The 70474-nt window shown below is 37.5% G+C and overlaps 3 protein-coding genes across 3 annotated transcripts; all 3 read left to right on the forward strand.

The window, feature by feature from the left end:
• The first annotated feature begins 37247 nt into the window (after positions 1-37247).
• On the forward strand, positions 37248-38210 carry LOC127669252 (olfactory receptor 14J1-like). The gene has a single exon (XM_052163107.1). The coding sequence runs from the start codon at positions 37248-37250 to the stop codon at positions 38208-38210; it is 963 nt and encodes a 320-aa protein (XP_052019067.1).
• A 16563-nt stretch (positions 38211-54773) lies between these two features.
• On the forward strand, positions 54774-55445 carry LOC127669254 (olfactory receptor 14J1-like). The gene has a single exon (XM_052163108.1). The coding sequence runs from the start codon at positions 54774-54776 to the stop codon at positions 55443-55445; it is 672 nt and encodes a 223-aa protein (XP_052019068.1).
• A 12656-nt stretch (positions 55446-68101) lies between these two features.
• On the forward strand, positions 68102-69037 carry LOC127670125 (olfactory receptor 2J3-like). Its single transcript, XM_052164439.1, has one exon. It carries the CDS (start codon positions 68102-68104, stop codon positions 69035-69037), a length of 936 nt encoding a protein of 311 aa, XP_052020399.1.
• Positions 69038-70474: the final 1437 nt, after the last annotated feature.

Below are 70474 nucleotides of genomic sequence, written 5' to 3' on the forward strand. Positions count from 1 at the left end.
ACTATTCTCAACAGTAAAAGAACTTCTGGGGGTATTAGTATCCCTGACTTCAAGCAATACTACAGAGCAATAGTGTTAAAAACTGCATGGTATTGGTACAGGGACAGGCAAGTGGACCAATCGAATAGAATTGAAGACCCAGAAATGAATCCACACACTTATGGTCACTTGATCTTCGACAAAGCAGCTGAAAGCATCCAGTGAAAAAGGATAGCCTTTTCAGCAAATGGTGCTGGCTCAATTGGAGGTCAGCATGCAGGAGAATGCGAATTGATCCATTCTTATCTCCTTGTACTAAGCTCAACTCCAAGTGGATCAAGGACCTCCATATAAAACCAGACACACTGAAACTAATAGAAAAGAAACTGGGGAAAACCCTTGAGGACATAGGCACAGGGGAAAAGTTCCTGAAAAGAACACCAATAGCTTACTCTCTAGAATCAAGAATTGACAAATGGTTATCTTCTTTTGGGTTTGATGGAAGAAGGTTACTATCTTGGCTTTTTCCAGCGTGAAGTTTCCCTCCTTGTATTGGTGTTTTCCTCTTATTATCTTTTGTAGGACTGGGTTTGTGGATAGATATTGGGTAAACTTGGTTTTGCCATGGAATATCTTAGTTTCTCCATCTACTGTGACTTAGAGTTTTGCTGGGTATAGTAGTTTTGGCTAGCATTTGTGTTCTCTTAGAGTCTGCAGGAGATCTGCCCAGGATCTTCTAGCTTTCATAGTCTCAGGTGAGAAGTCTTGTGTGATTCTGATAGGTCTTCCTTTATATGTTACTTGGCCTTTTTCTCTTACTGCCTTTAATATTCTTTCTTTGTTTAGTACATTTGGGGTTTTGATTATTATGTGACGGGGAAGGGGGTTTTCTGTTCTGGTCCAGTCTGTTTGGAGTTCTGTAGGCTTCTTGTATTTTCATGGGCATCTCTCTCTTTAGGTTAGGAAAGTTTTCTTCCATAATTTTATTGAAGATATTTGCTGGCCCTTCAAGTTGTAAATCTTCACTCCCCTCAATGTCTATAATCCTTAGGTTTGGTCTTCTCATTCTGTCCTGGATTTCCTGGATGTTTTTGGTTTCAAGCTTTTTGCATTTTGCATTTTCTTTAACTGTTGAGTCCATGGTGTCTATGGTATCTTCAGCATCTGAGAGTCTTTCTTCTATCTCTTGTATTCTGTTGTTGATATTTGCATCTATATCCCCTGATTTCTATCTCCAAAGTTGTCTCCCTTTGAGTTTTCTTAGTTGTTTCTACCTCTTATTTTAGATCCTGGATGGTTTTGCTTAGCTCCTTCACTTGTTTCTTTGTGTTTTCCGGTAATTCTTTAAGAGATTTTTGTGTTTCCTCTTTCATGACCTCAGCCTGTTGACCAAATTTCTCCTGTATTTCTTTAAGTGATTTTTGCATTTCCTCCTTATTGGCTTTTGTATTCTCCTGAATTTCTTTCAATGATTTTTGTGTTTCCCTTGTAAGGGCTTCTAACTTTTGATCCATTTTCTCCTGAATTTCTTTAATTATGTCCTTCATGTGTTCCTGTACCAGCATTGTGACCAATGATTTTAAATCCAAATCTTGTTTTTCTGGTGTGATGGGGTATCCAGGACATGCTGTTAAAGGAGAATTGGGTTCAGATGCTGCCATATTGCCTTGATTTCTGTTAGTGATGTTCCTGCGTTTGCCTTTGCCATCTAGTTCTCACTGGTGTTAGTTGGTCTTGTCAATGCTGGACTCACCAGTGCAAGCTGCCTCTTCCCAACTGGCCTCTGGTGCTCAGCTGACCTCCTGCACTGCCAGAGCACACTGACTCCTCCCAGCCAGCCTCCTGGGTGCCCCTCTGGCCTCTTGCAGGGCCTGGAGATGTGGTTTAGCCCTTTATTTTCCGGATCCCGAAGCAGAGATCTGAAGGCTCTGCCAGAGTCCTCAGGACTGGAACCTAAGCTCTGTGGGGCCAGACCCACCGGAGCATACTATGTCCTCCCATCCTGCCTCTGGGTGCACACCAGGCCTCTTACACTTCCTGGAGGCTGAGTGCTGTGGCCCAGGCTGTTCAGATCCTGAAGCAGACACCTGAGGGCTCCTGCCAGGGGCCTGCTGGACTCACCAGAGCACACTGACTCCTCCCAACCCACCTCTCGGCTACCCCTCCGGCCTCTTGCAGGGCCTAGAGATCTGGTGTTGTAGCCCAGGTTGTTCTGGATCCCGAAGTGGATATCTGAAGGATCCTGCCAGAGGCCTCAGGACTGGAACCTAAGCTCTGTGGGGCTGGACCCACCGAAGCATGCCGTGTCCTCCCAGCCTGCCTCTGGGTACACACCAGGCCTCTTGCACTTCCTGGAGACTGAGTGCTGTGGCCCAGGCTGTTCAGATCCTGAAGCAGACACCTGAAGGCTCCTGCCAGGGGCCTGCTGGACTCACCAGACCACACTGACTCCTCCCGGCTGGCCTCCTGGGTGCCCCTCTGGCCTCTTGCAGGACCTGGAGATGTGGTGTTGTAGCCCAGGCTGTGGGGAGGGGGGATCTGGGAAAGGGAAAAATCATTTGAAATGTAAACAAAGAATATAGAAAATAAAAATATTAAAAAAAAGAATTGACAAATGGGATCTCATCAAATTACAAAGTTTCTGTAAGGCAAAGGACACCGTCAAAAGGACAAAACGGCATCCAACAAATTGGGAAAAGATCTTCACCAACCCTACATCCGATAGAGGGGTAATATCCAATATATACAAAGAACTCAAGAAGTTAGACCCCAGGGAACCAAATAACCCTATTAAAAATGGGGTACAGACCTAAACAAAGAATTTTCACCTGAAGAAATTTGGATGGCTGAGAAGCACCTTAAGAAATGCTCAGCATCATTCCCCATTAGGGAAATGCAGATTAAAACAACCCTGAGATTTCCCCTCACAGCAGTCAGAATGGCTAAAGTTAAAAACTCAGGAGGCAGCAGGTGTTGGTGAGAATGTGGAGAAAGAGGAATACTCCTTCACTGCTGGTGGGATTGTAAGATAGTACAACCACTCTGGAAATCAGTCTGGCTGCTCCTAAGAAAACCCTGTAATACCTCTACTGGGCAGAGGATTCCCCAGCATGCAATAAGGACACATGCTCCATTATGTTCATAGCAGCCTTCCTTATAATAGCCAGAAGCTGGAAAGAACCAAGATATCCCTCAATGGAGGAATGGATACAGAAAATGGGGTATATATACACAATGGAGTACTATTTAGCAATTAAAAACAATGAATTCATGAATTTTTTAGGCAAGTGGATGAAACTGGAAAATATCCTAAGCGAAGTAACACAATCACAAAAGAATACACATGGAATGCAATCATTGATAAGTGGATATTAATTAGCCCTGAGGTTCTGAATACTGAAGATACAATTAGCATATCAAATGATTCCCATGAAGAAGGAAGAAGAGGGCCCTAATCCTGGAAAGGCTTGATCCAGCATTGTAGGGGAGTACTAGGACAGAGAAAAGGGAGGGGGAAAGAGAAAAGGAGAATGGATGGAGAAGACTTATGGAACATATGGGGGGGCTGGGAAAGGGGAAGGCTTTTAGAATGTAAACAAAGAATATAGAAAATAAAAAAATAAAAAAATAAAAAAGGATATTCACTTACAGTGAGTAAAATTATTCATTTTTTTAAACATTCATTTATTATATGTGAGTACACTGGATTTGTCTTCAGACACTCCAGAAGAGGGCATCAGATCTCATTATGGATGGCTATGAGCTACCAAGTGGTTGCTGGGATTTGAACTCAGGTCCTTCGGAAGAGCAGTCAGTGCTCTTAACTTCTGAGCCATTTCAACAGCCCACAATTATTCATTAAAAAGAAAAGAAAGAAAGAAATCACCATTTGTCTTTGCAATTGTCTTTGCTTGTGGGAAGTGATAATAACTATTTGATGGCTACCCCCTGAGGTTAGTAGTATAAGCTGCAATGAATTAAAAATAGAATTCAAATAGAAACTATTTGACCTCTAAAATACTCTTTAAAATATAACACAGTATGTAAATTGAGAGTGGGATGTATTTCCCTTGCACCAGTGTTTTTGTTATTGATTTCAATAATACCTGAATTGTAATTTAAGAACAATAGAACTATCATTTTTACACTTGATTCTAAAATGACTAATAACCTCTTGCAGTAACAACAGTATTTTTCACTAAGAGAGAATAGCTGTTTCCAGTGGAAATACAAATACATTTTAATTCCTGGTATAATTCTTATAAATGCCTATTCCTTTTGCCACAATGGTATTTAATCCTAGGTTCAAACACTTCTCATCTATAGTCCACCACTGCATGCTTATTGATGACTTACAGAAAATCAGTGGGTTTCAACTGTGGCAATGGAACAGTGCTTTTCCTTTCTTTTTTATTTTTTTTATTTGATAAATTCTATATTTACATTTCAAATTATTTCCCATTTCCTAGATCCCCCCTCCTGGAAAGTCCCATAAGCCCTCTTCCCTTTCCCTGTTCTCCAGTCCACTCCTTCCCACTTCCCCATCCTGGTATTGCCTTACACTGCTGCACTGTGCCTTTCCAGGACAAGGGGCCACTCCTTCCTTATTCTTAGGCATCATTTTATATGTGAATTGTGCATTGGTTATTTCAAGCTTCTAGTCTAATATCTGCTTATTAGTGAGTGCATACCATGAGTGTTCTTTTGTGACTGTGTTACCTCACTTAGGATGGTATTCTCCAGTTCCATCTATTTTTCTAAGAATTTCATGAATTCATTGTTTTTAATGATTGAATAGTACTCCATTGTGTATATATACCACATTTTTCTGTATCCATTCCTCTTTTGAGGGACATCTGCATTCTTTCCAGCTTCTGGTTATTATAAATAGGGCTGCTATGAACATAGTGGAGTATGTATCCTTATTAGATGCTGGGGAAATCCTCTGGGTATATGCCCAGGAGTGGTATAGCAGGGTCCTCTGGGAGAATCAGTCCCAGTTTTCTGAGGAACCGCCAGACTGATTTCCAGAGTGGTTGGACCAGCTTGCAACCCCACCAGCAGTAGAGGAGTGTTCCTCTTTCTATACATCCTCTCAGTCACCTGTTTTCTCCCGAGTTTTTGATCTTAGCCATTCTGACTGGTGTGAGGTGAAATCTCAGGGTCGTTTTGATTTGAATTTCCCTGATGACTAAGGATGTTGAACATTTCTTTAGGTGCTTCTCCATCGTTGGATATTCCTCAGGTGAAATTTCTTTGTTTAGCTCTGTACCCCATTTTTTAATGGAGTTTTTGGCTTTCTGAAGTCTACCTTCTTGAGATCTGTGTATATCTTGGATATATGCCCTCTGTCAGAAGTAGGGTTTGTAAATATCTTTTCCCAATTTGTTGGTTGCCATTTTGTCCTTTTGACAATGTTCTTTGCCTTACAGAAACTTAGTAATTTTATGAGGTCCCATTTGTAATTTCTTGATCTTAAAGCATAAGCTATTAGTGTGCAGAACAGTGCTTTTTCATGGAGCAAACACAACCACATTCCTTGAGAGAACCAGTGATGGACTGCATGTACATGCACCTGTAGTTACTGCTTTATGAGTGGATAGTGTGAGATCTATGGAGATGAGAAAAATGTGCTCTCACTTACATATATCAACAAGTAGAGTATAGTTCAAACTATACTCAAATTCATTCTATGAAGGCACAGCTACACTGAGTATTCTCCCTTGAAGATGGAATATTTTCTGCCTAATCAGGAACTTGTCACAATTTCCTTTCATAGAGGACTTCATAAGAGTTTTTGTTTTTCTACTTCTATCATGTTTAATGTTCTAATTAGATTTTACTAAACCAATCTTTTTTTGTTTTTGGTTTTTCGAGACAGGGTTTCTCTGTGTAGCCCTGGTTGTCCTGGAACTTACTCTGTAGACCAGGCTGGCCTCGAACTCAGAAATCTGCCTGCCTCTGCCTCCCAAGTGCTGGGATTAAAGGTGTGCGCCACCCCTGACCATCTAAATAGATTTTAAAAGCTGGTCGAGTTCATATTACTTTTAGCTTCAGAGGATATCATGTATATTTAAGAGGCACTTATCTATGATAAATTATATTATGACTTCAAAAATGTCAATACTGAGTTGTATATTTTAAAATAAATGTTATTAGCTTAATAATTATAAAAATGAAAACAAGTAAAGATAGATAGTTGATATATCTAGAGGGATAATAGATGATAGAGTATATAATGTAATTATTGAAGTAAATATTGATAAAATAATGCCTACTGCACTGTTCTCCAACTCCTACCACAACTTCTGTTACCAAAATAATTAAGGGAAAATGTAATAACAATGAATGGATTTCTCCTCAAGGGGTTCTCTGACAAGCATGAGCTGCATGTCTTGCATGCTTTGTTCTTCTTGGTGACATTCTATTGGGCTCATCAAGTAACTTCGTCATTATCACCATCACAACACTGGACCCACAGCTCCAGTCTGCAATGTATTACTTTCTGAAGCATCTTTCCATTCTGGACCTCTCATCAATCTCTGTCACAGTTCCCCAGTATGTTGACAGTTCAATGGCAGGAAGTGGCTACATTTCATATGGACAATGCATGCTGCAGATTTTTTTCTTCCCAGGTTTTATTTGGGGTGAAGTGGCCATTCTCATAGTGATGTCATATGATCATTTTGTGACTGTTTGTCTTCCACTCCACTATGGGGTCATTAAGTGTTCCAGAAAGTGTACATGGGCTGTGACAGGAGTATGGCTAAGCACTGGCATTCCAGGAACTCTGTAGATAGCAACCATATTCTCTATCAGATTCTGTAGGGCCAAAATAATACACCAATTATTTTGTGATGTCCCCCAGTTGCTCAAGATTTCCTGCTCTAATGATCAACTTGTATCAATGGGAGTGGTCAATTTGCTGTCTGTAATGGCCTTTGTCTGCTTTATTGGGATAGTCATCTCCTATGTCCACATATTCTCCATAGTTCTCAGGAACCCCACAGTTCTCAGCCCTCTGCCAAAAGCAGGTCTAAGGTCTTCTGTACTTGCATGCCCATCTTTTTGTTATCTTATTATTTCTTTCTACAGGCTCCTGTGCATATCTTAACCCAACCTCAGACTCTCCTATTGCTTTAGAGTCCTTATTCTCTTTCTTTTACACAGTGCTACCTCAAACTCTTAACCCTGTTATTTACAGTCTGAGAAATGAGACACTAAAGAGTGCTATAAGTAAGTTACTGTTGCGTACAAAATTCACTGTTAGAATCATCTTGCTCTGTTGCTACTGACTTGTTCGATTATACACAAGAATTGGATTCCTTTAAACTTTAATGTTAATAAAGGACAGTATTTGTTTTTTTTTTTTTCTGTAGATAAACCACATTATATAACAATCATCCTTAAGGAAGTACAATGTCTTATTTCTTTGCATTTTAAGATAAAACTGTTATTCCTTCAAATTAATAAATATATTAAAAGCCTTGTAATAGATATTTACTACTTAATAATACACACACAAAAAAACCCCACAGAAACATACACTAACAACCTCAGTATATTTCATAACACTTTTGCAGAGACAATATTACAATAATAAAAAGAATGAAAGCAATACTATTAGCTCCACTTTCACTCACCGACTCATAATTTTTAAATCAGCCATTTATTTTTAAATTTTTATTTTAAATTCATTTTTAACTATCAAGGTGTATCTTGATATAAATGTATATGATTTCACTAGGTAAACATGCATGATCTTACAATTATACTTTTCCTAAAGTACAGTTTTCTATTCATATTAAAATTTATCTGTATATAATCACTGTATTTTGCCTATATACATATCTTCAGTATTATTATAAGTAATAATGAAAATTCAAGTTTTGTCTTTATAACTTTAAAGAATAAGTTTATTGAATCAAAGTATGCCAGGAACCTCACAGCCTGTAGTGTGTTGAAAGGAGGTACAGAGGCAGACTGAAGTCTGATGGTCTCCAGATATTCTAGCACACTAACTATACTAAATGTTTGTTGATAGCTTTAAAAAAAAAAACTCTAAAAACTTTCTAGCTCTTTCTGAGGGTTAAAAGCTACTGGTTTAGGTAATTAGCACCTGTTGCCTAACAATGGGGGATTAAGTAATGAATTAATTGTTAGAACCTTTTCCTTTGTATCCAAATGCCTCCTGCTTGTCAGGCTAGGGGGAAGTTTGGAGCAGTAAACTACTACTGAACCAGGAGAAAAGAATCATTCTTGCAGAATAAAAGAAATTTTTTACACAAGCAAATATGGATTAAATGCACACAAATTCATATACAGATTCATGCATACAAATATCTTAAATCTGCATTCTGGATCCAGCTTTCATGCATTCTCATAATTACATACTTATACACACACTTACGTATGCATTTGGAGCAAAAGTCCAAGCATCGATGCAGAAAGAACTCACCCCTTCTGGAGAAAAATAATCTCCAATTATTAATTGACTGAAGAAAGCAACAGCTTCTACTCTTTTAATGCTAAGTGAATTAAACCCAAATGAGTAAGAAGAAAGCTTTCTTTTCTTTAATAAGACTAAACTTGCATTGCTATTAAGAAAGGACCGTAACCCAATCACAAAAGAATATACATGGAATGCAATCACTGATAAGTGGATATTAACTAGCCCAGAAGCTATGAATACCCAAGACACAAGTAGCATATCAAATGACTCCCATGAAGAAATAAGGAGAGGGCCCTGATCCTGGAAAAGCCTCATCCAGCATTGTAGGGGAGTACCAGGACAGAGGAAAAAAGGAGAGAGGTGATTGAAGAATGGGTGTAGGGAAGACTTATGGGACATATGGGGTTGGGGGAACTGGGAAAGGGAAAAGTGTTTGAAATGTAAACAAAGAATTTATGAAAAAAAAAAAAAAGGACCTGTTCTGTCCCATGGTAAGCAGAAGCCTGCCTGTGCCTTCTGCTCTCTCTGCACCTGCTTTTTTCTTCTTTCCCTTTGCATTCTGTATGTTGCCTTCTTGGTTTTTAAAGCTGCCTCATAATTTCTAAGTTTATGGCTTTTGTGTTGCTCATTTCTTGCTTTGAGGATAACTTGTTTTCTTCCTAATTTTTTCCTACTTGAAGCTTTACTTTTGTGTGAAGTCAGAGAACATGAACATGCACAAGCACTGCCTTGTACCAACACGTGGGCATGGCCTTAACATGACAGTCGGACCTCAAGAGAATTAGTGTGTAGAGTACTTTTTCTGAATATTGAGTAATGATTTGGTCCCTTTTGTGTGATTACATAAATGTCACAAGCCTTAAGTTGTACACTTTTGCAAGAGATAAAATTTTATACAATCTCACTTCATCCTGGCCAGAATATTAATCATTAAACTGAATTTCAGTAATATGTAAAGGACCTTTACTTCAGTCATCTGGAGTCTTATTACACCCATTGTAACATTCCTGCTATACTTGTTTCAAGCACTCTTTATTTTATTTTTTTAAATAAAAATCATTTTACTTCTATGATAACTTAAGAAAACGATTATTACATAAAAGCTAACTGGTACATGTAATTATTCCATTAAAGTCCACTATTAGAAATTATAGAGGGTCAATACACAATTGAAGAAATATATAGAAAACAGTGTTAAAATATGAGAATTTTATGGAAAATAATAAGGATAAATTGGTAAACATAGAAACTATATCTATACTAATTGACCAAGTACATAGAAAAATTTTCTGATAAAATTGAAGATTTTTAAGGAAAATAATTCTGATAAAAAGAAGAAATATATAGAGAAAAGTTTGAAAATTGAAGATTTCATGGAAACTAATGCAGATAAAATGGTAGATAGAAAACATTTCTAAACTAATTGAAGAGGTAAGTAGAAATATTTTCGGATAAAACAGAGATTTACACGGAAAATATTTCTGATAAGATTGAATAAATACATAGAAAAAAGTGTTGAAATTGAAATATTCAATGGAAATTACTACAGATAAAAAGATAGACATGCAAAACATTTCTAAACTAAATGACAAACCATGTTGAAAAATTTTCTGATCAAATTGAAGAAACTCATGAAAATATCTCTGAGAAAATTAAAGAAATAAAGGAAAAAGAGTGTTATAATTGAAGAATTTGTTGGAAAATAATAATATCAAAAACGTAAACAGATAATTTATCCACACATAAAAAATTTCCTCATATATTTGAAGATTTTGTTTAATATATATCTGAAAAATTAAAGAAATATATAGAAAAATGTGTTAAAAATGAAGATTTTCATGAAAAACATTAGAGATATAATGGTAGACAAAAAAAATTTCTAAACTAATTAAAGAGTTAAGTAGAAACATTTTTGATAATAATGAAGTTTTCATGGAAAATAGTACAGATAAAATTGAAGAAATATCTATCAAAAAGTGTGCAAATTGAACATTTTCATGGAAACAATTAATGGTAAAATGGTGGACATTGAAAAATATCTAAACTTATTAAAGAGGTAAGTAGAAACATTTTCTGATAAAATTGAATATATACATGAAAAATATTTCTGAAAATATTGAAGAAATATATAGAAAAATGCAAAAATTGAAGATTTTCATGGAAAATTATAGATAAAACATAGCAATAGAGAACATTTCTCAGCTAATTGAAGATAGATGTATAAATATTTGGTGAAAAAAACTAAAGAATTGCATGGGAAATATTTCTTTTTTTATTAGATATATTCTTTATTGACATTTCAAATTATTTCCCCTTTCCTGGTCACTCCCACTTGCCCCTGGAATTCCCATAAGCCATCTCCCCTCCTCCTGTTTCCCAATCAATCCTTCCTTATTCCCTGTCCTGGTTCCCCTACACTGCTCTATGGAGTCTTTCTAGGACCAGGGGCTTCTTTGATGTTCAACAAGACCATCCTCTGCTGCCTATGCATCTGGAGCCATGGGTAACACCATGTGTACTATCTGGTTGATGTCTTTGTCCCTGGAAGCACTGAGAGTACTGAGTGGTTCATATCATTGTTCCTCCTATGGCGCTGCAAAACCCTTCAGCTCCTTGGATCCTTTCTCTTGCTCCCCCATTGGGGACCCTGTGATCAATTAAAGGCTGGCTGAGAGTGTCCCCCTCTATATTTGTCATACACTAGCAGAGCCTCCCAGGCGACAGCTATATCTGGTTCCAGTCAGCAAGTATCTGTGGGCATTGATAATAGTGTCTGGGTTTTATAATTGTATATGGGATGGATCCCTGGGTGGGGGTAGTCTCTGGATGGTATTTCCCTCAGTCTTTGCTCCAAATTTTGTCTCTGTATCTCCTTCTCTGGGTATTTTGTTCCCCATGTGAGTAGGATTCCATCGTGTAAATATACCTAATTTTCTGTATCCATCCCTCCATTGAGGGACATCTGGGTTCTATCCAGCTTCTAGCTATTATAAATAGGGCTGCTATGAACATAGTGGAGCATATGTCCTTATTACATGCTTTGGAATCCACTGAGTATATGCCCAGGAGTGGTATAACAGGGTCCTCCAGTAGTATCATGCCCAGTTTTCTGAGGAACTGCCAGATGGATTTCCAGAGTGATTGTACCAGCTTGAAATCCCACCAGCAGTGGAGGAGTGTTCTTTCTCCACATCCTTGCCAGCACCTGATCTCTCCTGAGTTTTTGATCTTAGCCATTCTGACTGGTGTGGGGTGAAATCTCAGGGTTGTTTTGATTTGCATTTCCCTGACAACTAGGGATGTTGAACATTTCTTTAGGTGCTTCTCAGCCATTTGATATTCCTCAGGTTAAAATTCTTTGTTTAGAGAAATTTTAAAAATTCTCTGTACCCCATTTTTAATAGGGTTATTTAGCTCTCTGGAATGAAACTTCTTGAGTTCTTTTTTTTTTTTAAAATATTATCTTCATTACATTTCAAATGGTAAAACCTTTCCCTGCTACCCATCTCCTTGAAAATCCCCATCTCCTTCCCCCAACCCCCCTGCCTCCAAGTATATGCCCCTTCACTGGACCCTTTCCCACTTCTCCCTCCTCACCACCCTCCACCTCCCCCCCCCCGCTCGATTTCCCTTTGTTGGCATCTATTGAGCCTTCACCTGAACAAGGACCACTCCTCCAACTGATGCCTGACAAGGCATTCCTCTGCCACATTTTTGGCTGGTGAAAATTCTTTGTTTAGCTCTGTACCCCATTTTTTAATAGGGTTATTTGGCTCTCTGGAGTCTAACTTCTTGAGTTCTTTGTATATATTGCATATTAGACCTCTGTCAGATGTAGGGTTGGTAAAGATCTTTTCCCAATTTGTTGGTTGCCATTTTGTCCTCTTGACAGTGTACTTTGCCTTGCAGAAACTTTGTAATTTTATGAGGTCCCATTTGTCAATTCTTGATCTTAGAGCATAAGCTATTGGTGTTCTGTCAGGAAATTTTCCCCTGTGTCCATGTACTCAACACTCTTCCCCAGGTTCTTTTCTATTAGTTTCAGTGTGACTGGTTTTATATGGAGGTCCTTGATCCACTTGGACTTGAGTTTAGTACAAGGAGATAAGAATGGATCAATTTGCATTCTTCTGCATGCTGACCTGCAGTTGAATCAGTACCATTTGTTGAAAAGGTTGTATTTTTTCTATTGGATGGTTTTAGCTCCTTTGTCAAAGATCAAGTGACCATAAGTGTGTGGGTTTATTTCTGGGTCTTCAATTCTATTCCATTGATCTACCTGCTTGTCACTGTACCAATACCATGCAACTTTTAATACTATTCCTCTGTAGTATTGTTTGAGTCTCCAGATAAGTGATTCCCTGGAAGTTTTTTACTGTTGAAGATAGTTTTAGCTACCCTGGGCTTTTTGTTATTCCAGATGAATTTGAGAATTGCCTTTTCTAACTCTATGAAGAATTGAGTTGGGATTTTGATAAGGATTGCATGAAACTTTGGATTGCTATGTGCATTTTTACTATATTAATCCTGCCAATGCATGATCATGGGAGATCTTTCCATCTTCTGAGGTCTTCTTCAATTTCTTTCTTCAGAGTTTTGAAGTTCTTATCATATAGATCTTTCACTTGTTTGGTTAGAGTCACACCAGGATACTTTACATTGTTTGTGACTATTGTGAAGGGTGCCATTTCCCTCATTTCTTTTTTCAGTCTGTTTATCCTTTGAGTATAGGGAGGCTATGGATTTGTTTGAGTTAATTTTATATCCGGCCACTTTGCTGAAGTTGTTTATCAGCTGGAGGAGTTCTCTGGTGGAGTTCTTTGGGTCACTGAAGTATACTATCAGATCATCTACAAATAGTGATCATTTGACTTCTTCCTTTCCAATTTGTATCATTTGACCTCCCTTTGTTGTCTAATTGCTCTAGCTAAAACTTCAAGTACTATATTGAATAAATATGGAGAGAGAGAGTAGGCAGCCTTGTCTAGTCCCCGATTTTTGTGGGATTGCTTCAAGTTTCTCTGCATTTAGTTTGATATTGGCTCCTGGTTTTCTGTATATTACTTTTACTATGTTTAGGTATGGGCCTTGAACTACTGTTCTTTCCAAGACTTTTAACATGAAAAGATACTGAATTTTGTCAAATGCTTTTTCAGCATCTAATGAAATGACCTGGTGGGTTTCTTTTTTTTTGAGTTTGTTTATGTAGTGGATTACATTGATGCATTTCCATATATTGAATCATCTCTGCAACCCTGGGATGAAGCTTACTTGATCATGGTGAATGATCATTTTGATTTGTTCTTGGATTCAGTTGGCAAGAATTTTATTGAGTATTTTTGCATCGATATTCATAAGGGAAATTGGTCTGAAGTTCTATTTCTTTGTTGGATCTTCATGTGGTTTTGGTATCAGCATAATTGTGAGTTCATAGAACAAGTTGGGTAGTGATCCTTCTGTTTCTATTTTGTGGAATAGTTTGAAGAGTATTGGTGTTAGGTCTTCTTTGAAGGTCTGATAGAATTCTGCACTAAAACTGTTTGGTCCTGTGCTTTTCATTTTAGGAGACTTTCAGTGACTGCTGCTATTTCTTTAGGGGTTATGGGACTCTTTAGATGGTCTATCTGATCCTGATTTAACTTTGGTATTTGATATCTGTCTAGGAAATTCTCCCTTTCTTGCAGATTTTCCAGTTTTGTTGAGTATAGGCTGTTGTAGCAGGATCCAATGATTTTTTAATTTTCTCAGTTTCTGTTGTCATATCTCACTTTTCAATTCTGATTTTGTTAATTTGGATACTGTTTCTGTGCCCTCTGGTTAGTCTGGTTAAGGGTTTATCTATCTTGTTGATTTTCTCAAAGATCCAACTCTTGGTTTTGTGGAAATTTTTTTTATTCCATATATTCGTATTTACATTTTAAATGATTTTCCTTCTCCTGGATCCCCGAAAGTCACATTAGCCCTTTTCCCTCCCCCTGTTCCCCAATCAACCCCTTCCTGCTTCCCTGTCCTGGTATTCCTCTATACTGCTGCATTGAGCCTTTTCAGGACCAGAGACCTCTCCTTCCCTCTTCTTGGGCATCATTTGATATGTGAATTGTTTCTTAGGTATTCTGAACTTCTGAATATCTGCTTATTAGTAAGTGCATTCCATGTGTGTTCTTTTGTAATTGGGTCACTTCACTCAGTATGACATTCTCCAGTTCCACCCACTTGCCTAAGAATTTCATGAATTTATTTTTTTAATAGCTGAGTAGTATTCCATCATGTAAATATACCACATTTTCTGTATCCATTCCTCCATTGAGGGACATCTGGTTCTTTCCAGCTTCTGGCTATTATAAATAGAGCTGCTTTGAACATAGTGGAGCATGTGTCCTTATTACATGCTGGGAAATCCTCAGCATATATACCCAAGAGTGGTATATCAGGGTCCTCTGGTAGTATCATGCCCAGTTTTCTAAGGAACTGATTTCCAGAGTGTTGTTATTTCTCCCTTTTCATTTCTGATTTTGTTAAGTTGGATACTGTCTCTGCATCCTCTGGTTAGTCTGGCTAAAAGTTTATCTATCTTGTTGATTTTCTCAAAGAACCAGCTCCTAGTTTTGTTAATTCTTTGTATAGTTCTTTTTGTTTCTACTTGATTGAGTTCAATCCTGATTTTGATGATTTCCTGCCTTCTACTCGTCTTGAATGTATTAATTTCTATCTGTTCTAAAGCTTTCAGGTATGCTGTTAAGATGCTAGCATATGCTCTTTCCAGCTTTTTTTGGAGGCATTCAGAATTATGAGTTTTCCTCTTAGCACTGTTTTCATTGTGTCCCATGAATTTGGGTATGTTGTGACTTCATTTTAACTAAATTCTAAAAAGGTTTTGATTTCTTTCCTTATTTATTCCTTGACCAAGGTATCATTGAGTAGAGCATTGTTCAGCTGCCAATGTGTATATGGGTTTTCTGTTGTTTTTGTTGCTATTTAAGGCCACCCTTACTCCATAGTGATCAGATAGGAGGCATTGAATTAGAGGATCTTCTTATATATGTTGAGGTCTGTTTTGTGACCAATTATATGGGTGATTTTGGAGAAGTTCAGGTGCTGAGAAGGTATATTCTTTTGATTTAGGATGAAATGTTCTATAGATAGCTATTAAATGCATTTGGTCAGAACTTCTGCTAGTTTCACTGTGTCTCTGTTTGTGTTTCCCTGATCTGTCCATTGAGGAGTGTGGGGTGTTGAAGTTACCCACAATTATTGTGTGGGGTGCGATGTGTGCTTTAAACTTTAGTAAGGTTTCCTTTACGAATGAGGGTGGCCTTGTATTTGGAGCATAAGTGTTCAGAATTGAAAGTTCTTCCTGTCGGTAGAATCAATATAGTTAACATGGCCATTTTGCCAAAAGCAATATACAGATTCAATGCAATATCCATCAAAATTCCAACTCAATTCTTCACAGAGTTAGAAAGAGCAATTCTCAAATTCATCTGGAATAACAAAAAACCCAGGATAGCTAAAACTATTCTCAGCAACAAAAGAAAGTCTGGGGGAAATCAGTATCCCTGACCTCAAGCAATACTACAGAGCAATAGTGTTAAAAACTGCATGGTATTGGTAAAGTGACAGGCAGGCAGATAAATGGAACAGTATTGAAGATCCAGAAATGAACCCACACACCTATGGACACTTGATCCTCGACAAAGGGGCTGAAAACATCCAATGGAAAAAAGATAGCCTTTTCAACAAATGGTGCTGGTTCAACTAGAGGTCAGCATGCAGAAGAATGCGAACTGATCCATCCTTGTCCCCTTGTACTAAGCTCAAATCCAAATGGATCAAGGACCTCCACATAAAGCCAGACACTCTGAAGCTAATAGAAAAGAAACTGGGGAAGACCCTTGAGGATATCAGTACAGGGAGAAAGTTTCTGAACAGAACACCAATAGCGTATGCTCTAAGATCAAGAATTGACAAATGGGACCTCATAAAATTACAAAGTTTCTGTAAGGCAAAACACACCATCAAAAGGATAAATCAGCAGCCAACAAATTGGGAAAAGATCTTCATCAACCCTACATCAGATAGAGGGCTAATATCCAATATATATAAAGAACTCAAGAAGTTAGACTCCAGAAAACCAAACAACCCTATTAAAAACGGGGTACAGAGTTAAACAAAGAATTCTCACCTGAAGAACTTCGGATGGCGGAGAAGCATCTTAAAAAATGTTCAACTTCATTAGTCATTAGGGAAATGCAAATCAAAACAACCCTGAGATTTCACCTTACACCAGTCAGAATGGCTAAGATTAAAAATTCAGGAGACAGCAGGTGTTGGAGAGGATGTGGAGAAAGAGGAACATTCCCCCACTGCTGGTGGGGTTGCAAATTGGTACAACCACTCTGGAAATCAGTCTGGCGGTTCCTCCGAAAATTGGGCACCTCACTTCCAGAATATCCTGCTATACCACTCCTGGGCACATACCCAGAGGATTCCCCACCATGTAATAAGGATACATACTCTACTATGTTCATAGCAGCCCTATTTATAATTGCCAGATGCTGGAAAGAACCCAGGTATCCCTCAACAGAAGAGTGGATGCAAAAAATGTGGTATATCTACACAATGAAGTACTATTCAGCCATTAGAAACAGTGAATTCATGAAATTCTTAGGCAAATGGATGTAGCTAGAGAACATCATACTAAGTGAGGTAACCCAGACTCAAAAGGTGAATCATGGTATGCACTCACTAATAAGTGGCTATTAGCCTAGAAAACTGGAATACCCAAAATAATAATCCACACATCAAATGAGGTACAAGAAGAAAGGAGGAGTGGCCCCTTGTTCTGGAAAGACTCAGTGAAGCAGTATTTGGCAAAACCAGAACGAGGAAGTGGGAAGGGGTGGGTGAAAGGACAGGGGGAGAGAAGGGGGCTTACGGGACTTTCGGGGAGTGGGGGACTAGAAAAGGGGAAATCATTTGAAATGTAAATAAAAAATATATAGAATAAAAAAAAATCAAAAAAAAAAAAAAAAAAAAAAAGGAAAGTTCTTCCTAGTATGTTTTTCCTTTGATGAGTATAGAGTGTCCTTCTGTCTCTTTTTTGATGACTTTTGGTTGAAAGTCTATTTTATTGGATATTAGAATGGCTATTCCAGCCTGTTTCCTGGGGCTATTTGCTTGGAAATCTGTTTTCCAGCCTGTTACTCTGAAGTAGTGTGTGTCTTTGACACTGAGATGCATTTCCTGTATGCAGCAAATTGTTGGGTCTTGTTTACAAACCTAGTCTGTTAGTCTATTTCTTTTTATTGGGGAATCGAGTCCATTGATCTTAAGAGATATTAAGGAATAGTGATTGTTGCTCACTGCTATTTTTTATTTAGTTTTTCATTTGTGTGGTTATCTTCTTTTGGGTTTGTTGAAAGAAGATTAGTATCTTGCTTTTTCTAGTGTATAGTTTCCCTCCTTTTGTTGGTGTTTTCCATTCAGTATCCTTTGAAGGGCTGGATTTGTGGAAAGATACTGTGTAAATTTGTTTTTGTCATGAAATAACTTGGTTTCTCCATCTATGGTTATTGAGAGATTTGATGGATATAGCAGTCTGGGTTGGCATTTGTGTTCCTTTAGGGTCTGTATGACATCTGCCCAGGCTCTTATGGCTTTCATAGTCTCTGGTGCGAAGTCCGGTGTAATTCTGGTAGGTCTACCTTTGTATGTTACTTAATCTTTTTCCCTTACTGCTTTTAATATTCTTTCTTTGTTTAGTGCATTTGGTGTTTTAATTATTATATGATGGGAGGAATTTCTTTTCTGGTCAAATCTATTTGTAGTTCTGTAGGCTTCTTGTGTGTTCATGGGCATCTCTTTCTCTAGGTTAGGGAAGTTTTCTTCTATAATTTTGTTGAAGACCTTTACTGGCCCTTTAAGTTGGAAATCTTCACTCTCTTCTATACCTATAATCCTTAGGTTTGGCCGTCTCCTTTTGTCCTGGATTTCCAGGATGTTTTGGTCAGGAGCTATTCCCACTTTTCATTTTCTTTGACTGTTGTATCAATGCTTTCTATGGAATCCTCTGCATCTGAGATTCTCTCCTCTATCTCTTGTATTCTGTTTTTGATGCTTGGATCCATTACTCCTGACTTCTTTCCTAGGTTTTCTATGTACAGAGTTGTTTCACTTTTTGATTTCATTATTGTTTCTACCTCCATCCTTAGATCCGGGATGGCTTTCTTCAATTCCTTCACCTGTTTTTTGTGTTTTCCCTTAGATCTTCAAGGGCCTTTCCCTGTTTACTTGTGTTCTCTGCATTCCTGCCTGTCAGTCTATGCCTTTATATTGGGTATTTGAGTCCATTGATGTTAAGAGATATTAAGGCATAATGATTGTTGCATCCTGTTATTTTTTATGTTATTTTTCTGTTTGTGTAGTTACCTTCTTTTGGGTTTGTTGGAAGAAGATTACTTTTTTGCTTTTTCTAGGGTGTAGTTTCCCTCGTGTTGGCATTTTCCATCTATTATTCTTTTTAGGGCCGGATTTGTGGAAAGATACTGTGTAAATTTGTTATTATTGTGGAATATCTTGGATTCTATATTTATTTTGATTGAGAGTTTTGCTGGGTATAGTAGTCTGGGCTGGAATTTGTGTTCTCTTAGGATATGTATGAGATCTGCCCAGGATCTTCTAGTTTTCGTCTCTGGTAAGAAATCTGGTGTAATTTTGATAGGTTTGCCTTTATACAGTACTTGACATTTTTCCCCTTACTGCTTTTAATATTCTTTCTTTGTTTAGTGCATTTGGTGTTTTGATTATTATGTTCCAGGAGGACTTTCTGTTCTGGTCCAGTCTGTTTGGAGTTCTACAGGCTTCTTGTATATTTATCGGTATCTCTTTTATTAGGTTAGGGAAGTTTTCTTCTATGATTTTGTTGAAGATATTTCCTGTCCCATTAAATTGGAAATCTTCACTCTCTTCTATACCTGTAATCCTTAGGTTTGGTCTTCTCAATGTGTCCTGGATTTTGTGGATGTTTTGGGTTAGGAGCTTTTTGCATTTTGCATTTTCTTTGATTGTTGAATCAATGTTTTCTATGGTACCTTAATTACCTGAGATTCTTTCTTCTATCTCTTATATTCTGTTTCTGATGCTTGTATGTATGACTCCCGATTTCTTTTCAAGGTTTTCTATCTCCAGATTTGTCTCCTTTGTGATGTCTTAATTATTTCTACTTCCATTTTTATATCCTGGATGGTTTTGTTCAGTTCCTTCACTTGTATGTTTGTGATTTCCTGTAAGTGTTTAGGGCATATTTGTGCTTCTTTTTAAGGGCTTCTATTTGTTCCCCCATGTTCTCCTTTATTTCTTTTTTTTTTACTGATATATTTTTATTTACATTGCAAATGATTTCCCCTTTTCTGGGTCCCCACTCCCTGCAAGTCACATAATCCCTCTTCCATCCCCCTATTCTTCCATCCACCCCTTCCCACTTCCCTAATCCCTCTTCCATCCCCCTATTCTTCCATCTACCCCTTCCCACTTCCCTGTTCTGGAATTCCCCTATACTCTTGCACTGAGTCTTTCCAAAACCAGGGGCCACTCCTCCATTCTTTTTGGACATCATTTAATTTGTGGATTATGTCCTGGGTATTCAAAGTTTCTAGGCTAATATCCACTTATCTGTGAGTGCATACCATGATTGATCTTTTGAGACTGGGTTACCTCACTTAGTATGATGTTCTCTAGCTCCATCCATTTGTCTAAGAATTTCATGAATTCATTGTTTCTAATGGCTGAATAGTACTCCATTGTGTAAATATACCACATATTTTGTATCCATTCCTCCGTTGAAGGACATCTAGGTTCTTTCCAGCTTCTGGCTACTACAAATAGGGCTGCTATGAACATAGTGGAGCATGTGTCCTTATTGCATGCTGAAGAATCCTCTGGATATATGCCCAGTAGTGGTATAACAGGGTCCTCAGGAAGTGACATACCCAGTTTTCTGAGGAACCTCCAGACTGATTTCCAAAGTGGTTGCACCATCTTGCAATCCCACCAGCAGTGGAGGAGTGTTCCTCTTTCTCCACATCCTTGCCAACACCTGCTATCTCCTGAGATTTTGACCTTAGCCATTCTGACTGGTGTGAGGTGAAATCTCAGGGTTGTTTTGATTTGCATTTCCCTAATGATTAATGATGTTGAACATTTCTTAAGGTGTTTCTCCACTCTCCAAAGTTGTTCATGTGAAAATTCTTTGTTTAGCTCTGTACCCCACTTTTTAATGGGGTTATTTGGTTCTCTGGGTTTTACTTTCTTGAGTTATTTGTATATATTAGATACTAGCCCTCTGTCGGATTTAGGGTTGTTGAAGATCTTTTCCCAGTCTGTGTGTGGATGTTTTTTCCTTTTGACGGTGTACGTCGCCTTACAGAAACTTTGTAGTATTATGAGGTCTCATTTGTCAATTCTTGATCTTAGAGTATAAGCTATTGGTGTTCTATTCAGGAACTTTTCCCCTGTGCCCATGTCCTCCAGGGTCTTCCCCAGTTTCTTTTCGATTAATTTCAGTGTGTCAGGTTTTATGTGGAGGTCCTTGATCCATTTGGAGTTGAGCTTGGTACAAGGAGATAAGAATGGATCTATGCGCATTCTTCTGCATGCTGACCTCCAATTGAACCAGCACCATTTGTTGAAGACTATCTTTTTTCCACTGGATGCTTTCAGCTCCTTTGTTGAAGACCAAGTGACTGTAGGTGTGTTGGTTCATTTCTGGGGCTTCAATCCTATTCCATTGATCCGCTTACTTGATATTGTACAAATACCATGCAGTTTTTATCACTATTGCTCTGTAGTAGAGTTTAAAGTCTGGGATATTGAATCCCCCTGAAGTTCTTTTACTGTTGAGAATAGTTTTAGCTATCCTGGGTTTTTTGTTGTTCCAGATGAATTTGAGAATTGCTCTTTCTAGCTCCATGAAGTACTGGGTTGGGATTTTTATGGGAATGGCATTGAATCTGTAGATTGCCTTTGGCAAGATGGCCATTTTAACTATATTAATCCTGCCAATCCACGAGCATGGAAGGTTTTTCCATTTTCTGAGATCTTCTTCGATTTCTTTCTTCAGAGATCTGAAGTTCTTGTCATATAGGTCTTTCACTTGTTTGGTTAGAGTCACCTCAAGATACTTTATGCTGTTTGTAGCTATTGTGAAGGGGGTCATTTCCCTAATTTCTTTCTCAGTCTGTTTATCCTTTGAATATATAAAGGCTACTGATTTGCTTGCGTTGATTTTGTAGCAAGCCACTTTGCTGAAGTTGTTTATCAGATGGAGGAGTTCTCTAGTAGAGTTTTTAGGGTCACTTAAGTATACGATCATATCATCTGCAAATAGTGATAGTTTGACTTCTTCCTTTCCAATTTGTATCCCTTTGACTTCCTTATGTTGTCTAATTGCTCTAGCTAGGACTTCAAGAACTATATTGAAAAGATATGGAGAGAGGGGGCAGCCTTGTCTAGTCCCTGATTTTAGTGGGATTGCTTCAAGTTTCTCTCCATTTAGTTTGATGTTGGCTACCGGTTTGCTGTATATTGCTTTTACTATGTTTAGGTATGGGCCTTGAATTACTATCCTTTCCAAGACTTTTAGCATGAAAGGATGCTGAATTTGTCAAATGCTTTTTCAGCATCTAATGAAATGATCATGTGTTTTTTTTTCTTTGAGTTTGTTTATGTAGTGGATAGCATTTATGGATTTCCTCATATTGAACCATCCCTGCATCCCTGGGATGAAGCCTACTTGATCATGGTGGATGATCGTTTTGATGTGTTCTTGGATTCGGTGGGCAAGAATTTTATTTAGTATTTTTGCATCGATATTCATAAGGGAAATTGGCCTGAAATTCTCTTTCTTAGTTGGATCTTTGTGTGGTTTGGGTATCAGGGTAATAGTGGCTTTGAAGAAGGAGTTGGGTAGTGTTCCTTCTGTTTCTATTTGGTGGAAAAGTTTGAAGAGTATTGGTGTTAACTCTTCTTTGAAGGTCTGATAGAATTCTGCACTGAAACCATCTGGTCCTGTGCTTTTTTTTGGTTGGAAGCCTATCTATGACCCATTCTATTTCTTTAGTGGTTATGGGTCTGTTTAGATGGTCTATTTGATCCTGGTTTAATTTTGGTAATTGGTATCTCTCTAAGAAAATGTCCATTTCCTCCAGATTCTCCAGTTGTGTTGAGTACGGGTTTTTGTAGTAGGATCTGATGATTTTTTGAATTTCCTCGGTTTCTGTTGTAATATCTCCGTTTTCATTTCTAATTTTGTTAATTTGCATACTTTCTCTGTGCCCTTTAGTTAGTCTGGCTAAGGGTTTATCTATCTTGTTGATTTTTTCAAAGAACCAGCTTTTGCTCTTGTTGATTCTTTGTATGGTTTTCTTGGTTTCTACTTAATTGATTTCAACCCTGAGTCTGATGATTTCCTGTCTTCTTCTCCTCCTGGGTGAATTGGCTTCTTCTTGTTCCAGGGCTTTCAGTTGTTCTCTTAATCTTCTAGTGTAAGCTCTCTCGAATTTCTTTTTGGAGGCACTCAGAGCTATGAGTTTTCCTCTTAGCACTGCTTTCATTGTGTCCCATAGATTTGTGTATGTTTTTCCTTCATTTTCATTAAATTCTAAGAAATCTTTGATTTCTTTCTTTATTTCTTCCTTGACCAAGGTATCATTGACTAGAGTATTGTTCAATTTCCATGTGTATGAGGGCTTTCTGTTGTTTTTACTGTTACTAAAGACCACTTTTACTCCATAGTGATCTGATAGGAGGCATGGGATTATTTCAGTCTTCTTATATTTGTTGAAGTCTGTCTTGTCACCAACTATATGATCTATTTTGGAGAAGGTACCATGAGGTGCTGAGAAAAACGTATATTCTTTTTCTTTGGGATAAAAAGTTCTATATATCTGTTAACTCCAATTGGTTCAAAGCTTCAATTAGTTTCATTGTCTCCCTGTTTAGTTTCTGTTTTCCTGGTCAGTCCATTGGTGAAAGTGGAGTGTTGAAGTCACCCACAATTATTGTGTTAGGTGCAAAGTGTACTTTGAGCTTTAATAAAGTTTCTTTTATGAATGAGGGCGCCCTTGTATTTGGGGCATAGATGTTCAGGATTGAGAGTTCTTCTTGTTGGATTTTTCCTTTGATCAGCAAGTAGTGACCTTCCATGTCTCTTTTGATGACAGTAGGTTGAAAGTCAATTTTATCTGAAATTAGAATGGCAACTCTGGCTTGTTTCCTGGGACCATTTGCTTGTAGAATTGTCTTCCAGCCTTTTACTCTAAGGTAGTTTTTGTCTTTGACATTGAGGTGTGTTTCCTGTATGCAGCAAAATGTAGGGTCCTGTTTATGGAACCAGTCCATTAGTCTATGTCTTTTTATTGGGGAATTGAGTCCATTGATGTTTAGAGATATCAAGGAATAGTGGTTATTGCTTCCTATCATTTTTGATTGTAATTTTATACATGTATGGTTATCTTCGTTGGGTTTGATGAAAGAAGCTTAATATCCTGCTCTTTCTAGGGTATAGTTTCCCTTGTTGTAATGGTGCTTTCCTCCTATTATCCTTTGTAGGGCTGGGTTTGTAGAAAGATATTGTGTAAATTTGGTTTTGTCATGGAATATCTTGGTTTCTCCATCTATAGTAATTGAGAGTTTCACTGGGTATAGTAGTCTTGGCTGGCATTTGTGTTCTCTTAGAGTCTGCATGAGCTCCGCCCAGGATCTTCTAGTTTTCATGGTCTCTGGTGAGAAATCTGGTGTAATTCTGATAGGTCTTCCTTTATATGTTACTTGCCCTTTTTCTCTTACTGCCCTAAGTATTCTTTCTTTGTTTAGTACATTTGGGGTTTTGATTATTATGTGACGGGAGGTATTTCTGTTCTGGTCCAGTCTGTTTGGAGTTCTGTAAGCTTCTTGTATATTCATGGGCATCTCTCTCTTTAGGTTAGGGAAGTTTTCTTCCATAATTTTGTTGAAGATATTTGCTGGCCCTTTAATTTGTAAATCTTCACTCTCATCAATACCTATAATCCTTCGATTTGCCTTTCTCATTGTGTCCCGGATTTCCTGGATATTTTGGGTTACACACTTTTTGCATTTTGCATTTTCTTTAACTGCTGAGTCCATGGTTTCTATGGTATCTTTGGCATCTGAGATTCTTCTTCTGTCCCTTGTATTCTGTTGTTGATATTTGCATCTATGGTTCCTGATTTCTTCCCAAGGTTTTCTATCTCCAAAGTTGTCTCTCTTTGTGCTTTCTTAGTTGTTTCTACTTCTGTTTATAGATCCTGGAAATTTTTGCTTAGTTCTGTCATTTGCTTGTTTGTGTTTTCCTCTAATTCTTTAAGCGATTTTTATGTTTCCTCTTTCATGACTTCTGCCTGTTGATCAAGGTTCTCCTGTATTTTTTTAAGTGATTTTTGCGTTTCCTCCTTATTGGCTTTTGTATTCTCCTGAATTTCTTTAAATGATTTTTGTGTTTCCCTTGTAAGGGCTTCTAATTTTTGATCCATTTTCTCCTGAATTTCTTTAAGTATGTCCTTCTTGTGTTCATGTGTTAAGTATGTCCAGCATCATGACCAGTGATTTTAAATCCAAATCTTGTTTTTCTGGTGTGTTGGGGTATCCAGGACTTGCTAATGTTGGAGAATTGGGTTCAGATGCTGCCATAATGCCTTGGTTTCTGTTAGTAATGTTCCTATGTTTGCCTTTAGCCATCTGGTTCTCCCAGGAGTTAGATGGTCTTACTGTCACTGGCTGGTGCTTCAACCTACTGTGGATCTTTAAGGTTATCTGTGCAACACTGGATGACTGGGTTTCTTCTGGCACTGATTACTGATGTGCGGGCTTCCTATTTTGTGCCTTTGGAGTCCTTCTCAGTCTTGCCTCAAGCAATGTTATACATAGGTTGTCAAGGTCAACCAGGTGTCCTCTGTCTGCTCTATTATGGAGGGAAGAAGTTGTGGTGGGGGTCACTCCCTCTGTTGATTCTCACATAGGACACAGGTCCTGCGATGGACTGGCTTGCAGATGAACCGCCTATGTGCTCAGTTCCTGAGTGCAGGCAGACCCCTGACGGTTTGCAACACCAGAAATCTAAAGCTCGGGGTGATACAGTACCTAGTGATCCTTTTGTGTCCCTGCAGGCAGCAAATATGGCCGCGGGGCTTCTCTCCTTCTACAGCTCCCTGGCAGGACACGGGCTGAGCCCTGCGGGCTGGCAGACAAAAGCTGCCTCCCTTCATTTCTTTAAGGGATTTTTGTTTCCCCTTTAAGGGCTTTTACTGTTGACACATGATCTCTTGTATTTCCTTAAGGGAGTCATTTATGTCTTTTTTGAAGTCCTCTGTCAGCATCATGAAACGAGATTTTAAATTCAACTCTTGCTTTTCTGGTTTGTTGGGAGTATCTGGGTCTTGCTGTAGTGGGAGAACTAGATTGTGATGTTGCCAAGTAGCTTTGGTTTCTGTTGGTAGAGTTCTTGCACTTGCCTTTTACTATCTGGTTATCTCTGTTATGAGTTAGTCTTGCTGTCTCTGGCTGGAGGTTGTCTCTCCTGTTGGCCTGTAAGCCTGGGTCCATGCTCATGGAAGACCAACTCTTTTCTTGCAGGGTTGGTGCACAGAAGGTTGTGGAACTGCCTGACTCCCTGGTATAAATGGAACCTGTAAGCCTCCTGTCCACCGATCGTATGACCTGTGCCCTCCTAGCTGGTCCCCTCCAGAGAGATATTGGAGAGATGGTGGAGATCTTACCTCCGCACTCAGAAGTGGAGGCACTGCTGGGAGATCATTCTCTCCTGACTTGTGCTCAGAAGGCTGTGGAGCTTCCTGGCTCCCTGTTTCAAATGGCAACTGACTGGAAGACACCTGTCCCACCTGCTCCACTGATTTTATGTCCTGTGAACTCCTAGCTATTCCCCTTCAGAGAAAAGGTAAAAATCTCACCTCCATGCTCCAAAGTGATAGCACTGCTGGGAGATCACTCTTTCCTGGTTGGCCATGCACAGAAGGCAGTGGAGCTGCCTGGCTCCCTGGTATAAATGGTAATCAGAAGATGCCACACTTTATTTTCTTTAACAGTGTCTATAAATATCAAGCATGTGGCACTAATAACTTAATTCCATGTGTTTTTCCTGCTCTGTCATTTGCTGTTATTCTGTTGCTGTTCCTAAGTAGGATATATTGAAAATGAAAACTTGTACAGGGTCCATATCGGAAATCTCTTGCTGACTAGGTTTACAGTAAATGGAACATCTATCCACTGTTTATAGGAGTGCAAATTTATAGCTACTATAAAAATCAGTGTGGGGGTTCCTCGGGAATTTGGGACTAGATATGTCTCAGAATCCAGCTATTCATCTCTTGGGTATACACAAAGGACCTTAAACCCTACTATAGAGAATGTTGTTCACCCATGTTCACTGAAGCTGTATTCATAATAGCCAGAAATTTGAAACTGCCTTAATAATTGTCAATGGATGAATGGATGAAGAAAATGTTGTACATTTCCACAATACAATATTTCTCATTCATTAATAAATGAAATTATGAAATTCACCAGTAAATGTGTGGAAGTAGGAAAATCATCCTGAGTAATGTACTCCAGAACCAAAAAGATACATTTGGTATGGTATATATTAACTTGTATTTGAATGCTACATGTTAATTCATTGATCATCTAGCTACAGTGTACATATCCACAGAAGTTAGGTATCTAGTAAGATAATAGGGGTTGTATCTACCTAAGAATGGAAAACACAATATATACTTATGGGTGTATATAACAAGAACTAGAACAGGAGGAACAAACACAGAGAAGAAGAAAAAAGGAAGTTGAGGGAGGAAATGCAAGAAAGGACTGATAAATCTTAGCATCATTTGAAGGGTGTGATGGAAACCTAATCAAGTAGAAGCTTCCTAAAATATATGCATATATGAAGGCAACCAATAAAAATGGCAAATAATAGTTGAGACAGAACTTATCTCTCATCCCCTAATGGGAATTCCAGTAAGAGGAATGGATTAATTTAATGGTGTTGATGTTTGTGGTACTAAAAGTACACTGAAGAGTTTCCAGAGAAGAAAGGCAAATGATAACCCAGACACAAACCTTTCTATCTATAATGGGCCAATATATGTAAGATACATTGATACAATGGTGGCACATAAGTTATGGGAGTAACCAACTATTCCCATCCCTGACACTGTTGGACGCCCAAGAACCTGAGACTAGATACACTAGTGATATAGATAAAAACTCAGTACTGCTAAGGGGCTATAGCAATAAAATTATCCCTTGGAGCATTTTGCAATATTTGTAGACTAGTGCCTTGCTCAGCAACTTACAGAGAAGCTTCCACATGCAGTGTATGGGAACATATACAGAGATTCATAAATGAACACAGTACAGAGAATAAAAAACTTAGAAGCAGTCACTCCTAAATGGGGACTCTCTATCAATTATTTTCCTGAAAGAGCTCAATGAATCTTGCACAAGAGTAGGCAAAAAAGAAGGTAAGAGTTAGAGAAAATGAAAGAGTATAAGAGTCAGAGGGGATGAGACCACTAAGGATATGAGGCCTTCTAAACACAGGAGTACTAAAGCACTTGTGAACTCTCAGAGACTGTGGTAGGATGCACAGGGCCTGCACAGGTGCACCAGATTGGGATCCCAACACTGAGAAGACAAGTAGACACAGTTCCCATCCCTAACCCAGAAACAAAAATGCAAGTGTAAAGTTAGTTTTCCCTAGCAAAGTCACTCTTAAACAAAAACAATAATAATAACAACAACAACAAACAAAGAAAAAATATCAGGGGAAAGAAATTACTAAGACTGCCAATACTTTATTTAAAAGTACCGGAGAAAGGGGTCAACCTTGTATTTTTAGTGAAATTTCTTTGAGTTTCTCTCCATTTAAGTTCGTTTGTACTGTGAGTGTCCTGTAAACTTGATTATGATTTAACTATATTCCATTTCTCAGGACCTATGGTGGTAGATTTGCTGTGCTGTGGTTATGCTGGCTGTTTGATCATGTTTTCATTCTGGTAACTAAGCAACTAGATTTGGGGTGATTGTGATTCTAGGTGTTTATGTCCTGTCTTTGTAGGCTTGCTTTTCTACTCCTTGCTTTCTGTTGTCTTCCATGGATTTTAGGAGCTTGTGTTGGCTGTGGGTTGCCTAATAAAGAGTCTTTCTGTGTCCCTGCCAGATGGAGACCCTGTGATTTCCAGACAAAATGCCTTAGGTACTAGGAGCTGACAAAAATGAATGGATATAGGCTAGGAGAGTGGGGGTGAGAAAATCTGTAGGAGGGAGGGAGGACAACTGGGTCTACCCCAAGGGTCTGTGGAGTGCACAGGGGAAAGAAAAATGGTAGACAGGTCTTAATAAGCTGACTGCTGCACAATGGGAATGAGATTAGAGAATTGCAAATATAGGTCTGGAAGGACAGTGAAGATCACCTACTTGGTTCACTTATCAACATAGAAATCTTAATATAGATAGCTGTAGAGATATAACTTGGTAGTACAGCTGGACTTATTCTCCAGCAATGGAAAAAATAGAAATGGAAAAAGCAATATCATGATCCATTTTGTCCCTCAATTCCATTGTTTTCAGGAAAGGTTTTGGATATTTCCTATCTACAACTGACTGATGCTTCAAATTAGACAAAGCTCAACACAATGCAACCCATTAATGTGCAGAAATCTTTTGGCAACATCCTGTAATTGCATTTCTGTTGATGACTTTCAAGAAGTAAGGAGATTTTATTAGAAGGAAAACAAAGTAATGATTTATTTTCTGTAGAAAGGAAATAGTACTTAAGGTGCAACCCAATTTTTCTATGGCCCCACCTGTCACTTGGCCATGCTCACCATTCATGCTCATCATAGTAATGATGATTTCCTAACATGAACTCTAAACTTCACATAGAACGAATATTTGCTGTATTTAGATTTTCTTCATTAGTCTGATAAATCATGAATTCTTTGAAAATAAATGATAGAATAAACAATGGTTGACAAATATATAATTTCTTACATTATTTTCTACTGTAATATATGTACTGTATTTTTTTCCTGTCAGAAATGTATAGTTTTGCTATATATCAGCCCTCAACTTGTGGTATTCATATCAGAAACTGCCCCCGTGAATTATTGACTACAATAGTTTTCTCTAAATCAGAGAAACTCAGTGTGCTTCCCAGAGTTTTGAGCTCTTATCAGCTCTCTGGTGATTAAGGTCTACTAAGGACTGAAAACCACTGAGCTGAGACATCTAAACCCAAGATCACAAAACAATTCAACAACTATGTGGAAATTTTAGGGATTTCCTGTCCCTGGTAAGAGAGGATCAGAATAAATGAAGTAACTTTTGTCTATGTCCAAATTTCCATTTCAAAAGAGAGTACAACTCCAAGACCATCCCCTCTCCTCAAGAAAACAGCTCACCACATTTGTTCTCCAGGGACATAATAAAATTTAAAAGTCTGCATTATGGACAATAAATATCAGAAATTGCTGATCATCTTGGAGAACCACATATATAACAAGTTGTCCTAGAGTGAGTATCCTGAACTTGGATGAGGAAATATGAGTATTTTATGGAAATTCTAACACAACCATAAACTGTAACTTAGTTTGGAAAGCAAGGCTATCATTAGAACAAGTTAGCAAGGGCACCTTAGTGAAAAAAGAGCTGGTTTTTTTAAATTTATAGAAATATAATAATGGACCATGTTAGAAGACTACTGATTGAATGAAGTTAACATGTTACATTCTTACATGTGTAACATTTCTATAAAATGTTAAAGCATTTCTACAACTGTTCTCAGATATCAACAAGAGAGACCATCAAAGTTAGACAAGCTCAGTGTGATTGTTACTGTCTCTTGTGTCTTTTTTGACATGTGTAAATTTTTATAACTCAATGGCGATATTATTACTTAAGTTACTCTCATATTTTTCCTATGAAAATGTATAACTCTAAGCTGATGAAACTACCTCTGTGAATCAAGGGAGACCTGTTTTTGTAAGGACTCAATCATGCCTCCTATCTCATTTACATGAATGATCTCTATTTCTCAGATTTCTCAACTCAGTGTACTAATTTAATTGTCAGATTAAAATATTAATATTGAATGAACTAGTTTGATATATCAGATTCAAATATTAATTTAAATGAACCAATATTATTTACTATGACCCAATATTAAATTTAGTATGAACAATAGTTATAAATATGTTTATCATTTGGCCAACATAAAAGAAAAGTGCTGTCAAAACACAGAATTTGAAAAGATGAAAACTGTGAGAAACATAACGGAGATCTTTGATTTGCTCTGATTTCCTCTGTGTATATGAGGTGTCAAAGATATCAAACAGTATGAGGATATTATAGAATGATTCAAGATATAACTGAGGTACACAAAGCAGGATACAAGAGACTTTCAAACAAAAAAGTTGTATCAGATGAAACAAAAGTTACCAACTTTAACAGTGAATTATTTTCCTATAGATAGAAGATTTTTTTCTGTGAGCTCATAATGATTTGAATTATCCGCATGCCGCTGCCACAGGTCCAGGGACTAATTTTTTTCATGTCATGGTTGGTTGTAAAACCACCTTAATTGTAATCACATTCCAACATCATGTTAGGTATTTGGATATATGTTTATCTTTTGAGAAAGAGGTTTGAGGGAGCTGGAGTGAGTTTTTCCTGTCATAAGAAAGGTGGAATTAAATGAAAAATGCCTCAGCATTGAAAAGAGTGACCTCAAATTTTACTCTGCAATTACATTTGTTAGCACAAAAATTTTAAGTAAACTTGAAAATGTGTGATGATATTTTATTTGATTTGTTAATTAGAACTCACTAAAGAACAACAAAAAAGGAACGTGGAGGAAGCTGAAACTCCATTAAATACTTACTCACTGAGTTCCAAACACCAACATAATTATGCCTTGGAGCATTCTGCAGTTTGGTAGACTAGTTCCTTGCTTAGCATCTTCAGAGAAGCTTCCATATAGAGTATATGAGAAAAAAGACAGATTTACAACAGAGCAGTGTACAGAGAATGGAAACCTTAGAAGCACTCACTCCTAAATAGGGAATCTCTATCAATTCTCTCCATCAGAGCTAAAAGAATCCTGCAAAAGAGGAGGCAAAAATAATGTAAGAGTTAAAGGGGATGAAAGAGTATAAGAGCCAGAGGGCATGGAGGTGACTAAGGAAATGAGACCTTCTAAACACAGGAGTACTAAAGCACTTGTGAACACCCAGAGACTGTGGTAGGATGCACAGGGCCTGCACAGGTGCACCAGATGGGGTCCCAGCACTGAGACGAGAAGTAGACACAGTTCCCATCCCTAACCCAGAAATAAAAAGGCAAATGTAAAGTTAGTTTTCCCCAGCAGAGTCTCGCTCTAAAAACAAAATCGATATTAAAAACAACCAAAAAAATCAAACAAACCCATTGATACTTAATGATAATCAGTTATGCTTACAGGTAGGAGCCTAGCATAACTGTCATCTGAGAAACTTCATGCAGCAGCTGATGAAAACAGATGCAAACTATAGCAAAATATTTGGTAGGTCTAAGGGAGTCTTGTGGAAGACTCAAGAAAAAGGATTGAGTGCCCCAGAAGGGTCATGGTCACCTCAAGAAGATCTACAAAACCAGGGCCTATTGAGGCTCAAATAGTCTCTACCACCAACCAAAGAACATCCATACACATGTGTAGCTTGATCTTCATAGCAGTCCCATAACAACTGGAGCTGGTGCTATCTCTGACACAGACTCTCTTGGATGTCTTAGGATTTCATTCCCCTACCTGGGCTGCCTTGTCTGACCTCAATGGAAAAGGATGCAGTTAGTCCTGATGCAACCTGGTATGCTAACGTGGGTGCCATAGGAGCCTTCCTCTTTTCTGACCAAAATGGAAGGATGGAATAGGGAAAGGGGAGTTGGAGCATAGACCTGGAAAGAGGTAGGAGGACTGTGATCAGAATATAAAGTGAACACATTAATTGTAAAAGAGAAAAAAACCCCACAATGTCATCTTTGGAGGTTGTATGTCTCATGTTTTGTCAGGGCATTTTTATTAACCTTACAGGTCCTTTCCAGATGTTCTATGGATTCTGATTTTGATTTCTTTATGGAATCCGTGGGTACTGTGCATGAACATGAGTGTATGTCTGCATTTACTTGTGTTTCACATGGTTTACTTTGGCTGTATTTCTCTGCTTTACTTTGTGTGTGTGTGTGTGTGTGTGTGTGTGTGTGTTTGTGCGCGTGTGCATGCGTGTGTGTATGTCCTGTTGCAATTTTTTTGGTTTTGGTTTATATTTTATTATTATTATTATTTTTATTATTATTATTATTATAAATTTAGATGTCTGGCAGTATGTTATAATGAGAGACAGATTGTGGAACTGGATTTGAGGGCAAGTAAGAGGTAGCTTGGAGGCATTTAGAAAGGGTAAATCATAATCATATTATATTTTGTCTTTGTCCATTTTTCTTTTTTATATAGGCTACTAGTCTTTATGTGATCGTTTTGTTCCTTGCTACTTTGCTGAAAATGTTTATCAGCTGTAAGAGCTCCTTGGTGAAACTTTAAGATCACTTGTATATAATTATATCATCTGAGAATAAAGAAATTTTGACTTCTTCCCTTCCTATTTTCTCCCCTTGGCCTCCTATAGTTGTCTTACTGTTCTTGCTAAGACTGTCAATACTATATTGAAAACATCTGGAGAGAGTGGTCATTTTTTTCTTCTTAGTGTAATTTCTTGAGTTTCTCTCCATTTAAGTTGATTGTGACTGTGGGTGTCCTGTAAATTGCCATTATTATGCTTTAACTATATTCCATTTCTCAGGACCTGTTGTGGGAGGGTTACTGTGCTCTGGGGGAAAAATGTGCTGTTTGATAATGTTTTCATTCTGGCATCTAAGAAACTAGATTTACGGTGATTGTGATTCTAGGTGTTTATATCTTGTCTTGTTTTGGTAGAGTGTGTTTTCTACCCCTTGGATCCTGTTGCCTTCACTGGATTTTAGGAGCATGTGATAGCGGTGGGTTGCCTGATACAAAGTTTTTCTGTGTCTCTGCCAGGTACAGACACTGTGGATTTCCAAACAGAATGTTTATCTAGGTGTTGTGAGGTGATAAAAATGAATGTGGATAGGCCAGGAGAGTGGGGTGAAAAATCCATAGGAGTGGGGGAAAACTGGGTCTGCCCCAAGGGTCTGTGGAGTCCACAGGGGAAGAAAAGAGGGTAGAGAGGCCTTTCAAGCTGACTGCTGCACAATGGAAATGAGATTGGAAAATTGGAAATGTAGGTCTGGAAGGATAGAGACAATCACATACTTGGTTCATTTATCCGTGTAGAAATATCAATATAAACAGCTGTAGAGATATAGCTTGGTAGCACAGCTGGACTTATTCTTTAGCGATGGAAAAAACAGTAATTGAAAATGCAATATTAGGATCCATTTTGTCCCTCAATTCTATTGTTTTCAGGAAAGCATATAGGTATCATCCATCTACAACTAACTGATGCTTCAAATTAGGCAAAGCTCTACACAGTGCAATCCATCCATTGTGCAGAAAGGTTTTGGAAAAATCCTATAATTGCATTTCTACTGATAATTTTCAAGAAATCATGAAATTTTATTTGTTGCTAAACGAAGTAATGCTTTGGGTTCTGTATAAAGGAATAATTAATTTTTAAGGAGTGAACCAATTTTTCTATAGCAGCACCTGTGTGTTGGCTCAGCACTCATCTGTATCTGATGATTTCTTAACACATACTCAAAACTTCACATTGGAGAAATATTTCTGTATATAGATTTCTACCATTGGTCTAACTGATAAATTATAAATCCTTTGATATTAGCTGTTAGAATAAACAATGATGGACAAATGTATAAATTCCTATGTTGTTTTTCTATTGTAATTTACATATTTTTGCATGTCAGAAATGCACAGTTTTGCTACCTAGTAGCCCTCTACTCTGAAATTCATACTAGTTTCTGCCCTTCCTGCAATGGCTAAATCAGAAACACTCATTGTGGTGCCCTGAGTTCTGATCTCTAATCAGATCTCTGGGAGATTCACAGGTCTATTAAAGACTAAAAACCATTGATATGGAACAACCAAACCTCAAGCTCACAAAATCCTTTAACACCTCTGTGGAAATTGTACTGACTCCATGTCCCAAGTGACATGGGGTCAAAGTAAATGAAGTAACTTTGTCTAAGTCTAAATTTCCATTTCAGAAGACAGTACAATTTTACGTCCATCCCTTCTCTGCAAGAAGACAGCTCACCATAATTGTTCTTTAGGGACATAATATGATTTAAAAGCCTGCAAGCATCCACAAGAAATATGAGAAATTGTTGATCAGGTTGGAGAGCCACATACACAAAGCATCCTGGAGAGAGTTTCCCGAACTTGCATGAGGAAAGATAAGTATTTAATGGAAATTCTAACACAACCTTAAAACCTTAGGTTGGAAAAGCAAGGCTATCACTAAAACAAGGAAGCAAGGGCAACTTACTGAAAAGAAACCAATTTTAAAAATTCATATAAACATAATAAGAGAACATGTGAAAAGACTGCGGAATGAGAAAAGTTACCATGTTATATTCTGCACATGTTACACATCTGTAGACAGTTAAAGCACTTCTTCAACAGCTCTCAGATATCAACATTACAGGCAGCCCAAATATCCATGGTCAATGTCCTTGTGTGTTTTTTGATATGTGTAAGTTATTATAACTCAATGCTTATATTATTATTTAATCTATGAACACATTTTTTTCTATTTAAATGCATAGCTGCAAAATTATGAAACTATCGGTGGGGATCAATGGGCACCTATTTTAGGAAGGACTCAAATGTGCCTCCTGTCTCATTTCCATGAATGATCAATATTACTCAGCTTTTTCAACTCTCAGTTTACTGGTTTGATTTTCAGATTAAAATATTAATATTAAATGAATGAGTTTGATTTATCAGATAGAATTGTTAATTTAAATGAACCAATATAAAATATATTATGAACAATAATTATAGGTATGTTTATCATTTTACCAACCTCAAAGAAAAATACCAAACAAAGAATTTGAAAGGATGAAAACTGTGAGAAACACAAGGAGATCTTTGATATACTCTGATTTCTATTCTGTATATGAAGTATTGAAGAAATCAAGCAGTTTGAGGATATTCAAGAATGATTCAATTTATGATTGAGGTAGACAGGGCAGGAGACCAAAGGCTTTCAAATATAAAAGCTGAACCAGATGGTACAACTTTATCTAGTTTATTTAACAGTGTTTTATTTTCTCATAGGTGGTGGATCTTTCTGTGGAGCACACACTGGTTTGAATTCAGCCTCATGCTGACACAGGTCTAGGGTCTTAGTTTCTAAAATCATTGTTGGCTACAAGATCACTTTAATTACAATCAAATTCCAATATCCTTTCAGGTATTTTGATGTAGGTTCATCCTTTGAGAAAGAGGTGTGAGCGTGCTGGACTGTGTTTTTCTTGTCACTAGAGATGCCATTAAATAAAAAATGCCTCAAGTTTGAAATTGGTGACCTCAAATTTTATTCTGCAATTGTTTTTGTAAGTACACAAATTTTAAGTAATCCTGAAACAATGTAATGAAATTTCACTTTATTCTATTGCCTAGACTTCATGATTGGAACAAAAAATAAAATTATGCTGAAATCTGACAATTCATTTTATGTTCATCAGCCACCAAACACCAACATGCAACTTGTAAGGGGAGAATGATGAGTTATTTTCAATCCCTCAGATATCAAAAGGACCATGAACTAAAGCAAGAGTTTATTAAAATCACAAATGACATTAAATTTGCAATCTCTTATTGGGTATTGGCCATTTTCCTCACATCTTAAACCAGGTCAAGAAATCTCCATATGCCTTTGCAATTGTTTCAGCTTTTGGTAAGAACTAATAACTCTTTGGTAGCTACATCTGAAGGCTAGTGATAGCAGTTAAATTCAAATGGAAGCTGCTTGTCTCCAAAACACTCCGTAAATGAAATAGGATATCTAAACTGAGAGTATCATGTGAGCATTCACTTTACACAAACATTATTCTTTTTGATTTCAATAACTCCTGCATAGTATTCAAAAGCATTTTTACACTTCATTCAACAATAACCAATATCCTCTTGCTATAATAACAGTATTTTTTTAAGAGAGAATAGCTGTTTCCTGTGGACAAGCAAACCATGTTTTAATTCCTGGTATATTTTCTAAAAATGACTATTTCAATTGCTAACATGGTTCCCTGCCTCAGCTAGAAATAATAAATCTTATCTATGTTTAAAAACTCATTCCACAGTCCATCATCACTGACTGACTACTGAAGACTTAAAGAAAAGCAATGGGTTTCATTGTGGTATTGGAACAAACAAATGCACATTTCTTGAGAGGACCTGTGATGAACCACATGTACACCTGTAGCTACCGCTTTATGACTGGATAGTGTGCAATGTATGGAGATGAGAAAAATGCGCTCTCACTTAAATTTCTCAACAAGTATAGATTGATGATAGAGATAAATAGAAAAAATATATAAATATAGATAGATAGTAGATGATAGAAGATAGATAGTATATAGAGACTAATTATTGAAATAAATATTGATGAACAGATAAATATTGCCTAAATATATTTCTGCTAAATATAACATACTGTTTTATGTTCCAGCTGCCATGACAACTTTTGTTTTCACAATGATTATGAAAAATATAACTACAGTGAGTGGATTTCTTCTCATGGGTTTGTCTGACAACCATGACCTGCAGATCTTGCATGCTTTGTTATTCTTGCTGACATACCTATTTGGCTCAGCAGGGAATTTCATCATTATCACCATCACAACACTGGACCCACAGCTCCAGTCTCCAATGTATTACTTTCTGAAGCACCTTTCCATTCTGGACTTCTCATCCCTCTCTGTCACAGTTCCCCAGTATGTTGACAGTTCCCTGGCACGAAGTGGCTACATTTCATATGGACAGTGTATGCTTCAGGTTTTTTTCTTCACAGCTTTGGCCTGGAGTGAGACAGCCATTCTCACAGTGATGTCTTATGACCGCTATGTGGCTATCTGCCTCCCACTGCACTATGAAGTCATCATGAGTCCCAGAAAGTGCACTTGGTCTGTGGCAGCTGTGTGGTTAAGTGGAAGCATCTCTGGAACTTTATACACAACAAGTATACTCTCTATCAGATTCTGTGGTGAGAGAATAATTCACCAATTCTTTTGTGATGTTCCCCAGTTGCTCAAGCTCTCCTGCTCTAATGATTACTTTGTAATAATGGGAGTGGTCAATTTCCTGTCTGCAATGGCCTTTTTCTGCTTTATTGGGATTGTCATCTCCTATGTCCACATATTCTCCACAGTTCTCAGGATGCCCTCTGCTGAAAGCAGGTCTAAGGTCTTTTCTACTTGCCTTCCCCATCTCTTTGTTGTCTCATTGTTTCTTTCTACAGGAGCCTTTGCATATCTAAATCCAACCTCAGACTCTCCAACTGCTTTAGAATTTTTATTCTCTATCTTTTACACAGTACTACTTCCAACTCTCAATCCTGTTATTTACAGTCTGAGAAGTAAGATCCTAAAGAGTGTTGCAAGGAAGTTACTGTTTAGTACAAAATTCACTGGTTGGAATCATTTGACCCATTGTTTATGATTGTTAAATTATATATGTGAATGATTTTAGTCATTGGTTTTTCTTTAAATTCTTATGGAGTATCATGTTTTGTTTTGTTTTCCTATACATAAACTATGTTATAAAATGATGTACTTATGGAAGTACATTGTCTTCTTTCTTTGTATTTTAGTATTAAAAATGATGTTCCTTCAAATTAATAAAAAATTTAATAGCTTCATAACATAGATTCACTCGTTTTTAGTTCCTAACACGTACACATGAAGACATACTGACAATCTCATTACATTTCTAATATGTTTACAGAGGTAAAATTACAAAAATTTAAACACAGCCATAATCCTAATAGCCCTAGGTCTACCACCAAGTTATAAATTTAAGTCAATAATTTACGTTTCAAGTTTTCTTTTAAAATTATTTTTAAAATAATAATTATTAATTATTTTAGTACAAAATTCACTGGTTGGAATCATTTGACCCATTGTTTATGATTGTTAAATTATATATGTGAATGATTTTATTCATTGGTATTTCTTTAAATTCTTGTGGAGTGTCATGTTTTGCTTTGTTTTCCTATACGTAAACTATGTTATAAAATGATGTACTTATGGAAGTACATTGTCTTCTTTCTTTGTATTTTAGTATTAAAAATGTTGTTCCTTCAAATTAATAAAAAATTTAATAGCCTCATAACATAGATTCACTCCTTTTTAGTTCCTAACATATACACATGAAGACATACTGACAATCTCATTACATTTCTAATATTTTTGCAGAGGTAAAATTACAAAAATTTAAACACAGCCATAATCCTAATAGCCCTAGGTCTACCACCAAGTTATAAATTTAAGTCAATAATTTATGTTTCAATTTTTCTTTTAAAATTATTTTTAAAATAATAATTATTAATTATTTTAGTACAAAATTCACTGGTTGGAATCATTTGACCCATTGTTTATGATTGTTAAATTATATATGTGAATGATTTTATTCATTGGGTTTTCTTTAAATTCTTGTGGAGTGTCATGTTTTGCTTTGTTTTTCTATACATAAACTATGTTATAAAATGATGTAATTATGGAAGTACATTGTCTTCTTTCTTTGTATTTTAGTATTAAAAATGTTGTTCCTTTAAATTAATAAAAAATTTAATAGCCTCATAACATAGATTCACTTATTTTTAGATCCTAACACATACACATGAAGACATACTGACAATCTCATTACATTTCTAATATTTTTGCAGAGGTAAAATTTCAAAAATTTAAACACAGCCATAATCATAATAGCCCTAGGTCCACCACCAAGTTATAAATTTAAGTCAATAATTTATTTTTTAATTTTTATTTTAAAATTATTTTTGTCTAGCAATATACATTTGCTAGACAAAATATACATCTAGCAAACATATATGATATCAGTAGATAAATTTGCATAGTATTACAGTTATTATTTTCCTAAACTATAGATTTCAATTTATATTGAAATTTGTGTGTATTCACTCATTTTTACTATATAAAATATCTTAAATACTTAATTATTGTTAAATTATTGATACATGCATTTGTAATTACCAAGCTTTGTCTGTATAATTGCAAAGAATAGGTTTGTTGGATCAAAGTATACAAAATATTCAACTCTCTTAAATGATGTGATTATATGGCTTTCTACAAATAAGTCATTTATGGTCAATTAAAAATGTAGGTCTAAAGCACTTCTAATAATCTCTTGATTTTACTTGTTTATGAAGAACTATAGATACAGTCAGAAACTCAGAAGTAGATGAAATCCTGCCAGATTTCTGAAACATGGTGATAAACAGCAGTGGAATCTGATGAGATGTGCATTTCAGTAATAATCCTACTGCACCTTTGCAAAATTTCTTTAAATGTGTGTTAGCTCAACAGATCAAGCACAATAATAATACTTGTTAGTGTTCATATTTCTAAAATCTTAAATATTTATTTTCTTTTTGTAAGAAGCTTTGTAAGAATGATAATCCCTCATTTTAAAGTGGTAAAACAATTCTTCAGTCTCTATTTCTGTCATTCAGACCACTTTTTTTCTATCTACATTTTGTATACACTATATTTAGTCTTAGATATTGACACCTGTAAGAATAAAAGTTGGTCAGTCTAGATTTTCAAGATACAACCACAAATGACTGATCATCAGGCCTTTTACCTCCTCAGACATTTGCCTGTTCTATCCATTTACAGAGGCATGTAAATTACATTTGATTCTTTCTGAGTTGCATATTTTCAGAAATACTTGAGCTAGCCTGTTATTTTAGTAGTTGACTGAATTACAACATAAGCAAATCAATTCCATTTCCTAACTTTATATTTTAGATGAGCATCCATTTATAAATTTTGGCTGACAACAAAGTGGCTTATTATTACCAAATGACTTGGTTAAGTAGCTAATATTTGGTTTATAAGTATTTTGTTGTATTCACTCCTAGATATGTTGAATATCTTTATTTTAGTAAATTTATTTTCTTGGAGATTATTGATCTTTCAAATATATAAAAGAACTTTGGGAATGTTGTATTCTTTGATATTAAATAGTTTGCAATTTTTAACAAGTATCAAAAGCTTTGTTGTAGACCCCAAACAAAAAACATTTGTAATTCTTTTTTAAAATAACACATTTCTCAATGCTTGTTATGTATTTGCATTTGTGTGGTTCATTTACATATAATTTACTTTCTATTAACATTCACTCTGTGATGAACAAGCAATCACCTGTGAATTCCATAAACTTTAGACATTTCTACCCCTTTCTTCCAAGTTGCAAAGCACTTTCTCTTCTGGTTTTCCAATATCTGGAATATAGATTCAAGACGTAGGTTATAGCATTGGGTGCTCCAGCTGGAGGCACCAGCTTAGAGAAAACTGAAAGAAGAAGCTAAGCAGGAGTCATTTCTACGAAAGTTGGTGGTTTAAGTGCTCAGCTTTAGAAAGCACTGTTCTGGATTTCAGAATCCAATCTAGAAATCAGTAAATCAGTAGTATGGCAATCATTATTTGAGTTCAATTGTCAGCCCTGTGGTCTGTATTGGGCAATTTGTAACCCTGGCTTTATCTGTTCTAAACTTGGTTACCTGCTTTCCAGAGAGATCTGGTAACATACCCAGTATGCTTTTAAAATCCTATTTAGTTAAGTGTGGAAAAGAAAAATGGGTGTGTCGAAATTAAATAATCAGGTCACCAGCATTTTAAATCTCATATCATTTTTACTTTCCGAAGAAAGCTCATATCAAATAATAACTTTATTGTCCTTATGAAAAACATTTGTATTTATATGAAGAAGTGCCTTGAACAACATGAAAAAAAAAGGAAAGAAAAATAAGAGGTATCTCCAAATTTGATACAAACACAAAAGATTGATGATTAATGTTGTCTAATATACAGTATTTATATCCTAATATTCTCAGGGTTTGTTGATAGAGTTATCGGTGAAAGGGACCAGGAAAAAACCTGAGTTTCAATGGGATGTCTTACCTTCTTTTTTCCACATGTTACATTACAGCTTCTCAGACTCTTAATTAGAAAACTTACTTAGAAGTGAAATGTTTCTTCAATTTATTTTAAATAAATTTACTTCCCTTAGTTCCCTCTGTATCCTGTCTCACTTCTTCATTGAAACATATTTGTTATGTCACTTACACAATTTTAAAGTATTACTGTTTTGAACACTAACTTGTTGTGTAAAAGTGAAATGAAAGCACTACATTTTCTCCAGGCTGGAATGTTCTCATACACAGACACTAGTCTGAGTATTAACAAGTGAGACCAAACACTGCCCTCAACTGTTTTCACTTTTTCTCACCTTTTAAAAATTATTTATTTAAAATTTGATATTAAAATATTATTTAATTTTTTCTACATTTCCTTTCCTCCATCCAAATCAGTTCATGTACCCTATATTGGACCAAAAATCAAGAAGCAGAAATGACCTGAATCAGCAATTCATATGTGTTTTTTGTTGTTCATTATTTTTTGAGGCTACCTTTTTATCTTCTTATTTTTTTCCTACTTAAAGATTGGTTAGGTTCGAGTTAAAGTTTTCCTTCAGAGAACATGAACATGTACAAACACTGCCTTGGACCAACACATATAGTGATATAGATAAAATCTCAGTACTGCTAAGGGGATGCAGCAATAAATTTATATCTTGGCACATTTTGTAATATTTGTAGACTAGTGCCTTGCTCAATATCTTCAGAGAAGCTTCTGCATGCAGTAGTATATGCAAAGAGGAGGGAGGGAGACTGCGATCAGAATATAAAGTGAGTATATTAATTACAATGTAGAAAAAAACCCACAATGGCATCTTTGACGTTGTATGTCTCATATTTTTTCAGGGCATTTTTCTTACCATTATAGGCCCTTTGCATATGTATTATGGTTTCTGGTTTTGATTTCTTTATGGAATCCCTGGGTGCTGTTCTTGAACATGTGTATGCCTGCATTTGTGTTTCACATGATTTGATTTTTCTTTGACTGTATTTCTTCTGCTTCACCGTATGTGTGTGTGTGTGTGTGTGTGTGTCCTGTTCCAATTTTTTGGTATTATATTATATTATGTTTTATTATAGTTTTTTAGATATCTGGTGTTCTAATGAGAGACAGATTGTGGAGCTGGTCTGGAAGGGAAGTAAGAAGGAACTTGGAGGCATTGGGAAAATGGAAATCATAATATATTTGTTTTAGTCCATTTTTCTTTTGTATATAGGCTCGTAATCATTATGTGTTAGTTTTGTACCCCGCTACTTTGCTGAAAATGTTTATCAGCTGTAACAGTTCCCTGGTGATACTTTTAGGGTGACTTGTATATGTCATCATATCATCTGAAAATAAAGAAATGCTGGGCAGTGGTGGCGCATGCCTTTAATCCCAGTACTTGGGAGGCAGAGGCTGGCGGATTTCTGAGTTCAAGGCTAGCCTGGTCTACAGAGTGAGTTCCAGGACAGCCAGGGCTATACAGAGATACACTTTCTCAAAAAAAAAAAAAAAAAAAAAAAAGAACAAAAACTGAAAAACCCAAAATCAAAAACAAACAAGAACAAAAACAAGAAATCAAAAATAAAGAAACTTTGACTTCTTCCCTTCCTATTTTCTCCCCTTGGTCTTCTATAGTTGTCTTACTGTTCTTGCTTAGACTGCCAATACTGTATTAAAAACATCTGTAGAGTGGTCAATTTTGATTTTTAGTGAAATTTCTTTGAGTTTCCATTTAAGTTGATCTTGACTGTCATTGTCCTGTAAATTGCCTTTATTGTGCTTTAACTATATTCCATTTCTCAGTATCTATTATAGTAGGGTTGCTGGGCTCTGGCGAAAACATATCATGCAGGCTGTTTAATCATGTTTCATTCTGGCCTCTAAGCAAATAGATTTGGAGTAATTTTGATTCTAGGTGTTTATATCTTGTTTTATCTTTGTAGGGTAAGTTTACTATTCCTTGGATTCTGTTGCCTTCATTGGATTTTAGGAGCATGTTGTGGCTGTGGGTTGTGAGATGCAGAGCCTTTCTTTGTCCCTGCCAGGTGAGGACACTGTAGATTTTCAGATAGAATGTTTTTCTACTTGTTAACAGCTGACAAAAATGAATGGGGATAGGCTGGGCAAATGGTGGTGAGAAAATCTGTAGGTGGGAAGGAGGAAAGCGGTGTCTGTTTAGTCCACAGGGAAGTAGAGAATGTAGAGAGGCCTCTGCATGCTTCCTGCTACATAATGGGAATGAGATGGGAGAATTGGAGATGGATGCCTGGAAGAACAGTGAAAATTACCTACCTGGTTCTCTTATCACTGTAGAAATCTTAATATGAATAGCTGTAGAGATATAACTCGGTAGCACAGCTGGGCTTGTTCTCCAGCAATGGAAAAATAGTAATAGAGAAATCAGTATCATCATCTGTTTTGTCCTTTAATTCCATTGTTTTCAGAAAAGGATTTCAGTATTACCCATCTACAACTAACTGATGCTTCAAATTAGGCAAAGTTCTACACAATGCAACACATCAGATATTCAGAGAGCTTTTGGCAAAATCCTGTAATTACAACACTTTGAAAATGATGGATAAAATTAACTATGTTTACCAATATCTATATTCTTATATTTTCTACTGTAATTTACATATTCATTTTCCTGTCAGAAATATACAATTTTGTTACACAGTTGTAGTGAGCCATCCTTTGTTCTTCTCTGTTACAAGATGACCCTGGCCACATGCAGCTCCCTGGTGGTAAATCACTTGAGTACATGCGCAGTGTGCTGTATTCCTTATCTCACTTACATGCTAATGAAGAACTCACTGAGTTCACCTATGACAAAATGGCTGGTTATCTCCCTGGGCAGATGAGGCTATCTAGGCTTTATAAGGTGAGGCTGGCAGAGAGCCTGGGGGCCGCCAAAAGAAGAAATAAGCTTAATTTAAGGTTTCCCGAATAAACCATTAAAGGAAGAAACTTCCTGGTGTTGTGTCCTCTTTGCTGGCGAGGGTGGATGCTACATTATTGGTGGCCTGTCCGGAGTATTCAGAACCTTTATGGTCAGGGGTGCAGTGCGCTGGTAAGTACCCAATAGTTGTGGGTAAATTAAATTAAAATTCCCGGTATATTGGGAGGAAATCAAGTTCCCGGCTTTTTGGATGAATCATAAGTTATAAAAGAAATGTTAAAGAGGCCACGGGGTCTCCGGCCTGAAGCACAGGCAAAGGAAACTGTGGCTAGTTAGCTCCACCCTGCAAATTAAGGGGGTGGGGGAAGTTCATGGTGGAACAAAAGGAAAGAGGATTTGCATAGTAATCAACTAGGAGCTAAGTCCCCAAGGTTAAGAACCACAGGAATTACAAGTAGGAAGTTCTCAAACCTGTTTTTAAAGCAGCAGGCACCTTGTTAGTCTGCCTGGTTAATTAGGAGCAGTTTAGATTCTGCCTCTAATTACGAGATAGCAGTGATAATAGAAATTTATTTAGAATCGGGACTTTCCAGTCTCATCCAATTTTTCTGGCTCTGCAAGAGCTGTTATCTTCTAAAAACTTAAAACTTAAGAAATCCACCCTGGAGAGATTCCTAATTGAATGTGATACAGTGGCTCCTTGGTTTGCTGTCTCAGGAAACCTTATGGTACCTTGCTGGGATAAATTAGGCAAGGATTTGGATTTCGCTTGGGAACTAGGCTCCCTGAAACCGGTGGTGAAGCCCGTTTGGAAAAGGAAGATAGGAGAGGGTCGCTATATCCTAGCCTCAGGGGCTTAAGACAAACGGAATCTGAGATTTCCCACAGCGAAAAAGAAATTCAGGCTCTCATGAGCAAGTTAGAGGCGGCAGTACTAAAAAGAAAAAAAGAGATTCAAAGACAAAAGGCAGATTCCTGCCAAGGCGGCAGAGTGCCACTCCCCTATGCCAGCCCCGCCTCCTTACCAGGAAGGCATTTCTTCAGCGCACCCTTCCCCCACTCCCCCTTTTGCACTTTGTGGGCGTTCCTTTTGCCCAGAAGTTTGGGGGCAGGCCTGTGTGAAACCTCTCGCTGGGCGAAACCATTCCAGGGCTCCCACAGGGAGAAAGAGCTTGCTTTAATAGACCTCTTAAAGGAGCTACAAGATTTAAAAGGAAATTTTAAAAAGTACTTTGAATCTTCCATGGAAGGCTGGATCACACCTGAGGAATTTATGCAGCCTACCCGAGCTAAATTCTCTGGAGAAAAATTTATTCTTTATACGTCAGAGACAGTTAAAACGGCCGGACAAAGAAATTCCTGGGCTCTCTTCCCCTCCTACCTCTCTCCACATGGTCATGGCCAAGATACCGTGTCTCATATTTTTTAAAACTTTTTCTCTTTTTATGAACTTAATATGGGTTAAAAAAGCAAGACGCGATAAAATAACTATCAGTGTTTGCCACTATTTCTTTTCTTCCTTCTCTGGCAGAACTCCCAGAAGAAAAAGAAGACAAGGAGTTAACTCTTAAACAAAAGAAAAAGCAGGTTTCAGAAAAGCAGTTTTTCCATGTACAGGACATGGTATCAAATAGTATAATACTAATACTAATACTAGTACTAATACTAATACTAATACTAATGGTTAAAAGATAATTTCAAAACTCTCCAAGAAACAGAAGAAAATGGGATACGTCCTATCTCTGAATCCTAATGGAGATATTCTTAGTTCTGGTTAAGGTATTTGGATCTTTTTGGGACATCAAGTTCCATTTCTGTCTGTTGCCTACCTTTGGTGCACCAAACTTGTCTATATGTGTGTCAGTTCATGTTGTCTATTGTTTGAGTGGCTGAATGATTGTTGTGTTTATGTTATGTGTTAAAAAGAAAAAATAAAATGGTAAAAAAAGGCGTGATCTACTGGCAGTCCTGCCAGTCTGCAATTTACACAGAAGATGATGATTAAAGGTGCTTCACATTCTTAACTATGAGTTAAACATAGCTGGAGAAAAAAGCTACTTTTAAGAGGCCAACAGCCTCAAACTTAATTCCTGGAAAATTTTCTACTATGGTGATGGTTGGGTTCAAGGTGTTTTATTCCCCTAAAATTATAGCTAGAAAAATATATATGTATTTGGTTTAAATTAATGAGATTTGTGTAATCGCTTCATCTTTATTTCTAATTGGTCTTAAAGGTATAAATGTTTTACATGCCTTGACTATAGAGTATTGACTCATAAGTTATTGGACATGATTTAAAAAATATAATGATGGTAACAAAAGGTAAGTTGAAAACTGACAATTCAGGGTTAAAGCTATCTTAAGCAACATGTGGCATGACAGAAGCCAAGAAATACAGGTCTCTAAGGTATTTCTAAATCGACATGATGTTTTATGTGATTCTTATCCTAGAACTCAGACTTATAAAAAATAAGACTTAAAGTAATGTCTCCTCAATAAGTTACACTGTCATACAATCAAACACACAAGCTGATAGACAAACTTTGCAATGTGAAAATAATGTGTTTGCTATTATTTTAAGGAGGAAAGATTGTTTAAAACTGGGTTTTGCTTTCAAAAATTGCAGTTATGCTTTGATATTACAGGTTCCTTTTGTTAATTGACCTTCATACAATGGGGTGTGGTTACAGGCTACTCCTTGCAAGATTGATGGGTATAGGTCTGGCCTTATCTTACAGGCTTCACCTAGAGGGTTCTGGCCAAAAGAACATTTTTAACAGATTCACTCAGATGTGGTTCAAAATAAAGTTTTTAACTTAAATCTATAAAACATTAATAAGGCTATATAGAAATTATAAAGGCATTAAAATTCGGCCTTAGATTCACCACAAATATTAACACAAGAGGCTAGAGTAGCCCTCAAGAGAATAGAAAAAGGGTTACAGGCCTGCTATAGCAGGAAGGACCCCTGTTGTGGGTACATCCTAGAGCCTCACCAGCAAAATCTATTGATCATTACTCTACTGCGATTGCTAAATTGGCCCTTCTAGGGATACAACAATGTCTACAATTTTTTGGGAAAAATCCTGCATCATTGATCGTTCCCTTCACTGCAGGTGCAGGTTTTGTGTGCGACGATTGATGACTGGGCCATATTGCGCTGCTGTTTTGATGGATTAATAGATAATCATTATTCTAGACATCCTTTGCTTTCATTTTTAAGGAGCATCCTGTGGTGTTTCCAAAAGTGACTGCGCAAGCACCCTTGCCGGGTGCCCCCAATATATATACAGACAGATCTAAAACAGGCTGTGGAGCTTATATGATCGAGCACAATAAGCCCGTTTTGTGCCAATATCATCCTGGCTCCCCACAGGTGGTTGAGTTACAAATTGTGTTAGAAGTTTTCAAAAAATGTTCCTTTCCATTTAATTTACTTTTGGATTCATCTTATGTGGTAAATGCTGTTAAGATATTAGAAGTAGCTGGCTCCATAAATCCTACTAGTACAGTAAGTAATCTTATGAAGGAATTACGGAAAATTATCTGGTCCAGGGATTCAAAAATTATTATACAACATATTAGAGCCCATTCTGGTCTGCCAGGCCCCCTGAGTAAGGGCAATGACCTTGTTGATCGGTGCACCAGAATGGAATATGCCTTCCTGGCCTCATCCCTGGAAGCTGCACGAAAATTTCATCAACAATTTCATGTTTCAGCTAGGACATTACAATAAAAATTCCATCTTTCCCGTGCAGATGCACGACAGAACGTGCTGGAGTGCCAACAATATATAGTTTTTCACCATCCCCCCGGTTCTAGGAGTTAATCCAAAGGGCCTATTGCCCCTAAAATTATGGTAGATGGATGTGACTCATATATCTGAGTTTGGAAATTTAAAGTATGTTCATGTCTCTGTGGATACATGGCTCTGGCATTATTCATGCTACTGCCATGAGTGGAGAGAAGGCTCGCAACGTGATTGGACATTGCCTTGAAGCATGGGCTGCCTGGGGGCAGCCTTGTCAGTTAAAAACAGATAACGGTTCAGTTTATACTGCTCAGTCATTCCAGTCTTTCTGCAAACGAATGTACAGTTAAATCATGGCCTTCCCTATAATCCCCAAGGCCAGGGCATTGTAGAGCATGCCCAACATACCTTGAAGGAATGTTTAATAAAACAAAAAGGAGGAATAGAGAATGGAAGAACTCCAAAGGAATGACTCTCATTAGCGCTCTTCACTTTAATTTTTTTAAATCTGGACTCACAAAATCAGTCTGCAGCTGAGCGACATGCACTTCACTGCCCTCAATCGACTGAAATGGTAAAATGGAAAGATATATTGTCCAATCTCATAACGAGATCTAGGGGAGCTGTTTGTGTTTTCCCACAGGACCGGAATGATCCCATTTGGGTGCCAGAATGACTGAAGCATAAAGTGATACTTCAAAAAAGCAGAGAAGATGCTGAGATTCCAGTACTCAGGGATGCTGATCCTGATACTTTGTCTCCCCCTAGTGTTGACAGAGAAGCTCACACTTTGGGCCATAGCAAAAGCCTGGCCCATAACACTCCCTGTTCATTATAACTCCACCCTGCTGCCTACATTGTTTTCCACTTCTTGTTACAATGGTCTCCCATGTATTAAGCCGATGGGAGAACCTGCGTCTTTGTATACAGCCTCAAATTATTCGCTCTTAGGAACCTTATGTTTTAAGGTTAAAAATAGCTCTTTGCCATGCATAAGAATGGGCAATGGCACCTTGGGCCATTGGATGGATCTCTTAAGAATTATCAAGCATCCCCAGGCATCTTGGCCCCGGCACTCTCAGAAATTAGTCAAGGAGCTGTTAAAGGAGATGGAGGTAGAAGCAGTTCTTCTAATATTAACGTAACTACCCTTTTATTTCTACATAATAGCCTTAGACCAGGAGAACCAGGAATTGTTTACACTCAGCAGATCTTCCCTCAAAAGAAACTACTGCCTAATTGCATGCCTTTTGTGAATTTTCCTCCACAGACGACACAATGCCAATCACCTTTCTCTAGAGATAGGTCAATTATCCCAGGATTTAGTTTCTCTCCACCTGTCGACAATATACGTTTACCTGGAATCATACGGGAGCGCAGAATACATGGCCATGGTGATTGGATCTTGGCAAATTATCAAAATGCTTTTACCTCACTAACTCTTCTTGCTTGCATTAAGGGAGAAGATTTTTTCCTTTATAATGGCATATCTGCTGTAAGGAACGTTAAAAGAAGGGCAGTCATACTTCTTAATATAACCATAAACTCACTTTTGCAAAACGTGAGTTATTGGCCTGCCCCGGTTTGCCTCAAACCACCCTTTTTCTTCCTTATTAGTACCGATGTGTCTGGTGATTGCCTAGATTGTAACAGTACCCATACGCAATGCTATCTATCGGATGTTGGGATGGCGGCAACAATACTGCCTTGGTAATTCACCTTCCCATGTTTGTGCCCATTCAAGTTATAGAAGACCCAGACACTTTTCCTGTAGGACAATTGTTCCATGTCAAGAGAGATTTTGGTATTACTGCTGCCATTATTACAGCCATTACTATATCTGCAGCAGCCACTGCTACTGCTGCAGTTGCCATGGCGTCTCAAGTGCAGACTGCAGAGGTAGTGAATAGTATAGTTGAGCGGTCTGCACGAGCCTTACAGACCCAATATAAATATAATTCCCATTTAGAAGTTGGAATACGACTTTTGAATCAGAGAGTTTGTAGAAAGATATTGTATAAATTTGGTTTTGTCATGGAATATCTTGGTTTCTCCATCTATGGTGATTGAGAGTTTTGCTGGGTATAGTAGTCTTGGCTGACATTTGTGTTCTCTTAGAGTCTGCATGAGATTTGCCCAGGATCTTCTAGCTTTCATGGCCTCTGGGGAGAAGTCTGGTGTGATTCTGATAGATCTTCCTTTATATATTACTTGGCCTTTTTCTCTTACTGCCTTTAACATTCTTTCTTTGTTTAGTACATTTGGGGTTTTGATTATGATGTGATGGGAAGTATTTCTGCTCTGGTCCAATCTGTTTGGAGTTCTGTAGGCTTCTTGTATATTCATAGGCATCTCTCTCATTAGATTAGGGAAGTTTTCTTCCATAATTTTCTTGAAGATATTTGCTGACCCTTTCATTTGTAAATCTTCACTCTTATCTATACCTATAATCCTTAAGTTTGGTCTTCCCCTTGTGTCCTGGATTTCCTGGATGTTTGGGTTACAAGCTTTTTGCATTTTGCATTTTCTTTGACTGTTGAGTCAATGGTTTCTATGGTAATTTTGGCATCTGAGACTCTTTCTTCCATCTCTTGTATTCGGTGGTTGATATTTGCATCTATGGCCCCTGATTTCTTCCCAAGGTTTTCTATCTCCAAAGTTGTCTCCCTTTGTGATTTCTTAGCTGTTTCTACTTCTGTTTTTAGATCCAGGATGGTTTTTCTCAGTTCTTTCATTTGTTTGTTTGTGTGTTCCTTTAATTCTTTAAGAGATTTTTGTGTTTCCTCTTTCATGACTTCTGCCTGTTGCCTCAATTTCTCCTCCATTTCTTTAAGTGATTTTTGCATTTCCTCTTTATTGATTTCTATTTGTTGACCCATATTCTCCTGACTTTCTTTAAGTGATTTTTGTTTTTCTCCATTGTTAGGGCTTCTAAGTTATTCATGTTCCCCTGTATTTCTTTAAGAGATTTATTTATGTCTTTTTTGTGTTCCTCTAGCAGCATCATGACCAGTGATTTTAAATCCAAATCTTGTTTTTCTGGTGTGTTGGGGTATCCAGGACTTGCTGTTGTTGGAGAATTGGGTTCAGACACTGCCATATTGTCTAGATTTCTGTCAGTAATGTTCCTACATTTGCCTTTTGCCATCTTGTTATCTCTGGTATTAGTTGGTCTTGTTGTCACTGGCTGGTGTTTGAACATCCTGTGAGTGTGTAAGGCTATTTCAGCACTTCTGGATGACTTGGTTTCCCCTGGCACAGATTGCTGATATCCTGCCCTCCTCTTGGTTGCCCTTGGAGGCCTAGTGTGACCTGCCCCAAGTTGTCTCTGTGAACCTGTTGTTGCCAGTTTACTCCTTCAGGGAGTGATGATGGCGGATGCTGCAGGGACCTTATCCGAGTTCTGATCCCTCTGTAGGGCAAAAGATCCCCCAACCAGGTTGGTGCACAAACAGTCCACCAAGATGCCCAGGCCCTGAGTCCAGGTAAAAGCCTGATAGGCTTAGGCCCAAGGGATGTTCACCTCGGGGTATGTCTGCTAACTGGTTCTGTCAGGTAGTCAAGATGGCAAGGTGTGCCCTTGCAAGTGCTGGGCAGTATGCAGGGCAAACACCCCCCTGACCTGGTTAGAGCACAGATGGCCCACTGAACTGCCCAGGGCCTGGGTGCAGGTACAAGCCTGACAGGTTTAGATCCAAGCGATATTAGCCTTGGGCTATGTCTGCATAGCTGGCTCTGTCCCTTAGATCACTCTGGCATCTGGTTGCCAAGATGGCGGTGTGGGTCCCTGCAAGTGCTGGGCAGTCTGCAGGGCAAACGCCCCCTGGCCCAGTTGGTGTACAGATGACCCGCAAAGCTGCCTAGGGCCTGGGTGCAGGCAAGAGCCTAACAGATTTAGACCTAAGCAATGTTAGACTTGGACTATGTCTGTGTATCAGGTACTGTCAGATCTCTCTGGCGTCTGAGAGTCAAGATGGTGGAGCACCTCTCATAACTGTCTGTCAGGAGGCAGTAAACTAAGAACTCTTATTTTTTTTTCTATCAAAATGCTTTACTGCAAGCTGATGAAACTATATGTGTAGATCAAGGGACAACTATTTTAAGAAGGAATCAAACATGTCTCATTTACATGAATGATCAATATTACTTAGCTTTCTTAAGTCTCAGCATACTGTTTTGTTTTGTCAGATTAAAATATTAACATAAAACGTTAATATTACATGAACTAATTTGATTTAAATGAAATAATACAAAATAAATTATGAACAATAATTGTAAATGTGTTTATCATTTGACCAACCTCAAAGAAAGATACTATCAAAGCAAAGAATTTTTAAAGATGAAAATTATGAGAAACATGAGGGAGATATTTGATTTGCCCTGATTTCTACAGTGTATATGAGGCACTGAAGCAATCACACGGTATGGGGATATTCTAGAAAGATTCAAGTTATGACTGAGGTGCACAAAACAGGAGATAAGAGACTTTCAAATGCAAAAGTTGTATCAGATGAAACAAAAGGTACCTGATTTATTTAATAGTGTTTTATTTTTCTATAGATGGAGGATCTTTCTGTAGAGCCCTCACTCATTTGAATTGAGCATGATGCTGCTACAGGTCCTGGGACTCATTTTCTCATGTCATGGTTGCCTCTAAGACGACTTTAATTACAATCACATTTCAATGTCCTATCAAGTCATTGGATGTATGTTTGGAATTATGTGGTATCAGATTAATTCTTGCAAAACAAGGATGAGGGACTTGGGGTGAGTTTGTTTTGTTATAAGAGATATGCCAGTTAATGTAAAATGCCTCAACATTGAAAAGGATGACCTCAAATTATATTCCGCAATTGCCTTTGTAAGCACGGAATTTTTAGGTATATACAAAATGTATCTAGTGACATTTCATAGAGCATAAAACTTCAAAAGACAAACAGAGCATATTTTTTCATTGCATAAAACTCACTAATGGAGAAACCATGCAGGAAGCTAACACTCCATTAAATTATCATCAACCATCAACCACCAACATCCATCTTGCAATGGAAGAATAGGGTTATTTTCAATCCCTCAAATATCAAAACAAAGGACAATGAACTAAAACATGACTTCTATCTGAAATATAAATGACTTTAAATTTCCAGTCTCTAATTGTATATTGGCCATTTTCCCTCCACAACTTAAACCATAAGCAATCACCATCTGTCTCTGCAATTATCTTTGCTTGTGGGAAGTGCTAATTACTATTTGATGGCTACCCCTAAGGTTACTAGTATAAGGGGCAATGAAATGAAAGTAAAATTCAAACAGAAACTATTTGACTTCTAAAATGCTCTTGAAAATGAAATAGGGTGTGTAAATTGAGAGTGGGATGTGAGTATTGCCCACCACACCAGTGTTTTGTTATTGATTTTAATAATACTTGCATTGTAATTTAACAGCAATAGAACTATCATTTTTACACTTGATTCTAAAATGACCAATAACCTCTTGCAACAACAGTATTGATCACTAAGAGAGAATAGCTGTTTCCAGTGGAAATGCAAGCATATTTTAATTTCTGGTATATTTCTTATAAATGCCTATTTCATTTGCCTAAATGGTATTTAATCCTAGATTCAAAAACTACTCATCCATAGTCCATCACTGTGCGTTTATTGATGACTTAAAGAAAATCAATGGGTTTCAACTGTGGCAATGGAACAGTGCTTTTTCATGGCGCAAACACAATCAGATTCCTTGAGAGAACGAGTGATGGACCACATGTACATGCCGCTGTAGCTACTGCTTTGTGATTGGATAGTGTGAGATCTATGGAGATGAGAAAAATCTCTCACTTAAGCTCTCACTTAATCATCAAGTAGAGTGTACTTCAGACTATTTCACAAAAGAGGAACAGAAGGAACACTATCCAATTCATTCTATGAAGCCACAGTTTTGCTGAGTATTCTCCCTTGGAGATGGAATGGTGTCTGTCTAATCAGGAACTTGTCACAATTTCCTTTCACAGAGAACTTCATAATAGTTTTTTCCTACTTCTATCATGTTTAATGTTCTAAATAGATTTTAAAAACTGGTTGAGTGCATATTACTTTTAGCTTCAGAAGATAACATGTATATTTAAGAGGCATTTATCTATTATTTATTATTTTGATAACTTCAAAATGTCAATACTGAGTGGTATTTTTAAAATAAATTTCATTAGTTTAATAAAAAAATAAGCATTAATAAAAATAAGTATAGTATAGATAGATGATTCAGCTTGATAGACAATAAATATATACATAATAAATAGAGCATATAGAGTAATTATTGAAATTAATACTGATAAATAATGCCTAAGGGTCTTTAATATATTATTCTATCTTCCAGCTCCTACCACAACTTCTGTAAACAAAATAATTACGGAAAATATAACAACAATGACTGGATTTCTCCTCATGGGGTTCTCTGACAACCCGGAGCTGCAGATCTTGCATGCTTTGCTCTTCTTGGTGATACACCTATTCAGCTCAGCAAGGAACTTCATCATTATCACCATCACAATACTGGACACTGGCAGGAAGTGGATACAGTGCATGCTGCAGATTTTTTTCTTCATAGGTTTTGCCTGGAGTGAGATCTCGATTCTCACAGTGATGTCTTATGACCGCTATGTGGCCATCTGCCTCCCATTACCCTATGAGGTCATCATGAGTCCCAGAAAGTGCACTTGGGTTGTGGCAGCTGTGTGGCCAAGTGGAAGCATCTCTGGAACTTTATACACCACAGGTATACTATCTATCAGATTCTGTGGTAATAGAATAATTCACCAATTCTTCTGTGATGTCTCCCAGTTGCTCAAACTCTCCTGCTCTAATGATTACTTTGTAATAATGGGAGTGGTTAATTTCGTCGCTGTAATGGCCTTTGCTTTATTGGGATTGTCATCTCCTATGTCCACATATTCTCCACAGTTCTCAGGATGCCCTCTGCTAAAAGCAGGTCTAAGGTCTTCTCTACTTGCCTGCCCTATCTATTTGTTGTCTCATTGTTTCTTTCTACAGGAACCTTTGCATATCTCAACCCAGCCTCAGACTCTCCAACTGCTTTAGAGTTTTTATTCTGTATCTTTTACACAGTACTGCCTCCAACTCTCAACCCTGTTATTTATAGTCTGAGAAATAAGACCCTATATAATGTTGCAAGGAAGTTACTATTTAGTACAAAATTCGCTGGTTGGAATCATTTGCCTCATTGTTTATGATTATTTAATTATACATGTGAATGATTTTAGTAATTGGGTTTTATTCAAACTCTCAAAAATGATGTTTTGTTTTGTTTTCCTGTGCATAAACTAAGTTTTAAAATCATGTACTTATGGAAGTACATTGCCGTATTTCTTTGTATGTTAGTATTAAAAGTGTTCCTTCAAATTAATAAAAAATTTAATAGCCTTGTAATATAGATTCACTAGTTTTTACTTCCTAACACATAAACATGCAGACATACTGACAGTCTCAATATTTTTCTAACACATTTTCAGAGTCAAAATTACAAAAAGTTAAACACAACCATAATCCTACTAGCCCAAGGTCCACCACCAAGTCATAAAATTAAGTCAATAAATTATTTTTAAAAATTTTTTAAATTATTTTTGTATAGTAATATACATTTTGTTTAAATGTATATGATATCAGTAGATAAATTTGCAGTTTTACAGTTAATATTTTCCAGAACTATAGTTTTCAATTTATATTAAAATTTGTCTGTATATTTTTTTTAGATTTTCCAGAACTACAGTTTTCAATTTATATTAAAATTTGTCTGTATATTTTATTTTTCCTATAAAAATATCTTCAATACTTAATCATTGTTAAGTCATTGATACATGCATTTGTAATTACCAAGCTTTGTTTGTATAATCCTAAAGAATATGTTTATTGGATTTAAGTATACAAAATATTCAACTCACTTAACTTATGTGACCAATAGGATTTGTACAAATAAATCATTTATGTGTCAATTAAAAATGGTGGTCCTAAGCACTTCTAAAACTCTCAGGGTTTTACTTGTTCATGAAGAACGATGGATACATTCAGAAACTCAGAGGTGGGTGAAATCCTGCCAGATGTCTTTAACATGGTGGTAAACAACAGTGGAATCTTATAAGATTTGTATTTCAGTAATAATCATAATCTACCTTTGCAAAATTTCTTCAAATGTGTGTTATCCCAACAGATCAAACAGAATTATACTACTTGTTAGTGTTCATAATATAAAAATCTTACTCCTTTTCTTTTTGTGAGAAGCTTCATAAGAATCATAATCCCTCATTTTCAAATGGTAAAACAACTTTTCTGTCTCTATATCTGTTATTCAGGCCATTTTTTTCTATCCAAATTTTTTACATAGTATATTTAGACTTAGATTTTGACACCTGTAAGAACAAAAATTTTTAAGTCTAGATTTTCAAGATGCAACCAAAAATAACTGATCATCAGTCCTTTTACCTCCTCAGACATTGGCCTGTTCTATCCATATGCAGAGGCATGTAAATTACATTTGATTCTTTCTGATTTGCATATTTTCTGAAATACTTGTGCTAGCCTGATATTTTAGTAGTTGATTGAATTAGAACATAAGCAAACAGTCCCATAACACCTGAAGAAGTAAAAAGGGTCATAGAAAGTCTCCCAACCAAAATAAGCACGGGAACAGATGGCTTCAGTGCAGAATTCTATCAGATCTTCATAGAAGACCTAACACCAATACTCTTCAAACTATTCCACAAATTAGAAACAGAAATAATTCTACCCAACTCGTTCTATGAAGCCACAATTACGCTGATAGCAAAACCACACAAAGATCCAACAAAGAAAGAGAACTTCAGGCCAATTTCCCTTATGAATATTGATGCAAAAATACTCAATAAAATTCTTGCCAACCGAATCCAAGAACACATCAAAATGATCATCCACCATGATCAAGTAGGCTTCATCCCAGGGATGCAGGGATGGTTCAATATAAGGAACTCCATCAATGCTATCCACTACATAAACAAACTCAAAAAAAAAAAAAACATATGATCATCTCATTAGATGCAGAAAAAGCATTTGACAATATCCAGCATCCTTTCATGCTAAAAGTATTGGAAAGAACAGGAATTCAAGGCCCATACCTAAACGTCGTTAAAGCAATATACAGCAAACCGGTAGCCAACATCAAACTAAATGGAGAGAAACTTGAAACAATCTCACTAAAATCAGGGACTAGACAGGGCTGCCCATTTTCTCCTTATCTTTTCAATATTGTACTTGAGGTACTAGCTCGGGCAATTCGACAACATAAGGAGGTCAAAGGGATACAAATTGGAAAGGAAGAAGTCAAACTATCATTGTTTGCAGATGACATGATAGTCTACCTAAGTGACCCGAAAACCTCTACCAGAGAACTCCTACAGCTGATAAACAACTTCAGCAAAGTGGCAGGTTATAAAATCAACTCAAGCAAATCAGTTAGCTTCCTATACTCAAAGGATAAGCAGGCTGAGAAAGAAATTAGGGAAATTGACTCCCTTCACAATAGCCACAAACAATATAAAGTATCTGGGTGTGACTCTAACCAAACAAGTGAAAGATCTACATGACAAGAACTTCAAGACTCTGAAGAAGGAAATGGAAGAAGACCTCAAAAAATGGGAAAAACCTCCCATGCTCATGAATCCATAGAATCAATATAGTTAAAATGGCCATTTTGCCAAAAGCGATCTACAGATTCAATGCAATCCCCATCAAAATTCCAACTCAGTTCTTCACAGAGTTAGAAAAAGCAATTCTCAAATTCATCTGGAATAACAAGAAACCCAGGATAGCTAAAACTATTCTCAACAACAAAAGAAATTTTGGGGGAATCAGTATCCCTGACTTCAAGCAATACTACAGAGCAATAGTGTTAAAAACTGCATGGTATTGCCACAGTGACAGACAAGGGGACCAATGGAATAGAATTGAAGATCTAGAAATGAATCCACACACCTATGGTCACTTGACCTTCGACAAAGGAGCCAAAAACATCCAGTGGAAAAAAGATAGCCTTTTCAAAAAATGGTGCTGGATCAATTGGAGGTCAGCATGCAGAAGAATGCGAATTGATCCATTCTTTTTTTTTTTATTCGATATATTTCTATTTACATTTCAAATGATTTCCCCTTTTTTAGCCCCCCACTCCCCGAAAGTCCCGTAAGCCCCCTTCTCTCCCCCTGTCCTCCCACCTACCCCTTCCCACTTCCCCGTTCTGGTTTTGCCGAATATTGCTTCACTGAGTCTTTCCAGAACAAGGGGCCACTCTTCCTTTCTTCTTGTACCTCATTTGATGTGTGGAGTATGTTTTGGGTATTCCACTTTTCTAGTATCCACTTATTAGTGAGTGCATACCATGATTCACCTTTTGAATCTGGGTTACCTCACTTAGTATGATGTTCTCTAGCTCCATCCATTTGCCTAAGAATTTCATGAATTCATTGTTTCTAATGGCTGAATAGTACTCCATTGTGTAGATACACCACATTTTTTGCATCCACTCTTCTGTTGAGGGATACCTGGGTTCTTTCTAGCATCTGGCAATTATAAATAGGGCTGCTATGAACATAGCAGAGCATGTATCCTTATTACATGGTGGAGAATCCTCTGGGTATATGTCCAGGAGTGGTATAGCAGGAATTCTGGAAGTGAGGTGCCCAGTTTTCAGAGGAACTGCCAGACTGATTTCCAGAGTGGTTGTACCAATTTGTAACCCCACCAGCAGTGGAGGAGTGTTCATCTTTCTCCACACCCTCTCCAACACCTGCTGTCTCCTGAATTTTTAATCTTAGCCATTCTGACTGGTGTAAGGTGAAATCTCAGGGTTGTTTTGATTTGCATTTCCCTAATGACTAATGAAGTTGAGCATTTTTTAAGATTCTTCTGCGCCATCCAAAGTTCTTCAGGTGAGAATTCTTTGTTTAACTCTATACCCCATATTTTAATAGGGTTTTTTGGTTTTCTAGAGTCTAACTTCTTGAGTTCTTTATATATATTGGATATTAGCCCTCTATCTGGTGTAGGATTGGTGAAGATCTTTTCCCAATTTGTTGGTTGCCGATTTGTCCTCTTCATGGTGTCCTTTGCCTTACAGAAACTTTGTAATTTTATGAGGTCCAATTTGTCAATTCTTGATCTTAGAGCATACGCTATTGGTGTTCTGTTCAGAAACGTTCTCCCTGTACCGATGTCCTCAAGGGTCTTCCCCAGTTTCTTTTCTATTAGCTTCAGAGTGTCTGACTTTATGTGGAGGTCCTTGATCCATTTGGATTTGAGCTAAGTACAAGGAGACAAGGATGGATCAATTCACATTCTTCTGCATGCTGCCCTCCAGTTGAACCAGCACCATTTGTTGAAAAGGCTATCTTTTTTCCACTGGATGTTTTCAGCCTCTTTGTCGAGGATCAAGTGGCCATAGGTGTGTGGGTTCATTTCTGGATCTTCAATCCTGTTCCATTGATCCTCCTGCCTGTCACTGTACCAATACCATGCAGTTTTTAACACTATTGCTCTGTAGTATTGCTTGAGGTCAGGGATACTGATTCCCCCAGAATTTCTTTTGTTGCTGAGAATAGTTTTAGCTATCCTGGGTTTTTTGTTATTCCAGATGAATTTGATAATTGCTCTTTCTAACTCTGTGAAGAATTGAGTTGGGATTTTGATGGGTATTGCATTGAATCTGCATATCCTGTGCTTTTTTTGGTTGGAAGACTTTCTATGACTCCTTCTATTACTTTAGGCATTATGGGACTGTTTAGATGATCTATTTGGTCCTGATTTAATTTTGGTATTTGGTATCTGTCAAGGAAATTGTCCATTTCCTCCAGATTCTCCAGTTGTGTTGAGTACAGGCTCTTGTAGTAGGATCTGATGATTTTTTGGATTTCCTCAGTTTCCGTTGTTATATCTCCCTTTTCATTTCTAAGTTTGTTAATTTGAATACTTTCTCTGTGCCCTTTGGTCAATCTAGCTAAGAGTTTATCTATCTTGTTCATTTACTCAAAGAACTAGCTCCTGGTTTTGTTGATTCTTTGTATGGTTCTCTTTCTTTCTACTTGATTGATTTAGGCCCTGAGTTTGATGATTTCCTGCCTTCTACTCCTCCTGGGTGAAATAGCTTCTTTTTGTTCCAGGGCTTTCAGGTTTGTCATTAAGCTGGTAATGTATGCTCTCTCCATTTTCTTTTTGGAGGCACTCAGGGCTATGAGTTTTCCTCTTAGCACTGCTTTCATTGTATCCCATAGATTTGGGTATGTTGTGTCTTCATTTTCATTGTGCTCTAAAAATTCTTTAATTCTTTCTTTATTTCTTCCTTGTCCAAGGTATTATTGAGTAAAATATTGTTCTGTTTCCATGTGTATGAAGGTTTTCTATTGTTTTTGTTGCTATTGAAGACCACTTTTACTCCATAGTGATCTGATAGGAGGCATGGGATTAGTTTGATCTTCTTATATTTGTTGAGGTCTGTCTTGTGACCAATTATATGGTCGATCTTGGAGAAGGTACCATGAGGTGCTGAGAAAAAGGTATATTCTTTTGTTTTAGGATAGAATGTTCGATATATATCTGTTAAATCTAATTGGTCCAAAGCTTCAATTAGTTTCATTGTGTCCTTGTTTAGTTTCTGTTTTCCTGATCGGTCCATTGAGGAAAGTGCAGTGTTGAAGTCACCCACAATTATTGTGTTAGGTGCAATGTGTGCTTTGAGTTTTAATAAAGTTTCTTTTACGAAAGAGGGTGCCCTTGCATTTGGAGCATAGATGTTGAGGATTGAAAGTTCTTCTTGTATTTTTCCTTTGACCAGCAAGAAGTGTCCATCAGAGTCTCTTTTGATGTCTTTGGGTTGAAAGTCAATTTTATCTGATATTTAAATGGCTACTCCAGCTTGTTTCCTGTGACCATTTGCTTTTAAAATTGTCTTCCAGCCTTTTACTCTAAGGTAGTGTTTGTCTTTGACCCTGAGGTGTGTTTCCTGTAAGCAGCAAAATGTAGGGTCCTGTTTGCGTATCCAGTCAGTTAGTCTGTGTCTTTTTATTGGGGCATTAAGTCCATTGATGTTAAGAGATATTAAGGAATAGTGATTGTTACTTCCTATCATTTTTGACGTTATTTTTTAAATTTGATTGCTTACCTTCTTTTGGGGTGATGAAAGGTTACTATCTTGCTTTTTCCAGGGTGAAGTTTCCCTCCTTGCATTGGTGTTTTCCTCCTGTTATCCTTTGTAGGGCTGGGTTTGTGGATAGATATTGGGTAAACTTGGTTTTGTCATGAAATATCTTAGTTTCTCCATCTACGGTGATTGAGAGTTTTGCTGGATATAGTAGTTTTGGTTGGCATTTGTGTTTTCTTAGAGACTGCATGAGATCTGCCCAGGACCTTCTAGCCTTCATAGTCTCAGGTGAAAACCCTGCTGTGATTCTGATAGGTCTTCCTTTATATGTTACTTGGCCTTTTTCTCTTACTGCCTTTAATATTCTTTCTTTGTTTAGAACAATTGGTGTTTCGATTATTATGTGACGGGAAGTATTTCTGTTCTGGTCCAGTCTGTTTGGAGTTCTGTAGGCTTCTTGTATATTCATGGGCATTTCTCTCTTTAGGTTAGGAAAGTTTTCTTCCATAATTTTATTGAAGATATTTGCTGGCCCTTTAAGTTGCAAATTTTCACTCTCATCTATGCCTATAATTCTTAGGTTTGGTCTTCTCATTGTGTCCTGGATTTCCTGGATATTTTGGGTTACAAGCTTTTTGCATTTTGCATTTTCTTTAACTGTTGAGTCCATGGTTTCTATGGAATCTTCAGCATCTGGGATTCTTTCTTCTATCTCTTGTATTCTGTTGTTGATATTTGCATCTCTGTCCCCTGATTTCTTCCCAAGGCTTTCTATCTCCAAAGTTGTCTCCCTTTGAGTTTTCTTAGTTGTTTCTACTCCTGATTTTAGATCCTGGGTGGTTTTGCTTAGCTCCTTCACTTGCTTGTTTCTGCTTTCCTGTAGTTCTTTAAGAGATTTTTGTGTTTCCTCTTTCATGACCTCAGCCTGTTGACCAAAGTTCTCCTGTATTTCTTTAAGCGTTTTTTGCGTTTCCTAATTGTTGGCTTTTGTATTCTCCTGGATTTCTTTCAATGATTTTGGTGTTTGCCTTGCAAGGGCTTCTAACCTTTGATCCATTTTCTCCTAAATTTCTTTAAGTATGTCTTTCATGTGTTCCTGTACCAGCATCATGACCAGTGATTTTAAATCCAAATCTTGTTTTCTGGTGTGATGGGGTATCCAGGACATGTTGGTAGAGGAGAGTTGGGTTCAGATGTTGCCATATTGCCTTGATTTCTGTTAGTAACGTTCCTGCGTTTGCCTTTTGCCATCTAGTTCTCACTGGTGTTAGTTTGTCTTGTCAGTGCTGGACTCACCAGTGCAAGCTGCCCCTTCCTAGTTGGCTTCTGGTGCACAGCTTACCTCCTGCACTGCCTGTAGACAGGGTGCTGCTGCCCAGGCTGTTCAGATCCCGAAGCAGGCACCCGAAGGCTCCCGCAGGGCCCTCTGGATTCACCGGAGCACACTGACTTCTCTCAGCTGGCTGCTCGGAAGCCCCTCTAGCCTCTTGCAGGACCTGGAGATGTGGTGCTGCCGCCCAGGCTGATCTGGATCCGGGAGCGGAGAGAGTTGAGCTGAGGGCTCCTGCCTGAGGCCTTGCCCCAGATTGTGTCTGTGGACCAGATGGAGCCCGTGTGCACCCCCAGGGAGCGCCGACGGTGTATGCTGCCGGGACCTCCCCTGTGTTCTGATCACTCCGCTGGGCAGCCGATCCCCCAACCGGGCTGGCGCACACAAGGTTAGCCTGGCCGCCCAGGCCCTGAGTCCCGGCAAAAGCCTGGAAGGCCAAGGTCCGAGCAAAGTTCCCCTCAGGCTATGACTGTTAATTGGGTCTGCCAGGGGACCAGGATGGCAGGCGTGCGTGCCCGTGCTCCCCGAAAGCGCCGGGAGACTCAGCTGTGCTAACAGCCTCCTGGGTGGGTTGACACACTGATGGCCCACCACGCCACCCAGTTCTTGGGGTCAGTCCTGGGCTTTTTAGGGGCCTAGACCCCCGCTTTGTTAGCCTCAGGTTATGCCTGTTACAGCTCTGCTCGCCAGAGCTCTCTGTCATCCTGTAGGCAAAATGGTGGCGTTTGCACAGGCCAGGGCAAAAAACCTCCTGGCTGGGGTTGGCACCCCGATGGCCCCCTGAACAGCCCAGGGCCTGGGTGCAGGCCAACGCCCATTGGGCTCAGACCCCTGCGGTGTTGGCCTCAGATTATGTTTGTGTACCTCACTCTGTCTGATCTCACTGGAGTCTGGAGTCTGAAACCAAGATGGAGGTGAGCCTCTCCTGACTGGCGGTAGGCCGAGTTCTGAATTGGCTTCCTGCAGCGAAAGGCGCTGCAAAACCGCAGCTGCTTGCAGCCTGGCTGGTCAGCGAAGGTCATTGGTCATGGGCGCAGGGCCTAACTGGACACTGTGTCGCCTTGGTTCCACTGCTGATGGCCCTTCAGCTGGACCAGCCACTGCTGCACTGCCACCGCCGCCACCCGAAAATATCCTCAAATTTTCAAAGAGAAAAAATAATTCAGGGTCTGGAGAGATGGCTCAGTGGTTAAGAGCACTGACTGCTCTTCCAGAGGTCCTGAGTTCAATTGCCAGCAATCACATGTTGGCTCACAAACATCTGCAATGGGATCAGATGCCCTCTTCCAGTATGTCTGAAGACAGTGACAGTGTACTCATATAAATTAAACAAATAAATATTTTTTGGGGGGAGGAAAAGGTTTATTCAACTTAAACTTCCACACTGCTGTTCATTACCAAAGGAAGTCAGGACTGTAACTCAAGCAGGTCAGGAAGCAGGAGCTGATGCAGAGGCCATGGAGGGATGTTTCTTACTGGCTTGCTTCCCCTGGCTTGCTTAGCCTGCTCTCTTATAGAACCCAAAAGTACCAGCCCAGAGATGGTACCACCCACAAGGGGCCCTACCCCCTTGATCACTAATTGAGAAAATGCCCCATAGTTGGATCTTATGGAGGCACTTCCCCAACTGAAGCTCCTTTCTCTGTGATAACTCCAGCCTGTGTCAAGTTAACACACAAAATCAGTCAGTACAAAAGCCTAGTGAATTTTAGATTTGCTAATGATGGGATACAACAGACACTTTCATTTTTAAACTGTTATGGTACATTTGGAGTGATATAACTTTTGAAGGCAGGTTGAAAGTGTATATGCTCATAGTTCAGTATTTCTACTTCTAGTGAGTACCCTGGAGTAACCTATCCAAATATGTATAAGGAAACATATTTGGAAATGTTAATTCCATCATCATTTAGGAAACTTATAAATGGAAGTGTTAACATAGAAGGAAAAATAAATGGTAACATAAATAGAATGGGATTCTGTATGGAAGACAGAAGTAGACCACAGAAAATAGTAAAAATAGAGAGTCTCACTATGAGTTATTATTTTCCTTTAGGTACCTCCATAAACATTGTGTATATTAACTCACCATTTTCATGACAACCCCACGATAGGGACACTATTAGCATCTGTGTTTTATAGATGATCAAAATAAGGTACAGAGAGATTTAATTACTAACATATCTCCCAGTTGTTAGTGGCAGAATAGAGCCACAGACAAGCTTTAGAATTGCCACTTTAATCACTACAGTCATCTCAGAAAATAAACGAAAGTATAGCTAAGGTCAAATTTTCAACCATGAACATGATATATATAGTGTAGATTTCTTTCTTTTTAAAAATTTTTTTATTGATATTTTTTTATTTACACTTCAAATGATTTCCCCTTTTCTGGGTCCCCACTCCCTGCAAGTCCCAGAAGCCCTCTTCCCTCCCCCTGTTCCTCCATCTACCCCTTCCTGCTTCCCTGTTCTGGAATTCTCCTATACTCTTGCACTGAGTCTTTCCAGAACCAGGGGCCACTCCTCCATTCTTTTTGGACATCATTTAATATGTGGATTATGTCTTGGGTATTCAAAGTTTCTAGGCTAAGCAATATACAGCAAACCCGTAGCCAACATCAAACTAAACAGAGAGAAACTTGAAGCAATCCCAATAAAATCAGGGACTAGACAAGGCTTCCCCCTCTCTCCATATCTTTTCAATATAGGTCTTGAAGTCCTAGCTAGAGCTACTCATATAAATTAAACAAATAAATATTTTTAAAAAAGAAAAATAATTCAAATAACTTGGAACAACCCATCTTCTTCTATAAACACACCATAGAGTAGATTTTCTCAGTTGTTAATCTATAGATTCCTTGTCACAGTGATGTGCTGTCATGGGGAAGCTATTTCTGGGAAAAGGACTAAACAATACAATTCCTTATGGAGCATTAATTGACTCTTTGGGATTTATGCTATTAGCCCAGTTAAAGAAATCAAGTCAGATTTGTCATTATTTCCACAAACTTCATTTGATCTTAGACAAGGGCCATTCCTTAATACACTGATTGTGCTTATTTTCTCTTTTGGCCACAAACAAATCCTTTCTGAGCCACAACAGTATTAAATGATTATCACAGAGGCTCTGCTCTCCTAGCATGATGTAGTAAGTCAGAAAGAGGCAGTACTGCTTATGCAGGTGCCTTCAAAGAGACTAAATCCAGCCAGTCAGTCGGCCTTATAGGTGAAGGATGGTGGAATGACAGCACATAGAATACGGTCGGTCAGACAAGGGATGGGAGTGAATGAGTACTGCTTGAACACTATCTAGTTAATGTTAGAGATGAGAGTCCTAGACTTATGATGACTAGTGCTGAGGGTGAGGAATAACCATCATTGTTTCTTTTAGAATTCTGGCTTTCAACAAGAAAAGAGATTTATCCTCAGGTGATAAAAGCAATTTTTTAATAAAACCTCTATTTCCCTCACTTCTAATAAGAAGAAGATAAAACCACAAGTTCTTACATTTTCTTTTTTTCATCTAATAAGTTTTGTTCCATATCACTTAGCTTCTATGAAACATCTCTTGATGAAAATGCTAAATATGTCTCATGCAATATAGAGACCTCATAACTGCCACTTGGTTAGTTAGTCTATGAAGTTGCAGAGGCGACTGCCTATAAGAAAGATCACACCTTCCTAAAAGCAAATAACTGTGGTTTCTCATGATGCATAGTGCTGTCTTCAAACGAATTTTACAAAGACCACTTAGAAAATTCTGAATGACCTCCAAATGTCAGTGAACTCTCCCTAAAGGGATCTACTTGGCTTGCTACATTACTAATATTATTCAGGTATGACTTTTAAGAAAATTCCTCTTACGGTGTGCTGAGTTATTGTCATGAATGGTTACTGTGTTATAGAAAGTGACTATTTACATTACAGATACTGTTAAGAATTATGATATTAAACCATGTTTTATTATCAGGTCCAAATTTAATGTTTCCAATGTTCCTGTGGTCCCTAGGCAGCATTTGAGCAAACTTTCTGTTCAGTTTTGTCATATAAATATTATTCAGGAATTGGTGTGTTTATGGGCCTCTTTGTTCATATTTCTATCTAAGTTCTGTTTCTTGGTTTCAAATAGTCTTTAGTGCAAACAAACAGATCAATAAATAAGCTTATTTCTGTACCACACCTAACTGGATTAGTATATTTTACTTTGAGTAAGTAAATAGAAATTACTGCTCAATGTGATATGTTCCCTCCACAGGTATTATTGCCTGTACAGTTACCAAGAAAACAATTCTTATGTTTTCTGTCATCATATAAATACAAATAACCTGAGCACACTGGAAACAAATTTGAAGACATTTACTTGTTAGCAATAAGTTAGCTTCCACATCCAGTTCAGGCATTTATTCAATCATCATTTACTCAGTTGTTATCTTAAGATGAATGAGAAGTTCATACTTACTAACTTAGTTTTCTGTAAAAGTATAAACACCCACACAGAGCATAAAATTATTTTGTACTTCCTATTGATAGCATTTTATTGAAGAATACTCCAAACTTACAGAATAGATACAAAAGCACTAAAAAACCCATTTACCTTTATCTGTATAGTACCTTAGCACAAACTTTTTAATGAAAAGCTGTGATTTCTCTATTATTCTATCACATCTATCATGTGTCCATCTATCCACTCAACATCTATAAGATCTGGGCAGAAATATCACTTCAGTGACATGATATCCTCTCAAAATATTTCAAAGCCAGCTATATAGTATTAGTTTGTCAAAAAACTGGTAAGATTCTATTAAATCACAAGATTATGAAGGAATACACTAAATCTTCATCATACAATTTCCTAATTTTCAATTTGTAATTAATAACTGATTTGTGATAGGATGATAGAAATTGTGTAATTATATTGTCCCTTAGAAAACTTATTAGCTAGATTTACATCATTTTCTGTCAATAATGCCATTTAATTTATCAATAATTTTGCTTCTAGTAATTAGGATCTGTTCGTTTTCACCACTCATTGACTTTTCATATAAATATATAATTAATATTTTTTTATATATTAAGCATATACTTTACATGTGTGAAAAGTCAATGAGATATGAATATGAGGTATATTTATGAGTATATGAATATATATGTATATATAAATATATAAGCTTGTTAATAATTTATTTAATTAACTTTATCTCTTCATGTTTTCTAGAACTGAGGATAAAAACAAAAGAGAAAATGAGCAATGGTGGAATTCAATGCAAGTTGGGAAGGGTACTTTATTTTTCTGGGTTTTTCTAAATGGCCTCATCTGGAAGTTGTTCTCTTTGTGGTGATATTGATATTCTACATGATGACACTGACAGGAAATCTCTTCATCATCATCCTATCACACCTAGATTCTCATCTCCACACCCCTATGTACTTCTTCCTCTCAAACCTCTCTGCTCTGGATCTCTGCTATACCACTAGCTCTGTTCCTCAGCTGCTGTTCAACCTCTGGGGCCCAGAGAAGACGATATCTTATGCTGGTTGCATGCTTCAGCTCTATTTTGTCCTCGCTCTGGGTACCACAGAGTGTGTTTTGTTGGTGGTAATGTCCTATGACCGCTATATAGCTGTGTGTAAACCCTTGCATTACTCTGTTCTCATGAATCCTCGTTTTTGCCAACTGCTGGCTGCAGCATCCTGGGTATGTGGCTTTACCACCTCAGCACTTCATTCTTCCTTTACCTTCTGGGTACCCCTGTGTGGCCATCGCCAAGTGGACCACTTCTTCTGTGAAGTGCCAGCACTGTTGAAGTTGTCTTGTGTTGATATCCATGCAAATGAGCTGACCCTCATGGTCATGAGTGCTATTTTTGTTGTCATACCACTCATTCTGATCCTGAGCTCCTATGGTGCCATTGCATGGACTGTCCTGGAAATACAATCAACTACTAGACTTCAGAAAGTTTTTGGGACCTGTGGAGCTCATCTGACTGTTGTTTCTCTCTTTTTCATTCCAATCATGTGCATTTATCTTAAGCCTTCAACAAAAAGTTCTCAAGATCATACCAAGTTCATTGCCCTCTTCTATACTGTTGTCACACCTAGCCTCAACCCTCTCATTTATACTCTAAGAAACAAAGATGTGAGAGGGGCAATAAGGAGGCTGAGTTGGTATAAAAGAGAGAAATGAGAAAAGCCTTCTACTGTGCAGTCTTTAATAAGAAGGTCTGAACCATCATTAAGGTCACTTTACTCTTTACAATCTTTTTAGACACTGAATCATAAAACATAAAACACAGAGATTAAATTATTTAAGGATCCAGTGACGACCCCATTTAGTGATCCATCCCATATACAGTTACAAAACCCAGACACTATTATTGATGCCCACAAGTACTTGCTGACTGGAGCCAGATATAGCTGTCTCCTGGGAGGCTCTGCTAGTGCATGACAAATACAGAGGGGGACACTCTCAGCCAGCCATTGAACTGAGCACATGGTCCCCAATGGGAAGCTAGAGAAAGGACCCAAGGAGCTGAAGGGGTTTGCAGCACCTTAGGAGGAACAACAATATGAGCTACCCAGTACTCTCAGAGTTCCCAGGGACAAAAACATTAACCAGATAGTACCCATGGCTCCAGAAGCATAGTCAGCAGAGGATGGCCTTGCTGGACATCAAAGGGAGGAGAGGCCCCTGGCCCTGGAGAGGCTCAATGAAGCAGTGTTGGCAAATACCAGGACAGGGAAGCAGGAGGGGGTTGGCTGGGGAACAGGAGGAGGGGAGATGGCTTATGGTACTTTTGGGGGGGTGGGAACCAGGAAAGGGGAAATCATTTGAAATGTAAATAAAGAATATATCTAATTAAAAAGGAAAATATTTAAAATAATTATATTTTTATTATAAAAATATGCTATTATATAAAAAGCTTAGCCAGTAATCTTATAACTTTCAATTATTTCCACAAATAGAAATCTGTTCTGGATGTTTATTTTGTTCATATGTCTATTTTACTCAGGAACATATTCCTTTCCCTACTGACTTTACTTCTAGATCCTAGTGTTTGCTTATTTTAGATGTTGGAATTCTTAGTACTTTAGATGGATGTGACTGTCCCATTGACCTAATAGAGGTCTCTTATGGATGAAATTGTAATGTAAGGTAAAAGAGGAAATACATGTACAAAAGTTGATTTATGACATCATATTGCATATGCTAATAAATTAAAGTCAATTATAAAATAATCCCAGAAAATTTGACAATAAATCTTGAATATATATGTCTATTGTTGAGTGTCAGACAATGTTAATAAACAAAATAAATAAAAATATCACTAAACATCCTTTAGTGAGCATAGTGGCATAGAAAATTAGATTAAATGAATTAATCAGAGTAACTTAAATTTCTCTCTACCTCTCAATATCTTTTAAAAAAAATACCATTATATTATAGTTCCTCAATATGGGGCATTATGTTTTAAATGAAAATATTAAAATGCCTAGCATTATTGCTGTATAATTCACACAGAAGTGCATATAAACAACGGGTATTTTGTGGTTTTAGGTATATATACATGTTATGGTTATACATGTAAGATATATTATTATATTATACTATAATATAATAATA

This window comes from Apodemus sylvaticus, chromosome 19 (assembly GCF_947179515.1).
Source record: "Apodemus sylvaticus chromosome 19, mApoSyl1.1, whole genome shotgun sequence".
In the NCBI taxonomy this organism is placed as follows: Eukaryota; Metazoa; Chordata; class Mammalia; order Rodentia; family Muridae; genus Apodemus; species Apodemus sylvaticus.

Bases quoted from the DNA above. Each gene is read 5' to 3' on its own strand.
- LOC127669252 (XM_052163107.1), top strand. From the start codon at position 37,248: ATGATTATGAAAAATATAACTACAGTGAGTGGATTTCTTCTCATGGGT.
- LOC127669254 (XM_052163108.1), top strand. From the start codon at position 54,774: ATGACTGGATTTCTCCTCATGGGGTTCTCTGACAACCCGGAGCTGCAG.
- LOC127670125 (XM_052164439.1), top strand. From the start codon at position 68,102: ATGGTGGAATTCAATGCAAGTTGGGAAGGGTACTTTATTTTTCTGGGT.